This window comes from Phragmites australis, chromosome 4 (genome assembly GCF_958298935.1).
Source record: "Phragmites australis chromosome 4, lpPhrAust1.1, whole genome shotgun sequence".
Lineage (NCBI taxonomy): Eukaryota > Viridiplantae > Streptophyta > Magnoliopsida > Poales > Poaceae > Phragmites > Phragmites australis.
The window spans coordinates 35,166,928-35,239,016 of NC_084924.1; the positions used below are offsets into that span (position 1 = coordinate 35,166,928).

The window sequence follows — 72,089 nt, forward strand, 5'->3', positions numbered from 1 at the left end:
GTGCTAGAATTTCACAAGTGTGCATTAAACTAAGTCTATACTCAACTAGGTCAAGTTACTAATCTTAGCCCATCTTTATAGAATGGTCAAAAAGACTAAAAAAAGATACTTATACTACACTAAATGTACTTCATCCCTTTTTGACACTTAGAACTAGGAGATCCTTAATCTTGATGCACATGTTCTTTGATCGTCCAAAGAATCACCTTAGGGACCAAGAATACCCAATCATCATTGTGACCTAAATTTTTTATACCCTTCAAAACTCACTTATTAGTCACAATGATACAGTTGTCATTGATCACCAAAACACTTACCACTTAACAAGGGGCCTAGATGCTACAATCTCTCCATTTTTGGTGATTGATGAAAACACAAATATGAAAATAAAGATATGAATTGAAGTAAACTCTATCATACTCAGCAATAGACCGCATATATTAAAAGCAAGGGAAAGCCTAGCACTAGAACAACCTATCATACTAGATGAATTCGAATTAAATTGAGCACGAAAGGAAACACAATGTTATAACTAGTGGAAACGAATCAATAGAGAGAGCCAAATAGCTTATCATTACATCAAAATCCATGAAGATCCAAACACGCCAAACCTAACTACCCAAAACCCTAAACTCCTCCTAAAACTAACAAGCTCTCTAGACACTCAAGCTTACTCTCCCTCCCAACTCTCCCTAACACTAGACTCTCTCCCCCTTTGGCATATAACCACCAAAAAGAGAACACATCTAAACATCTAGAGCTGGAGGAGATAGAGAAGCAAACACTGCCAAAGAAGGTTGCACCACGAACTAAGATGCGTCAGACTTGGAGTCGGACGCAGAAGAGTTGAGCTCGGCAGCAACGACATCGACGAGACATGAGAGGGATCCTGCGGAAGGCTGACTAGAGGTTAAAAGAGTAGGAACCTCTGACGACACTGCATCGGGATGGGGGTCGGAGCGGGAGGTATCGACATTATTAAGAACCATCCAAAAAGTATTCTAATTAATCATTAAGTCGATCATTTATATAATCATAATTACAATGATTAACCAGAATACCATTCTGGTAGTCCTGACATGTGTTTTGTGCCAAAGATTAGAATACGCACCTTTCTAACGTACATCATCACAACAAAACTTAATAAAGAGTAAGTAATTAAAAATATATTATAAGTATTTGAGTATTAATATATTCTAACAATTTATAACAAAAGAGAGCCAGGAGGACAATAAAACAGATTATCGCCTATCCAAAAGAGAAATTTAGGCTCCACCCCAAAATAATGCATTCCAAGTAGTTTGCACTACTCATTCCCGCCACCTACATCGGCGGCGTGAAGTAGCTGAACACTACCTCCTCCGCATCAGTAGCACCTAAAAGAGCAAAGTGAGTATGAAGGTACTCACAAGATCATAGTGGGTACATATAAATAGCCCGACTCTAAGGATCATGCATTTGGATGTTAGCAAGGAGAAGACCACATGGTTAAGTAAATTCAAAAGGGAAAGCAAATTTGGACACAGTAATATGAGCGTCTATACTTAACTATACACATACACCCCTCCTATACTATATTCATCAACATCATAAATATCTGTAATGGAACCATCATAAACATATTTGTGAATAGAACCATCTCAACTACATCCCAACATACCATACCACATCATTCCACATTCGTGACTCTACGACCAATGTAGATGGTACTTAATCGATGCAAGCAGTCTATGACATCCGGGCTCCTCTCCCGACCTACCCCTAGCACTGCCCACATTCTCGCATCATCCTCACAACTCAACATCCCATCGTCATTATCAATTCCTTTATGAACAAGTAAAAAAAAGCCTTAAGCTCACGAAGGACGGTTGAATCCACCGCTCGACTTCTACCGATGACCTATGCATTGCTAAGCATTCGGTTAACCTTTGAAGTTAGACAACCACATAGTTAAACCCAGGTTACAAGGGTATGAAACATCAGATAACCAAAGTAAATCAATGCAACAACATAGATTCCACCCATAATTCCCAACATTGACTCGCTATTCATGCACAACATATATATAGAATAACTTATCAAATTAGACACAACTGATCCAAAGTAGTCGGTAGAATATGCTTAGATGCTTGCCTTGCTGCTCTGGCGCCTGCTTGATGCTACCTGCGCAGCACTCTTAGAATTCTGGACCACTCTCGATCACACCCGCATCACACTCCGGTTCTTTGTTCACTAAAGAAGAACGCATGTAATGTGATGAGCATGAATGAGATGCAAAGATGTATGCTACAAGATGCATAACAAAAAGTTAAAAGTACAAGACACGCGAAAGATTAATGAAGTCTACCATTTAAACAAGTTCAAAAACTCTAATAGAATCTGGAAGTTTCACGTTGAACTTGGAACTTTCGAGTGAAGCTCCAGATAGGGGTCCTCGGTTAGCAACTTTTGAATTAACTCGGAAGTTCTGGGTTGAGGTTGGAACTTCCGAGTTGGGCCAGAATATCCGAGTTTGCTTTTGAATGGAGGTTCTCAACTAATCCTAAATCAGATCAATCCGGAACTTCCGGGTTATACCCGAAACTTCCGAGTTGATAAGATTCTCCATGCGAGGTTCCGAGCAAGGGTGGTCGGTAAATCTAACTCGAGATAACTTAGAACTTCCAGGCTAAGGCTGGACCTTCCAAAATTTGGCAGACTTGAGCTCGCGATGATTTTCCTTGGCCGATTCAACTTGCATGTCAAATCTATCCTACATAGACATGTATATGCACTAGGCCAATGGTTCTAGACTCAATTTACACACTAAACCCACATGATTCCCAAGTATAATTCAACAAGGATTTACTAGTTCTACCCGGAACTTCCAGGTTACACACAGAACCTCTGGATTGTTGCAGAGAGAGTTCTTTGCGGGGAAACTTTGGTCGATTTGATTTGTGCGCCTCACCAGTCTAAGGAGTGAAGGGTTTGCACTAACACATGGGTTCTAGACTTCATCCACCAATAAGGCAACATGATTTCCTAGCTCAAACTCATCCAAATACTCTCTTTTTTTGCTCCAAAGCCTCAAGAACTTGAGGTGCTTCGCAACTTCGCAACCAAAGCTCCAAAACTCAGATTCAACCAACCAAAATGCACATTCTCACCATGGAATCCTAGGGGACTTACCCAAGGGCTTTTGTCGAGGCTGGTGACTGTCGGGTGAAGAAGGAAAAGCTCAGGGAAGAGGAAGAATGGCTCGAATCCTTCGTTTTTCAACCATGCGTTCTCCTCGTTGCTTCAACCAAGAACACCAAAAGAGGTCAAGAATGGCTCGAATCCTTCGAGCACGCACAAAAGAATTGGATGGATGGGAAGCTTAGAAGGTAAGGATTGCGTGGGTACCATGTACATACCTTATTTTGCTTCTTGGAGGAGGAATCTGAGGAAGAGAGAGAGAGCTTGAGAGAGAGGAAGGGGGAGCAGCAGCTTGGCTGCTCGGGTGGGAGAGGGAGGGAGCATGGGAGTGAGGGAGAGTGAGGGAGAGGTAACTATTAAGGAGAGGGGGTAGTTAGCTAACTCATGTGGGTCCTATTTACTATAGAAACAAGCCTATTTCAACTGTAAAAACATTTCCTTCTCTCCCGATTTTATTCCCCTCTACCTATTGACTCAAAATGGGGTGCTCTAGTACTCATGATGTATGACTATGGTTAATACATGATTATGGGTTCAGGACGTGACAGACATTTTGAGCTACCATCTCCTGAACGATCTGGCTCTACACTACCTGAAAGGGAGAATCTGCCTCATCAAGCACGGGTTGAGTGACTGGAGGAGGCTCAACTAAAGTTTGCTGAACAGTGACGGTCGGCTACGGTGAGTCCTCGAAACTGAGGGGTCCAGTAGTCAAAGGTGTCATCAATGGAGTAAACACTAGCCTCTGTGAAGTCCTAACAGGCTATGAGAAACTCTGGTGGTGAAGAGTGCTGACAATGGAAAGCCTAACATCGGAGTATCCAAAAGACTGCTGACACTGCCTAGCAAAGGACTCAGAGCTAGAGCAAGTGCTCGAGGTGTAGCTGGTAACAATAGACATGTATGCTGAAACAGAAACGAGAACATCCGAGTGTTGTTATCTCTGTTCGACTGAAGTGCTGCTCACATAGCATGTTGCTGCTACTGGATCGACTACATAAGCACCATCTTCTGCTCCTGATAGCATAAGGAGTCGGCCTGAAGCTTTGCCTGCATCTCTGCCTGAACTGACTGTTGCTGTTGTATCTACTACTGCTACTGTTGAATTGCCTGCTGCTATTGCATGTGTTGAAGAATGAGTGCAAGCTCAGAAGACTGTGTAGCAAGAAGCACGAGAGGAGCTATCTCAGGTGCTGAAGTAGTAGGAACTGAAATATGAGGGATGGCCTGAGAAGAACCTCTTGCCTCAGCGTCGTGTGACCTAGCGACCGGAGGGATGTACTCAATATCATCCGAGTTTGAATCGTTGTCACTATCCACGTCAAAGATATATTATGGTAGCTCTACCTCGACTTCTACTAGGGCATGGTCCTCAGCTGCTACTCTCTCTCTCTCATCAACTGGGATCTGATCCTGAGCATGAAACATGGCACATTGACCACGACATTTGTTTGTAGGAGTAGTAGGAGAATACTCCTTGAAAAAAGTAGGAGACTGCTCGTAGGTCTGGAGGAACTCGAGATACATGACCGAATGAGCTAGCATATGTGAAATGAAGTGAGCATACAACTGCTATTTGTTTAGGGATATTCCCTCTGCTATGACATCCTCAATCTCACAAACAATAAGATCCACAATGTTGAACTGCTGGTGAGTGAGGATAAAAAGGATCAACCACTATTGTATACTGGTGATGGTCTCTCCATAGCCGATTCTCGGCAACAGGTTGTGTCTCATGGCCATGTGGATGGCCATCGCCTCAGGTATCAATATGTCTAGTACTCTAGATGAACCTAGGACGAAAGGCTGTCTGAACAAAGGTCTGATCTCCTCATCTGTTGGGAAGACACCACCAACCAGAGGATGGCGAGGGGGATCGGTGTTTGGATGAACGATCTTGTGCAGAAACAGGGAACTCGCCTAAACCCCCAGCCCCGAGTATCCTATTCCTATATAATCTGTGCTGGTCACTCTCGAGTATCCTGTTCTAGTTCCTCTCTGATGCAATCCATAATGTAACCTTTACTGAGTTCTGTGAAAAAATAGGTATCAAAACTTTCTTTTCTTCATTAGCCCATCCCCAAAGTAACGGTCAGGTCGAGCATGACAATGGAGTAGTCTTGCAGAGTATTAAAACTTGGGTCTTTAATAGGTTGAAAGCCTACACGAAATGCTGGGTGAAGGAACTTTCCTCTGTACTATGGGTCATTCACATCTCGATAACAGAGCCACCAGTGAAACTCTGTTCTTCTTAGTCTACAGAGCAGAGGAAGTGCTCTCGATTGAGTTGCAATTTGGATCACCATGAGTGGAGAGTCACTCAAAAAAAGGGCAAGAGCAGTTGCAGGCAGACGATATCAACCTCCACGTGGAGTATCGTGATCGAACATCCATACGAGCGGCTAAGTATCAACAAGCGTTGCGTAGATATCACAATCAGAAGATCCAGCCTAGGAAACTCATTACTGGGGACCTTGTTCTACGTAAGGTGCAGAAACATACTAGGCACCACAAGTTATCACCTAAGTGGGAAGGGCCCTACATAGTAGTCCAAATCACTTGACCTGGATCCGTGCGATTATCTACTATAAACGATGAAGCACTCAAAAACTCATGGAATATCGATCAACTTCGACAATTTCATTTATAAATAAGGTACTTTGAAGGTAAGTCGATTACATTTAATCAAACGAACTATTCTATTACACGCATTTTTGCCTAGCTCTTGCAAACAGTGAAGATCCACCACTTCCAAGAGTTTTGAAATATGTGCATGAAGAGTGTAGGAAATGGAACCCTACTTGCCCTTAAACAACTCAAGGAATCTCTTTTGCTCATCCTTGGGGTGGTAGTTGATCACCTGGGGACCCACCACCAGGCAGCAAAACGGCCAAGGAAAGTGGTCGAGGAAAAGACCCTACCCGTTTTGAAGCTGCTGACAGCACCGACGATGCTGAAGGACCCTCGGCAGGACATGAAGACGATCTAACAGTTGTCGATGAAGCCGGCAACCACACTTTCTTCACCACCAGAGGTTCAGGGGCTCCATCGTCGAAGACCTCATCAGTGACCTGGTCGATGATCTCTTCAAGATCATCACCATCTTCATCCCCCTCTTGCATAGCCTGCACTGCTCGCTCCACGGCATCGGTGTCAAGGAAGTGCCGGAGGTGCCATATGAAGGCTTGACCACCTTCGATGGACATTCCGCATCTTCTTCTCCTAGGTCCCTCACTCAACTCCTCCTTGTTAGAGGAGATGATGATGGTTCCCAGCGGAACCATGGCGAGAAGCTTTGGGGAGAGAGGTACTACTTCTTCGATTTCCTAGTATTGCTTGGGAGACGACGATGGAGTGGATGCCATGGTTTCAAGATCTACAAGAATGTGCAAGGAAGAATGGAAGGAGATTGAGGTGAACATAGAAGGCCTCAGGTCCCCTATATTTATAATCACGGGAACGGGTTGAACTGTAAATGTGACACCGTGAAGATCCAATAACGTTGGTTGTGATTCTGAGGTCACCTCGGTTGTGCAGTATTCACAAGCTGGTGCATTAGGCGGAAGCCAAAACGTCGCCAAGACATTATGGTGCATTTAATCCCTGTGTGGTGGGATGATGCGTTATTATGGAACATCAAATCAGGAGTTATAGTGAAAACGAGCACAAACGGGAGTGGATTTTTAATGTTCACCTGGGTGTGTGGCGGGATGATGCGTTATTATGGAACATCAAATCAGGAGTTACAGTGAAAATGAGCACGAACGGGAGTGGATTTTTAATGTTCACCTACCCAGCTATTCGACTTCACTCGATGACCATGACATAATTGTAATCATATGCTCGGGGGCTGGTGCCTTCGAGCATATGGTTGAAAAGTAATGGGCTGATGCGTATGCTCTATCCTCCACTCGATCCAGTCATCAAGTAGAGAGTTATGGGCTACATCATATTTTTTATATTTATGTTTTACTCTCTATTTTGATTATCACATCAAATAGAGAGACGGAGCCTACATCTCATAATGTCAGAGCTTATGCTCCACTTTCAACTCTTGAGTGAAGAGTCAGGGGCCACGTCGGGTATTTCTTCATGCTACAGCTCTATTCTCTGTCTTAATTATCACATCAAACAGAGAACCACGGGTTGCATCGAATACTTTTGATGCTACGGCTTTACTCTCCACCCGATTCAATCATCGAGTAGAGAGTCGGGGGCTACATCATATATTTTTGATGGTACAATTATGTTCTTTATTACTCTCTGATCGGGAAATCTTCTCCTCGAATAGAGAGTCAGGGGCTACATAGTAATACCATATTTCGTAAATACATGGTTTTTGCAAAAATTACCGGATAGAACCAATAGAGACATGTGTTGGGTCGATGACGGATAACTACACCTCATAAGGCATAACAACATCAGAGATTGTCCGACATCCCACGCCTAATTGCTCACAAGGTTCTGAAGTTCTAGTCAGTCTCATATGTGTTTTCTATCAAGTTCATGTGTTCGCATGCTGGATAAGTACATAAGTCGGATAAAGTTTGCAAAAACCATCATGTTATCTCTTTTTCTAGTTTTGCAGTAGTTTTCTTTCGTTATTATTTTGGTTACCTCAAGTGATAACTCAAGGGCCAATACGTTTAATGATGTGTCTAGTTAACCTTTCAGGTGCCAACGGATATGCAGTCAGCCAGTTCCAAGGATGGTAATAACACGTACTAATCAGTATAAAATAGAAGTCTATTGTGATTAGAAACCTATGACTACTTATGCTAACTCTATTTCATTGACAAGAAAATAGTAGGCAATAGCATGCTAGACAAGGAAAATAGAAATAATGTTACACATATTCCCAAATCATTGGACAAGTTTTCAAATGTTTCAAGTTGAGAACCATAGGAAATCATTTAAAATCACTACCCTCGCTCTCATCATCAGGCAATCTAAGTGCTAAAGACTCAACGAAGACAGGGATTAGGGCCTGATGCTTTGGATAATATTTGTTGCCTCCTCTATAGGGCATTCAAACCCCTCGATCACCACTAATGTGTCGAGGTTGGGGTTGTAGCTCTTGAGGAGTCCAAGCATAGTCTCGGCACTGATGGAAGCCGACGGGTTCATGCGGTCGAGGGTATGCTCCCTTAGCTTTTGGAGCGCTGCAACCGTAGAATCCCATTCGACAGCCATGGTGTGCTGATCAGTTTCCGCTTTCTTTAAAGCGCACCTGAGTTCTTCCAACTTTTCATCCTTCTTCTTGATGACTTTTATTGCCTCATTGAAAGCCTCGAGTTTGAACTTCAAGTCGGCTTCAAGGGATGAGAAAGCAAATGAAAAAAATTTAGCATTATTGCATAACGTTCGAATCATACACTAGTGATCTACAGGTAAACCAACCATTTATTTTGTCTTGGTGAGTGGCTAGCAGGACATCCTGTTCCTCGAGGGCCTTCTGGTGGCCAGAGTGGTCGATCACTAGATGTTGATCTTTAGCGATCGCTACCTGGACGCTTATAGTTGTAAGCATACCAGCCCACACCTTAGTTTTCACCTTCATGACCTAAAGGTGAAGCATGGTTTTGTATAATGAATGTACAAAGGCGGATCCTTGACTCGAGCTTCTATTGCTACCCAAGGATCAACAATTGGCAGAGTCACAAGGACCTTAGTTGATTTGAGTTTCAAGTCAAGCTCGGGTGCATCCACAGAAGGTTTCTCTGGTCGAGAAAGTGGAGGCAGCGCAACGGGGGAAGCTGGAACCATTTGGCTAGCTGAACCGCTTGCTGTTTGTTCCTCTGAATTTTTCAGACATGGCAACCTGCAATCGATAGGGTAAGGAATGGGAAAGAAGGTTGTGAGTTAAAACAAATACTCAAGTCAAACCTTTTGGTGACCGGGATGCTCGAAAGGAAGCCTGACTTCTTCCTCTTGGTTGATATCTTTTTCCTCATCATACCGGTAGCTAGGATCGGCCATATTGAAGAGATGATCTAGGGGTTAGATGAAGCCAGGGCAGCCATTACCTACAAAAAACCCACCCCACAAAGATTCATCATCATTCTGGACTTATCTAGTGAATGCTCAAAAGAATAACCAACATAAGGGGGGCAACTTGATACGATCTACCTCTCTTACCGAATCGTTGGGTGTGGTGGTCACTCGATGAGGCAATGGAGGAGAAGTTTTGGTTGTCTTCTGTAGAAAGGCCACCTACATAGACCAGGCATCAATTGGTCTCTGCTTGATAACTAGAGTAGCAACTAGGTGAGTGATCACCTGAGGATTCTATTTAAATAACAGTTGTCTTCTTCCCTGCATGCGCTTGAGGGGCGGCAGGACAGATGGCGAAGACAATCTCTTAGATCGATGAGACCCCTCAACCTCTCGATCAGTCGGCGCTTTCCCCCTTAGCCTTTGCTTCCTCTACAATAGTACTGGTTGCGGGGTGAGGACCTTGTTTGTCGCTGGCACCGAAGGAAGAAGTGTCCTCGAGAACAAGAACCCCAACCATGGGCAAGTTGTCCTCTTGGTGAAAGACTGGGACCTGGAATTAAAAAGACAAATCAAGTCAAACAAGTAACAATTAGTGCTACTTTCTTAATCAAGAAAATTCTCACCAATGATCGAGGATTCATAAGGGAGTAGGGATGAATGGAGCATGGTTGCGCCTCTTCAGCAAATAGTTTGCTTAATCGAGCAGCAGTATCTTGTAGGGACAAGGCTGAAAAAAGAGAGGAAAGTGTAACTCAAAATAGCTCGACTACTGCAGCAGAAACAATAAAATGGTAGTTAAATAATTCTTACATCCAACGGTGTCCCAGGAGCTATTATCGTCTCTAGCATAGTCCCAGGCAAAGTGATCTTGCGCTTTCAGGGAACTCAACCTCCGATTGATGAAGTCTTTGGTCACATGCCACTAGATTAAACCACTCTATCTAAGTTCACCAATCCCCTTGACGTAATGGGTAGTGTGGTTGGACTCGCGGTGCTTCTTCATCCAAGATAAATTTAGGCAGGGATGGAGTCCCTTATAGGCTAAAGGAGAATTGACTAGGTCGGAGTTGGAAACATAAAAGCAATGTTTCTACCAATCTTTTTGCCAGGAGGTGGTCAATGTAACTAGGATATAGGAATTATTCATCCTATTTTGCAGCTAGAACTATAGCCTCTAACATATTTGTTCTCAGTATTCCTTTTCAAAAGTTAAAAGTACTAGAACAAATTCAAGCTTGGCACAATACCGAGGAAGGCTTCGCACAGATGGACAAATACGCTAACATGAAAATCGAGTTTGGGTTCAAGTGGTGAAGCTCGATTTGGTAGCACTTTAGTATGGTGAGAAGGAACTTGGAAGGGGGACATTGAAACTGCATCGGAAAAAACGATTCAAACACCACTATCTTATTATCAAATTGGTAGGAGGGGAATTCCTCACCCAATGCCAGCCTCCAGTTGGCCAGTTCGCAAGGAGGAACGATCCCTTCAGCTTCAAGTTCTTGAAGCTTCAACTCTTGCATTGTCAAAATTGACTATGCATCTATCAAAAGCTTCATCTCATCCAATTACTTGGAAGAGGCATCGGCGGCCATCACGTTGAGGTTCTTCTCAGGCGAAGAAGGAGCTAGTGGTGATGTTCGCAAAGGGGCTGGAAGCCATGGAGCAAGGTTTCTGTGCAGTGATGCACGCTTGGGCGAAGAAAGATGAAAGCTTGAGGAAGAAAATTGACGTCGAGAGGATGAAAGAATGGCTACATTCCAGATTCGTACTGATAAATAACCAAGAATTTACCATCTCTTTGGTAACCACTCCCTTCACTGTGGTGGCTCATTCAGCGTGAAAGGCGGGGTGATAGTGTTGTGCGAATCTTTGGATGCCCATCCACATGCATTAAATGCACCTATACCCAATGGTTCAAATCTCAGAGTTTTCTCTTTTAATGCTACTCAGAGTCGAGTGTCGATAAGTCAAGTTTCAAGCCTTTTCTAAGTCTTGAGTGCGGACAACTGCAGGGCGCTCGACCCAATTGTGTTTCACTCAATATTTGGAATAGGGCAGTTCCTGCTTGATTCATTCAACCACAAGCTCGATCCACCTTACTCAATTGATCTTAGACTTGGTAGTACTCAAGTGAAATTCTTAACCCATCACCTATGACCATATATATATATGTATATGTATATATATGTATATATATGTATACATATGTATATATATATATATGTATACATATATGTATACATATATATGTATACATATATGTATACATATATATATATATACATATGTATACACATATGTATGTATATGTATATACATATGTATGTATATGTATATACATATGTATACATATGTATATATATGTATACATATGTATATGTATATATATGTATATACATATGTATATATATGTATATATATGTATATATGTATATATATGTATATATATGTATATATGTATATGTATATATATGTATACATATGTATATATGTATATGTATATATATGTATATACATATGTATATGTATGTATGTATATGTATATATATGTATACATATGTATACATATGTATATATATGTATATGTATATATATGTATATATATGTATATGTATATGTATATATATGTATATATATGTATACATATATGTATACATGTATGTATACATATATGTACATATATGTATATATATGCATATACATATATGCATATATATACATATATGTACATATATGCATATACATATATGTACATATATGTATATATATGCATATATGTATATACATATATATACATATATGTATATATATATAGGAAGTCCCACATTTCACCACGTGCTAGGGTTCATCGCCGTCCGTCTCAACCATGCCGCCTGGCCTCCCCACATGCCACCCGACCTCCTCGTCCCTGATGCGACCCGGCCTCCTCATCCCTGACACCGCCTGGCCTCCCCATGCGCTGCCCGGCCTCCTCGTCCCCAACGCGTCGCCTTGGCCTCCTTGTCCCCGACGCAACCGGCCAAGAAGGGAGAGGGAAGGAAGAAAAAGGAAGAAGGAAAGAAGGGAAGGAGGAGGAGAAGAAAGAGGAGGAGAACTCCGAGAAACGTCATCGTGCTCTCTGCGGTTGCCTAGGTGAGGTTCCTCACTCCTAATCCCCTCCTTTTGGTTGATCTTTATGTATGCATACATGTAATGTGTATGTAGAATTGTAGGTAGCACAAATTCCATGGAATGCATAGGACAGTAAACCAAAAGGCTGCCTTCCAGGCACCCACACAGCCATGTCATGAGGTGGAAATTACCCTGGTTCCACAAGGGACACGGTTCAATGGTAGCCCACAAGAAAACAGCGTGTACATACAGGAACAGCTCCCACCGTGCCAACGATCACACACGGAGGCAAAACTGCACGATGGAGAATTGCTAGAGGGAGAAGATCTTCTAGAACTGCCTACGGAGAAGATCTTCTATACATGGAACAGGAAGTTTGAAAAACTGAAGAAAGTTTACTGTTATTCAATTTCTAGAATGACCATTATGCAGTAACATTTTAGGCTTTGTGGTGTCCAGGGTATTACAGTTGTTCTCAATAGACAAATTTGTCGAAATTAGCTTCCTTCTACACCTCTTGTAGTTAGATTGATGCTGCCATGTTCTTAACATTGATTCCGTTTCTTTCCTCTATTGAGAACATAATGTACTACACTTGTTCTATGGGGCAAAAGAGGATTGTCACCCCTTAGAAACCACAAACATAGAGGACACTGACACCAGAGGCCGCCCCAGCACAAGATGGGGCGGATAGGAGCCCAAGCCCGCACTCGTCGTCCTCCTCCAACAGTAGCGAAAGCCAATATCACAGCCTGAGCCCTATTTCGTACGAGAGGGAGAGCCGACATCAGGCAAGTAGTGAAGAATACAATCCCATCGAAGAGGTATTGATATGAGTCAATACATTTTATACTTCTTAAATGTAGAAATATTTTTTGTTTATATTAACTCCCCTTGTTTTCTCTCTATATGGAGGAAGCGCACTCTCCAAGCCAGACAACTGGTAGTCATGCACGAGCCCGAAAGCTAAGGTCACAAATACAGTGGCCGACGAACAAGGTTATCGTCATGGGAATCGATGCTGGCGGGCTGTCTACGGATGAAAAGGCATTGAATAGATTTTGGAGGGACGCAAAGCTCATTGCTTGGGAGAGGGTGCCAATAACGACTAAATTCGATGACCTTAGTGATGAAGCTAATAGGGACTTGTTCAATAATGACATCAAGGAGTATCTGGAGTACCCTGGAAACATGAGTGAGCGTCAAATAATCACCGCGGTCAATACAACAATGAAATCGATGGCGAAACTTCACCAAAGCTTTAAGAACAAGCTTGTTAATCAGTTCTTGGCTAAAGGGGTGGCACCCTTCGAGAGCTACAAGCACTTGAAAGAGGAAGATTGGGATGCTTTTGTGCAGATGAAGAACTCAAAGCAGTTCAAAAAAGAGAGTGGGGAGAAGAAGCAGCTTTGAGCTAGGAACAAGCACAACCATAGGATTGGCGCAACTGGTTACGTGGGGAATAGAGCAAAATGGCAGGCACATGATGAAAAAGTTAGCCAAAGAATGCCACAAAAATCCTTGATTGCAATTTCTTGGAAGATCGTGGTCATATTTCAGTGCAATGGGTGAGCTATCTGAAAGCGGAGAGATCACATATAGAAACAGTGAAACCCAATCAGTCACAGAAAAAGTAAAAGAAAAGGCAGCCGAAGCTAGCCTAGGTTCTTTCACCGGGGTCAGGGAACATGATGTTCTCTCAGTGGCGCTAGAAAACCCGAAGCACCTAGGTCAAGTGCGAGGTATATCAAGTTCCCAGAGGTGGAAATACGACTTTTCCAAAGACCACAAAATGTACAAGAAGAGAAAGATGTCAAGTGCAGTGGACGTGGATGCATTGACATAGGACATCACCCTAAAAGTATACGCAAACATCATGTAAACGCTCACAGCACAGGGAATAGAGATTACATCCCAGCGGAAGATAGCCCTAAAACTGCAGAAAAGAGTAGCTGCACCTCCAAGGAGGTCGATCAACAAGTAGTTGCTGCCATAACTAAATCAGATACTATTGACCTGCTAGAGGGGCACATGCCCTGCAGCCTTGTAATCAGGCTTGGTGGGTATCTCATCGAGGTTGCAAGGGGCCAGGTGCTTCTAGACATCCATATCTTACATACGATATCGATACATGCTGGTTATATCACGGTTACGGTGGACATGGTACCACCGATCACATGTTGGAGCTCCCCCCGAATGATGAAGTCACAACTCTATGTGAAGCCCTTTGGCAAAGGATCCAGTGGAAGAGGGGCGACATCATGGTCTCTAATGCATCCCAGTCTGGACAAGCTTCAAGTGCACTGTGGCCGCGACCCTCACTTCCAGAGAAGGCAGCTTCACTGCCTTCTCCTCCTCCAGAGAAGTTGGCTTCACTGCCTTCTCCTCCACATCCAGTAACCTCGCTTCCATCTCTAATGACATCTCCCCCAAAGAGCCCAAAGAAAAAGGAAAAGGAGGCTTGGAACAAAGGCTCTAAGAAGCACATGCCAAAGAGGCTGAATGCGATTGTGCTGACCCGAAGAAGTCCACAGACATTGGAGCAATGTGGATTAGTGCCCACACAGAATTCAAATATGGGAAGCCCTTGTTGATTGTAGATGACCTAACAAGAGCGGTACAAGCATGACCCATATAATTACTACATGCAGACTTCTAGAGACACCAGTGCTTAAGCCATATGCGTACAGTACAAACAACGAAACTTCTTAAAAGATGATGACTACTTCCTTGTGAGTTTTAATGATTTATACGACCTCTTCAACCTTGATGCTATGGACGTATCATTATAACGGATCTTCACATTGTAAGTCCCTTGAAACTAGACATTCATTAATTAATACCACCAATTCTTAAATCTAACTATATTCTTATCTGTAGGCACTTGATCAAAGAAACAAGGAAGAACAAGGAGCCCCTCGGATTTCTTGACCCTTAGGCCATTACAGTCTCGGTTATCCAACTTCACCTAGACTACATTGTGGACTATGTGGCCAAGGCAATACAACATTATTCAAAAATGGACTACCTGTTGGGTGCCCACAACACTGGCGGTCATTGGATCTTACTAGTCATTTGCCTCAAGTGGAACTTGGTGTGGTACCTCGACTCATCAAGACCAGTAGGACCAAAAGGCAAACCTAGAGAACGTGATTACAGTGCTGTAAAATAACTCCTTAACGCGTAAGTTCTTCCTGGCTTAGTTTACATATTTAACTTTACTAAAATTCAAATGTTCCCTAATCGGACTTTATTTATAAGGCTTTTGACAAGTACCTTCGAGCTGATCTTGTGTACAACGCAACAGACGGCCGCAGACTGACACACAAGACCGGGTTCACGGTAAGTGCTACCAAACAGATGTACCTTCGAGCTTTTTTCTTTTGATCTAAATGTAAATTTTCTTTTCCGCAGTGCCACCAACAACCACTGGATAACAGTAATTAGTTCGAAGGATATTAAATCCCCCGATGTAAGTTCAATACTAATTTCAGTAATTAGTTTAATTCCCCTGATAACGTGACATTGGTTACACATCAAATTATGCATGATTTTTCAGCTTATTTTCTCAATATAGTGCACTCCTGAAGATTTGACAATGGATTGCCAAGTTCATGATGTTTGAAGTCATCAACCCACACAGCGAGTTGCACTATAGAAACCCTAGAGGTCTTATGTAATATGAGTTGATTGGAACTTTGTAACATTTGTGATTCAGTAATGAATTGATGGAAACTTTGTAACCTTTGTGATTCTGTGATTAAGTGAGTTCTTATATAATTGTGTTTGTCAATATGGATTTGGATGCGTTGTTGTTGTTTGCAAGGAGAAGACGACTGTCAAATCCTAGCTATGCTCAGGATGCAACTAAGAAACAATACAATCATCAGGGTAAAATACACATAAGTGATGGGTGACTTATTAACCCATGATTTATGTTACCCGTGACTTATAACTTCTCCCCAGCACATGGGTGAAAGACATAAGTGACAGGTAACTTAGTTACCCGTCACTTATATTAACACATAAGTGACGAGTGAATAGGTTATCTATCACTGAATGAAAGACATAAGTGACGAATGAATAGGTTACCTATCACTTATGTCTTGATCCCAAACACATAGGAGACGTTCATAGGTGACGGGTCACGGTTACCAGCTGTCACCTATAACCTCATTGGTGACGGGTCCTTACCTATCACCAATGACTAGTCATCAGTGATACGTTCAGGGTGATGGGTGCGGGACCCATTACCCATGTCTGTTATGACCCGTCACCCTTAGCCTTTTTTTCACGTAGTGAGCGGCAACATTCATAGAGGGGTTGGAATCCATGGAGCTAGGTTTCTGTGCATCGGTGTATGCTTGGGCGAAGAAAGATGAAAGCTTGAGGGAGAAGATTGACGACAAGAGGATGAAAGAATGGCTACAATCTAGGTTCATACTGATAAATAACTAGGAATTTACCGTCTCTTTAGTAACCACTCCCTTTACTGTGGTGGCTCATTCGGCGTGAAAGGTGGGGTGATGGTGTTGTGCGAATCTTTGCATGCCTATCCGTGCGCATTAAATGTACCCAATGGTTCAAATCTCAAAGTTTTCTCTTTTAACTCTACTCAGAGTCGGGTGTCGATAAGTTGAGTTTAAGCCTTTTCTGAGTCTCGAGTGCGGACAACGGTAGGGCGCTCAACCCAAATATGTTTCCACTCAATATTTCAAATAAGGCATTTCCTGCTCGATTCTTTCAACCACAAGCTCCATCCACCTTACTCGACCGAGCTTAGACTTGGCAGTACTTGAGTGGCACTTGTGGAAGCCCTCCCTATTGAGCAGAGTTAGGAGGCTACTGTTGAATATCTAACTATAGGGCATATGTACACAAGAAGTACACCATAATAACTCCGGATATTGCGAACCCAGATCTGCGAGACCCGGTATACTCGGAGATCTTGAAGACATACACTAGGAAGGTCTCGATCAAGTTAAACGACCCGAGTACGACTAGTATCCAGGTCGGATTCATCTGATTTGCTTTGACCGATAAGACAAATGACTCTCTATCGACTAGATCTGAGATGGTACATCAACCCCTATATAAAGAGGGGACCCAGACCCCTGGGAGTAAGGGAGAAAACAATCCACACATATGCAATTCAAGGTAAGCAACACCAAGACCCTAGCAGTTGAAGATAATCGGTGACTTCAACCCTAGATTAGCCTAGATCCAATTCTCTCCATTGTAATAGGTCTAACTACATTGCTCATACTCGAGATAACCAATATACAACAGCATCCACATAGGACATAGGGTATTACTTCAATCGGAGGGCTCGAACCTGTATACATTGTGTGTCTTATTTCATACTCGATCCCTGATCTTAAAAGTACCCATGTTTAGTTATGGATATATTATCGGGCACTAATCTTCGACAATGCCAATGTTGGAACAAGTAAGTCAAGTTGTTACAACATCTTTTTTCGAATGTAATGGTTTTTCCTCGATTAGGATTGATGTTATAACTGGTGTTTTTCTCGTTATAGTAGTCATTTTCATTTGTTACCACAAGAGGATAGTACATGTTCTTTGATTTCATCTTTGCTACAAATGTTATTATGAAATGTTGCACACTTTGCAATTAGCTGTTGCAATTGATGATTTGGTTTGCTGCAACTATTGAATTATTGCTGATGTTTCGCAAATTTGTTGCGCAAGATCATCTCATTTGTTGCAGCTAATTATCTTATTTGTATTTTCTTGTTGCAGCATTTTCTCTTGATGTCGATGTTGCAACAAATTGTTTATGTTGTTGTTCTGGTGTTATGTGCCTAAATATTTTCTCGTAATTTTTTTGTTACCAAAGGTTGCTAAATTCGGTGCTAGTGGTCAATAGTAGTGGAGGAATGTAATATCACTCCAACAAAAGGCGTTGCTAACAGTGTAGCGATGAGGATAGCGCTAGTTGTAGCTAGGGCTGCTAAAAAAGCTTAAGACTTGCGAGCTAGCTCGGCTTTTCACAGGTTTAGCTTAGCTTAGCTTAGTTCGGATTTTTAAATAAATTAAGCCGAGTCTCCTTAGCTAATTTTCTAAGGAGCCAACTCGTGAGCCGCTCGATTAGCTCATTAGGCTCTATAAATATGACAATCTTATACTTTGAGTTTAAAGTACATCGATATTTATGTTTGGCTATATCCAACTTGTCATCAACCCATAAGCCAAACATAGTATTTGCAAAAACTATGTTTAGTGTCTGACTGTTGAAACATCTATGCTTAATCTCATGTGCACTCTTAAAATTAAAGTTAAATTATGTTGAGCTCGTAAGCCAAACGAGACAGTTCAAGCATTTTAACAACCGAGCCGAGCTCTGTTTTCAACTCTTTAGTCTCTAGAACCGAGTTGATCCAGTTTGTTATCGAACTGAGCCTTAACGAGCCGAACCGCTCGTTAATCCACCCTTAGTTGTAGATAACGAAAGAAGCTAGTGATAGACTGATAGGCAGCCCCTGCATCACCGATTGCATTGGACAGGAGAGCCGTGCATACCCCAGGAAGGAATGACAATGTTTGCTTATACAGTAGAGCAAGCAAGGAATCCACATGTTTCGCCGAAAACAAAAAGCTCTCACGAGGAACCGTCTCGGTCACTCCCAGCCGTTCGATTCGACAGATGGACGCAGATACAACCATGCACTCTTTGCTCGGGAATGCCAAAGCGAATTCCATTTCTTCCCGAAACGGAGAAGGAAGAAAAAAAAAACCTCCACCACGTGACCCCCGAATTACCCGCCACATGTCGGCCTCCGCTGCTCGTGTTATCCACGCAGACGGGTAACCGCCACGAACGTGGCGCATCCTGCGCCGTACGATGTCGCGGCGCCTAAATTTTGCACTTTCCAAACCAAAAACTACCCTGTCGTTAACGAGTTAATCGTTCCCCTTTGCTGTTATTACCGCGGCGGTCGAATCGAGCCAGCCTCAATTCGCTACCCGTCCCTTCTCTTCGTCCGCAATCCAAACCGATCGCCCGCTGCAATGGCGGCTGCCTCCGTCTCCCACCTCCGGCGAGGAGCGCAGCGCTACGCGCTCCTATGCCTCTCGCGCCGCCGCTTCTCCTCCTCCGCCACCGCGGCGGCGCATCTTGCCGCGACCGCGCGCCGCCTCCTCTCCACGACGGTGGGCTCCACCGCGCCCTCTTCGGGTGAGCAATACAAGCCCCCGCCCTTCGACTCCTTCCGCGCCGCCAGCCTCGCGTCCTCGGCCCCGCCGCTGGAGTCGCCCCCGATCGATGTGCCCCCGAGTAGCCTGCCGCCCCCGGAGAAAGCGGCCGCGTACGAGGCGGCGCACGAGCAGGCGACGCTGGCGTGCCAGGACGTGGAACTCGAGGGCCTGAAGGCGGGGGTGGAAGCCGTGAGGAGCAGGGATGAGTCGCCGGAGGAGAAGGAGGCGTGGTGGCTGCTCGGACGCTCGGTCGTGAGCTACTGCGGCAGCCCCGTGGGGACAGTGGCGGCGAACGACCCGTCTACCAGCCAGATGCTCAATTACGACCAGGTGTTCATTAGGGACTTCGTGCCGTCGGCCATCGCGTTCCTCCTCAAGGGGGAGAGCGATATTGTGAAGAACTTCCTGCTCCACACCTTGCAGCTCCAGGTGAGTCGTGTGAACCTCTTGATGACTTGAATAATAGATGGCACTTCGTCCGTGTTGTAGTGGTATGCCGTGCATGTTTAGTTGAAATGTAGTTTTCGTGAAGTTATAATATCGCTTCTTAAAGTTGCTGCTGTCCAATTGTCCCAGATTATTTGCTAGAATAACCAAATTAGTCTAAATAATTCAGTCTCTGGAGAACAATCATTCATATTATAGTCCTACTGTGTCTTGGCTGTTCAGCACTAGATTTTAGACCCTCTACCTTCAAATTGAATGGTAGAAAGTACTGGACAGGTGTGATCAAATCAGGAGAAAAAAATTATGAGCGCTAACTCTCACCTACATCTAGTCCCACAATATCACAAAATGCTCAAATGTCATTTCAGTGGATATAGGGAATGAAATCATCATTGTGGCCTTTCTGGTGGCTGCCAACAAGTTTCAAAATCTCGGGCCATTAGATTAAACAGTGTGCTTCCAATTTGGTGTTTGTGTTTTTATTGCTCTAGAATTCTATTAGCAGGATTGCTGCGCAATTGTTTACTTAAGATCCTTAGAATTTTGAGATATTTGAATGTCTTATACTTTGCGACATTTACTATGTGTAATATTTGTGTTTTACTAAACTGAACTAAAGAGTACTTTCAAAAACAAAATCCTTTTCCATCCATAACGCATGCTTCCACTATATGATCTCATTGCGACAATACCTTTAATCTCATTTTCTTTCCTGAACTGAGTTTGACAGTTGTCCGTTATTCTTTTGGACTAAGCTAATTTGAGCTAATAATCTTGGTGTTCTCTATATCTTTTTTCTCTCTTTTTTTGTTGAAATTAACAAGATCATCATATATCAGTGTTCTTACCCTTTTGTTCGGGCCTGGGGTTTGTGTCTTGAAATATTATTTGGCACAATTTCTAGTGATACAACCATATGTCTGATCTCCTTTGGGTCTTCAAATTATAAATTGGAGCTTGCATAGTTGTATTCGTATGTAATGCTTAGTGTTGCAATGGTAAATGTAAAATAAGAAGAAAAATTCTGCATTTCAAAGTAGGCTTGCTGTCATCCAGAGAAGCATTCTAAGTTAGTTTGTATGGCGTACCATAAGTGGTACATCATGGTTATCTACGGATCTAAGGTCAAGATAGAGTAGTGATATCATGTTACTCCCTCCGTTTCAAAATATAAGATGTATTTGGTATGGACACAAAGATAAAGAAGGGTATGAAACCAAGAGAAAGAGAAGAGAAAATGACCATGCTAACCCTACTTAATTACCTTGGAAACATGAGACATAATAGTTGGTGAAGCAATTCCCTTAACCATGAATGCAAAGGGGAGAAGATACAATAAACGAGGGCAAACATGGGGAAACATCAATAAATTCACATGCATGCCTTATATTTTTTGTAAACGTTTGAGAAACTAGACGTGTTATAAAAAGAAACCCCATAATATATATGCATGAGTACTACTCTCTCCAATCACAAATAAGTGTTGTTTTGGGTTGTGTGCAGTCAACTGTTCCAAACTTTGGTTACAAATTACTTTTTATGTATTGAGTTTGGATATTTGAAAATGATATAGGTAGGGTTGTCTCAAAAAATACTTTCATAATATTATACTTTTGCTATGTGTTATAAATATATTACAACAAAAGGTAGTAGTCAGTTGTGCTTTGGGTACCGTGTCGATGTCCAAAACATGTACTCCCTCCGATCGCAAATGTATGCCGTTTTAGACTTGTGCACAAGGATTAAGAAAGTAGATCAAATGACCTTGTTACCCTTCATTTATTCTGTATTGGAAAAGATAACTCATTCATTTGTGAGAGTGGTAGCATTTATTAAATAAGGGCAAGACGGGAACAAAAGAGAAAAAAATGCATAGAAGTTCGAGAATGATTTATATTTAGAGAATAATTGAGGAGGCTAATACGACCTACATTTGCAACCAGAGGGAGTACTTATTTGTGACTGGAGGGAGTACTTTAGCATTTAGTGCTGGTCATCATCAATATTTTTGTTCATACAATTGAATACCTTTGACAATGACCAAAGTTTATCCCTTTACGATCAGATCATCAGAATACTTTGCAAACCCAACACCATTGTATGTCAGAATTTTAGATTAGTAATATGGGTGCTTGATGATTATTCTGAACTATGTACAGATGCTAGGTAAGAATAATTAAATTGATATACTAAGGAAAAATATTGGCAAAAGAATGGAATCTACTCAATCTATTGTTCATCACATAGTATGTCTGACGTTTTGGAGACTTCGGTTGTGTTAAAAACCAGTTTAGTACTTGATTTTGAATGGTTGACAGTGTATATGTGACAACTGACATGTTCTCTAGGAGAACATAAATGAGTTCTCATCAAAACAAGAAATCATTCATCATTTTGGTCCCTTGCCCTCTCGAGTGGTGTTGTTATGTGCGGGGTTACAGTAACCACAGCAGCAGCATGACTTCAGATTAGGATTTATCTATTCGGTTTGTTAGTTTGAATCAGTTTTAGTTGATCAGATTAGATATTGGTTAGTTTAAATCAGATAAGAGTTAGAGATAAGTTAGAGTTGGAGTTGAATGAGGTCTTTGTAGGCCTATATAAGGCACATGATTGCCACCCTTTGTAATCAAGCAAGAAAAATTAATCTAGTCTCCCCAATCTATGATATAATCCCTCCCTTAACAATTGACGCCGCCTGGCTATCATCTCAGTGGATGTTTATGTTTATCCTAACATTTGGTATCAGAGATGCTAGATTCCAAATCCAGCGATGGTTCTATTGCTCAAGTCGTGGAGGCCCTGACCAAGGTGGTGACTGTCGTCATCGCCAGTCCTTCAGCTACGTATAGTTCTTTTGGGCCAACTTTGCTACGCGCAAACATAAGATCTACACTACCATGACCACCATCACAGCACGAGGACGAGCTGACTTGCAAGGAGGGGTGAAGTAGTTCTGTGCGGGGTTAATGTTCAAACCACGCCAGCAGTAGGACTTCAAATTACGATTTATCTATTCAGTTTGTTACTTTGAATCAGATTCAGTTAGAGATAAGATTAGAGATTGATTAGTATAAATCAGATAAGAATTAGAGATAAGTTAGAGTTGGATTTGAATGAGGTCTTTGTAGGCCTATATAAGGCACACGGTTGCCACCCTTTGTAATCAAGCAAGAAGTGTTGGGGTGTTATTTGTTGAGATGCTGCATTAACATGTTTCATCACATCATGCTGCTAGCTCATGAATGTCTTAGCACACTGAATATCTGGGTTATGTGAAAATTGTATTTGGAAGGAAAAATAATGCTTTGCTTTTTTCCTTTTTGATCTATCAGAGTTGGGAGAAGACTGTGGATTGCTATAGTCCTGGTCAGGGGTTGATGCCTGCTAGTTTCAAAGTTAGATCTGTGCCTCTAGATGGAAACAGTGAAGCTTTTGAGGAGGTTCTTGACCCTGACTTTGGAGAGTCAGCCATTGGACGTGTAGCACCAGTTGACTCTGGTGAGTGTCTGGTAGATTCATATTGTATCCTTGAAGATAAGTTTTATTTTCATGTTTTTTTAATATCAAGCTCCTTGTTTCTAAGGTCTTTGGTGGATAATCCTGTTGAGGGCGTATGGAAAAATTACTGGAGACTACGCTCTACAAGAAAGGGTTGATGTGCAAACAGGCATCAGGCTAATCCTGAATTTATGCTTGTCTGATGGATTCGACATGTTTCCTACATTGCTAGTAACTGATGGATCATGTATGATTGATCGGCGCATGGGAATCCATGGGCATCCTCTTGAGATCCAGGCAAGTTGATCGATACTTTCTCTTTACATTCTCAAGTATGTTAGGTAGCTTTTGGATAATGGTGTGGTGTGGCCCCAAGGACAAATCCATGCTCTGTACTCAATCTGTCTTTCGTCATCTGGTGTTTGAATTACCGTATGTTTAGGTCATTTTTGTATAAATGATATTGTTCAAGCCCTTGAAATTCCTTGCTATCTAGTCCCTATCCAATTTGACTTTTGTTGATTGGTATTTGCATTACCCTTTACTTTGCAAGTTTGCATATACGGGGCTCCATAGTAGACAAAACCTGTATGAATGAGAGAATTTTCATCATGCTTCTTGTCGGATCTGTTTTACAGGCTTTGTTCTATTCTGCTTTGCGCTGTGCCCGTGACATGATCGGTGTAAATGATGGATCAAAGAACTTGATCCGTGCTATCAACAATAGGCTCAGTGCTTTGTCATTTCACATCAGGGAGTATTATTGGATTGATATGAAGAAGATAAATGAGATTTATCGCTACAAGACTGAAGAGTACTCCCATGATGCTATCAACAAGTTCAACATCTACCCAGAGCAGATTCCTTCTTGGCTTGCAGACTGGATTCCGAAGAAAGGCGGTTACCTTATAGGTAATCTACAGCCAGCTCACATGGATTTCAGGTTTTTCTCTCTTGGGAATCTCTGGGCGATTGTCTCATCTCTTGCTACTCAAAGGCAAGCAGAGGGTATTCTGAATCTCATTGAAGCCAAATGGGATGACATAGTAGCAAATATGCCTCTCAAGATATGCTACCCTGCACTAGAGTACGAGGAGTGGCGTATCATCACCGGCAGTGACCCCAAAAACACGTGAGCAACTGAACTTTTCTAGTCATTTAAGTTTGTTCTGTATATTCAGCTGTTTCACGGGGATATTAAAAATTCAGTACATCCTATAATGTTTTTTGTCAAAACATCGATGTCTAATGCCCTAAAATGTGGTCAAGTTGCACCTGCATTATTGTTTTTAATACTACTAGCAGACATCATTACTTTTGGCCCTATGATGCAAAAAACTTGGCCAAAAGCGAGTCCAAGGGCATTAACCAAGATGCATTGCCTTTATTTTACAAAACTTGTGATGGCATGCAGGCCCTGGTCGTATCATAATGGCGGTTCTTGGCCTACATTGTTATGGCAGGTACACTTAAGATATACTGCTTTCATAAGTTTTCTTAGATATTGATGTTTAATTATTGGTCTTCGTTGTTCAGTTCACCCTAGCCTGTATCAAGATGGGTAGGCGTGACTTAGCACGAAGGGCTGTTGAAGTTGCAGAGAAGAGGCTCTCAGATGACAAGTGGCCGGAATACTATGACACCAGGGCAGGAAGGTTTATTGGGAAACAATCGCGGCTATATCAAACTTGGACCATTGCTGGATACTTTAGCTCTAAAATTTTACTGGACTGTCCAGAGATGGCATCAATACTGATATGTGATGAAGACTTCGAGCTGCTGGAAGGGTGTGCTTGCAGCCTGAACAAGAGTGCTCGCACCAAATGCTCACGTCGCGCGGCCAGGTCGCAGGTCCTTGTGTAGTTGCATCCCTGTTCTTGACCGCCAAGAACTGCACTGCTTCTTCAACTTTGTGGGATTGTTCGTCACAGAAGTAGGCACTAGTTAGTAGTTACTTCACCAGGATAACCACGGACCACCTATGCCTATTATGTTGGCGAGTTTGTGGTTGATCCATTCATACACAAGAGTATACGTTGTATGTACATTTTACCTAATCAATATCATTTTGTATTCTGCCAGTCAACTCAAGTTGATTGGCAGTTTTGTAAACAGACGGCATGTAAATATCACCACTTGCTAAAAGACTCTTGGCCTTGTCGCCCGATATAACTGCTGATCCTTATTTCAGCTCAGCGGACTCAACCTCGGTACGAGACGAGTGCAGGACATGCTCTGTTTGGAATGTCTGTAGCAAATTGTCATGACTCGTGAGCCGAACTGTCAATATTCAGGTCATTCTTCATGGCCAGCTCATATTTTCTTCCTGTGCAACACTGAGCAGTCGAGATCTGAAATTGATTTTGCACTGATGCGCCCTCTTCAACACTCTGCTTATTGGTCCATGCATGCATCCTTCAGTGCCTACAAGAACAGGAGCACTTTCATATCTGAAGTACTCGATTGTAATTGCTGCTGTACCTTACAATGTATTTGAACGTAATGGGTTTATTTTTTTTGCTCTACTGCACATATATAGAGCATTTAACTTCTGGACGAACTGACTTGACAATGGTGACCACTGAGTCTGCCTGACCACATTTTAATGCGCTTCAGTTGCACAGTTTTACTTATTGTGTAGGTGTTTTGTTACTGTTGATCAGGGTAGTTCAGAACGCAATCGTGGGCTTTGCATACTAGGGATAGGGTTTCACTGCCTCGTCTTTCGACATGCACTGGGCGGCACAGATGCTGCCCTGCTTATCTAGCCTGCCGCTTTGTGTCTTGTAAACGTCACTGGTGGCCGTCCCTGGAACTTCGAGATCTCCCACGCAGGACGAGTAAGATCCAGGGGAGATCTTTGGCTTGGCAATTGGTTATTTTGATTGAATGACAGCAGCTCTAGGAACCATAATATTTATAGTGCTTTTTATGATTGTAAGCTATCAATTTATGGTCATTTCATAATGTATCACTGCCCTGCCCTGCCCTGCTGAGTTCAGGAAAATACAGTGGTCCAGAACAGACGAGCCTTCAAGAAAATCTGATGGATTATCACATTTCAGAATTTGAAAAAAGTTAAATATTTGAGAACAAATAAAATACACAGTTGACATTCCTTAGGACGCTGCACTTTGGGCTGGAAAAAAGAAATTCTTGTTGGGTGCCAAGCTGCCAGTTGCTGCAGAAATGCCGATCCACACAAGGTTAATGACTTGCAAGTACCAAAAGTTATTTGAGTCATTTAGAAGCTGATTTGTGCAAGCTAAACTCGTTTTCTAAAATATATATGTTCTGGTGTTATACTGAAATTTTTGCCCTCCAGGGTGCATCATAGTTACCTGCTTGAAAATGACAGACTTATCAGTCAGGTCCATGATCAGTCTTGAATCGACATACGTTTCAATTTCTTGGAATTCTTAAGTACTCCAGTAGAAGCAATTCATGCTGTACCTACCTTATTGATTTCTACTGACAAGAGAAAGACTACTACTCCTACCTATCCTCTGAAAGAACCGGTGTGGTAAGAAAATTTTCTCTTTTCAAGGAAGATGCAAAAGATATGGCCATTAAATCTGGAGCCGTTTGCATGCATACACGCATTATATTTTGACTAGTCGGGTTGCTGCAGCAGCAATACGCATCACAGTCTTGCATGCTTTCAATGCCTGTTCTGTTCTGAGGCACCCAGTTGGGCAAAGGTAATGTTATTATATCGTGTCATATTTATTGTTTTTTATATTTGCTGCTAGTTGCTTGTTGCTGCTTCTGTTCTTGATACTGTTTCTGGACATGGCGTGGATTCCTGCCCATCTATTGCTTGTGCACAGTGGCTCTTCGCTTCACTATTGGAATTGAATCCATTTTGTCCACTTACCACTAACTTCTGAGCTGAAAAAACTCATTCTTATCAAGCATGCATGCATGACAGCCAGCATTTAAGGACAAAACTATACCCCCTGTGTGAGGCTGTTGTCCAATTATGACAGAGTATATAGGGGGGTATTGTTTCTTTTTATATCTGGAGGGGACATATGGTGGTGGTGGGCGCTTCATAAATGTCCATCTCAAAGGCATTGTGAATGGTGGAACTGTAGAAGGGGAAAAATACAAAGATTAGAGAGCCTTTGGTGTCAGATAGGCATCTTACGGTTGTTGCTCCATCGACCATCGACCCATCTTAGCAATACAGCGGATACACAACCTGATACTTGCATGACTGGGGCTCTCTCAATAAAAAAAATCCATGTACATGTCTATTAACGAAGATCAATGAATCACTTTAGGCATGTGCTCAGATCTCTCTCTTGCTCTCTTACTAAACTAAACCAATGACTATTCATGATTCCATCCATATTGGATCAATTCCCTATTCTTTTTCCTGAGAAATCTATGCTCACAGCGCAGTTCTACTATGCCCTTTAAAAAATTTCATTTTGATTTTCTGTTGTTTGAGACTCACTCTTTTTATCGACCTATGTAAATTCTCTTTCAAAGGAACATTCGAGTATCTATTAGAAAAGAAGTCTCCAACATTTGATTCCTTACTAACAAGGTATTTATTGGTACACTTGTATTCCTTTCATCCACGAGTTGCACACTAGTTCAAGGGTTGGGTCAACCTATGGTGTACCTGTTGTTATGCTTATTTCGATTCTTTTTCAGCTCTACTCCCGAAAAGAGAAAGGAGACTGAGATAGACCTCGAATGTTTGGAAAATGACGACAAATAAAATAACACCGAACTGTCATGATAAGTGATTGGGATTCAGAAGGTAAAGAAAGACGGTAAAGCCTATTAAAAAGAGTCTTCATGCATGAAGGGACGGGAGGAAAGAAAGGGCGGTAGATGATAATGAAGAGATGAATATTGCTTGCCGAATGCTATTCACATGTTGAAGCACAAAAGGTGCCTCGCTATTAGATGCTTCTGTAGATTCTTATGCTGCTCTAATTGCTAAGGGAGCTAGTATAGTTGGCCATAAGATCACACCCCTTCTGGATACATTACCCCCAAAATGTTCCATCTTCCTAGACAAAGAAAAGAGTTTTTCTTATTGAAAGGTGGATGTCGAATAATCTAAGGAGACTCTAAAGAATGATGAGCGGCCCCACACGCAGCTTTGTTTAACAAGCATCACCCGAAGTGGAATGGCTAATTTGCACAATCTTGGAGGGAATCCAAAAGAAGAACTTTATGGATCAATTCCACATGTTAGGTGTAGCTAGTATATTCGGCGGTTCCCCATTCGCGTGCATCCACCAGGAATTGAACCCGTAATCCTGAACTCTAAAGTTTGACCTGTCTCACCAAAAAATGAGGATTGAATTTCTTTCCATATCCTTTCATTTAAGACTTGGATTTTTTTATTGTTTAATCCATTTCATTTCTTCAATGATCGCCGCCAAAATAAAGAGCCTTGAATACTAGAACAACCACTGCCACTTTACCTGAGCACTGTGGATGCTAATGAATTGAATAAAGTTGTTTGCCTACCCGGCCAGGAAGTTTCTTCTGAAGAGAGCTACTCCCTGAAAATACCATTTTTAGTTAGAACATGTTCATATTGTTCAGCTGAATGTTGATGATCAAACGTTTCTTCAGATGTTGCAATCAATAAGGTAGGGGTCATCAAAACACCAAACCATCCGATGTAAAGATGGATAAATACGTTCCTTAGTAATAGCATCATGACTTTCGAAATCATGTGCGGTAGCACTCTAGCTATACCTTCCGGGCAGTAGAACAGAGAGAATAGAGCCCTCGCCCCGGAGACTCAACCTATGGTGGATCCCAGGGGACAAAGCAAAGCCATTGACAAATCTATCAGACGAAGATGAACTTGCATTTGTTGAATAAAAAAGGGACAGAGCTTTAGGGTTGCAGTAAACCTCATATGTGTGTGGCTCATCATAAGGCAGAACGTTGGGGGCTTCAACCATCGACTTGGTAATACAATACAATGAGAATGAGACGACGCGAATAAAGCCATTACGACCCCCCATAAAAGGAGTATGATGGATGAGATTCCACGGATAGAGAGCCAGTTCCACCCAAAGTGGCTCTATTTCATTCTATTTTACTTTCTAACACTTCTTATTATTTAATTTCAATGAGGGAAATGTCTCATCTTGCCTATTTTTGAATTTTTTTTTGTTTCTGCTAGAGCCGTATGAGATTCCAGGTTTTAGCTCTCTGTTTACTGGTCGCCAAAGACGAGAGCTTCACCTTTGGAAGCGCCAGTAGCCATGGTAGCAAGAGAGGTCAGACGGTGACAATTAAGAGGTTGTCACTGAGCAAAGCCAAAGACAACCTTGTAGGAGGCCAAGCTGCAAAGAGCGTTCGAGGAGAACCAGTATACCAGCTCGATTCCAGCATCAAGGAAAATGAGTTAAGCATAGAAAGAGGCTAGGAATTGCTACTTAAATGAAAGGATTTCGAAGTACTTCAGTTGGAACTGCTATGTACGTGGTTTGGTAATACACCAATTTAGTCACTATTAGTAGATAAAATGTGTGTTATAGCCGCTCTTTTCTCTCTTTCCTATATCAATGGGAAATGCCCTACCTTTGAGTGCGGTTTGAATTTCATGATTGTCCCAATCATGAAATTAACTCAGTTCGAGAGGTTTCCCTGTTCGGCTTTGAGAAACAATTCGGCAACCCCGCCACAAGTTCCCCTACAGCTACCTTGTTACGACTTCACCCCAGTCGAAGACCCAGCAAGTCAACCTCTGTCAGATCTTCGACCCAACTGGCTTTTTAGAGACCTAAAAAGACGAAGCCCCTCTCCAGATTCAGGAAAGTTTTCCATTAGATCAGGGAGTATATGGACATTTGCATAGGTCTGATTTATTTATTTATTTATTTATTTTAAAATTTCCCGAAGCAATCCATTTATCGAAAGACTCCTTAAGTCTACAATGTCAGTGTGCACCTGTTATGGTAGTAGTATGACTTTGATGATGAAGATGAAGAATGTGGGGAGCATTTTATCCTAGTTTTTTCACATGGTGACTGTGAAAACCACTTTTGCACCTTGACAATAGCATGTGTAGCTACACTCTGGTGCGCCGCTAGTTATGCACCAAAGGAGCCCTTTTGTCTTGTCGCGGTTTGTTGTGTGCACGGGGAATGCCTTTCCTTCCTTTTTGTTTCCCTCTTCCTTCTTTTACCATTTTTTCAATTCTGGATAGCACTTGGTGGCTTCCACAAAGGATAAGGAGGTCTAACTTCCAAGGCAATGATAATCCCATATAGCCTTTGAGCTCCACTGTCCTTTTACTCTCTTGCAGTGCAAACTCACCCATGGGCAGTGCAAACTCACTAGATCAGTGCAGGCCATAAATACTGGTTAGTGTTAGAGCATTCTGCCTCCTAAATTCTGCCCCTCTACTCATTCATTCATGCATGGTTGCATGGAAGAAAGAATGGTGGGCATCTTTGTGTTGCGCAAGAATGGTAGGTTGCTTCATTTGATGCCTTTCACTTTCAATGGCTCATTTACTGTACACACAGGACGGTGTAAGTGCCTGCCAAATAGACGTACCTAAACGAGCTGCAGCTATGAAATGAGGCTTGAATGGAATAGTGCTGCTGTTACAAGCAGAAGATGAAGTACTATTTACTTAATTGATTTGGTAATAAGATCATCACAAGTTCAAGCATGCATGTTTACAAAGAGACGCTTTTTGGCTTTGCTCTATGTCCCCATTTCCTATAGAGATCAGTGGTGTTAATGATTTATGAATTGACTCAATTGCTTGTGGAGCAACATAGTCACAACTTTTTTGCCCCTTCTTTTCCTAAAGATCTGTCCTGTGGGTGTGGGTGTTTGCACCCCCTCCCCCCTAATCGCTGGTTCTTTCTCAACTTATCCACGTTTCAGTTCATCTCCCTTCTCTTTGTTTCAGAGCGAGTATTTAACCTATACTCTTCATCTTTCATACATCGCTAGGATAATTCCCTGACCTCCCTACTGTGCTGGAACAATTAAACCGTAGAAATTCTTTAGAGAATAAAAATCGATATAATTAAGAAAAACTTCGAGCAGACGATCAGTATGTGTGTCCTCTTTGTTTTCTGTAAGTGCAACAGTGTCTGTATGACTGTATGTGTGTGACCAAACCTCAAGTTAATAATGGTTAGGGTATACATGCATGGTCATGCTTTAGTTAACTTCAATCTTCTTATAGGCTGGACAGATGGAGATAGTACTCTATTTACTTACTCTGACAGCTCGAGAGCTATCGATGGACCCTTGTAATGATTTCTATCCTGGAATCTAACTGAAACTATTCTCTTTTGATCTTTGAGACTAACGAAACTATTCTGCCAGGTCAGGATTGTACTACTCTCTTGGAGCTAACTATTCAGTTCTTTCTCATCATGGATATATACACCCCGTCACGAGCTCGAGCTATTTCTATTTTGTCCCAACAGGCCTAGTTAAACAATAAATGGCAAACTTTATTAGCCTCACTAGCTCGTACTTGTCGACGATTGAATTATTTACATCAAATACCACGATGAAATGCATGCATGAGAGAAGAAAACAATCTCGAATTGAGTTTTTGGGTGTTTGTGGTAATGACGATGAGACACAACTGAACATACTTCTGTAGCAGCATAACAAAACGAAATGACAACACATTAATCTTGTATTGCATCTGCAGTGTCAATGAGCATTTATCAATAGTAAAAGCACATGGATCCAGAATGTTTTGAGCAGCACACAGTGAACTTATTCCATTTATGGGGTACATATGAAGCTAGCTTACAAATAGGCTCCTACTTCACATGCCTGAGCATCATGGCGCAACAGGAACATGCCTTTGTGTCTCGTCTTCTGCACTCTCATCAAAACGAAAACGATGTGGAAAGGATGGTTTTACACAATAAATCGACAACAGTACATGGGCGAAGCAGCACACCCTTCACTTCTAACTGAACATCACTGTATTTTTTAATACTTAAATCTAATAACTATACTTGTGAACATTCATCGCAGCTCAGAAGGGATAGATGGAAGAAAGAAATTAGAATGAGGATGAAAGTATGAGGTGATAAGATGGAGAAAGCAAATTTGGAAGTTGGAGGTAAAGAAAAGAAGCATTGTAAAGTTGGGTCTTACAAGGTCAAGAAAAGGTCTTGCAAGGTCAAGAAGACCTAATCTTAGGTAGCCCCAATTAATACAATGCAAAAATATGAAAAGAGATAAGAATAATGGTTTGAATGAAAAGCTCAATCAGGATAACACCATGCAATTGCTATACATGAACCATCTGTGCCAGCACTCCCAGTGGCCAAAGCCTACACATTATCTGGTCTTTATGCCAGCTGAACACCTCTTGCTCACAAGGCTTGGCTGTCGCAGAACACCTCCTCTCCATCTGATGAAACAGAAGAAGAACAAGAGAGCGCTACTTTAAGTGCACGATCAAACACACAGAGAACAGAAGACTACCACATACGATGGAAACCTCTTGTGCTTACCGCAACGGTGGAGAGGCTCATCGTGCCTTCCATTGCTTCACTTGAGAGAACTGCAGGAAAGTGACATCAATATTAGCAAGTGTACACATAAACAGCAAGAAAGTAGCCTCTGATGCTTAGGAGAAAGAGAGGTTGCAAGAGTGCACACTCACCTAGCTAAGTACCAGAAGCACCAGGGATGAAACGCCCAGCTTCTCTCAACTCAAGTCTTGGTCACCTTTGTGTGTGGTGGTGCAGTGGTGAATAAAAAGGCCAAGGAAGAGAGATTGAGCTGCCTCAGGGGCCAGACATGGAGACTTGGCAGTGTGTGTATGCAGAAGATTTGGGGTCAGGAAATCTTTTGGGGAGTAAAGGGGACTTGATCTTCAGGCTTTCCAAGAAATCGATGTGCTATAGCTGGTTGTGGTTTAGTGCTATAGCCTATAGGGTGTGAGCTTGCCAGGTGCTTATAAGGGGAGAGAAGAGAGAAAGAGAGGGGTGGAAGAGAACTAGAGAAGGCAATGCAGTTTTGTGGATACTATACTGCATACCAACTGCGAAAGGTTGAAGGATTATTGCTCATGCATGGTTGGGAACTTGGGATAGGTTGTGTTAGCTTTTGGGCGTCCTACGTGTCTGGATTGCTAGGGTTTCCATTTGGTTCAAATCCGTGGTTATAAAACTGCAGATGAATCATGGGATGGCAAATCAGATGCATTTTGCGAGAGTCGGACTATGTAGAGGTCGTGGCACTTGTTAACCCTTATTATTGCTTAATTGTAACACCTACACACATCGGAGCCTCAACTAATATATAAATAGCGTCAACAAATCTAATGAGATATGCTTAGAGTTACTTCATGGAGGGGACCAATATAGTACTGTTGCACTACAAACGAAGTCGTACAAAACTGAGTACTAGATTTTTTTAAAAAACATTATGCGAGTAGAGGCAAAAAGACCCCTCCTTGGTCCCTAAATTAAGGATCAGGTCCAGCCTCAGCGTGTACAGTGAAAAACGAAAATATTGTACATAAAGGTAATATCCAGGACACAATTACACGTTTGAAACACAACCTATTTTTTTTTATAAATAGGGCTAGATTATATTAAACCTTAAAAAACGTATCACTATATTACATAGAGGTCCCTAAAAATTAAAAAAATTACAAAGACAACACAATCAGATTCTCTTCTTTACCTCTATAACTTACCTCTATAACCTTCATAGTTCTTCACTTCTTCGGCAACATCTAAGTGAAATAGATCATTGAAATCAGAGTCAATTCTTTGTATGAGAAAACCAACTCTTAGATATCCGCAATAACCAACGTCTCAAATTCATTGTCAAAACAACTTGATACCAAACAGCAACACTAACAAGGTCGATCATAGATATCCACTCAGTAACTAAACTAACACGGATCGATGCACCAATTTGTGAAGTTGTTTTGTTCGTGGCAGATATAGTTGTTTCAATAATTCAGCGTACAAGCCTCACATCCGTACTGTACGTGTGCACAAGCTCTACTTGGCCGGTAACCACATACTACATCGTGAGGTCAACGCCTTCTCTCACCACATAACCATCGGCTGGCTCGATTGCAATCTGTCCTTGAATTACTGGCTCCAACGCTACACGGGCGATCCCATCCACTCAACTCCCTGACTGCTCAGCAGCTTAACAATTAAACTCGTTATAGCGAAAATGACTTTATTAGATCATAATTATAATTTTAATAATTAATAATAAAATAGTCATTGAGACAAACATATTTATCTAAAATATATATTAGTAGGTCTCATAAATCCAATACATCAAGAAGTCACTGCAGTCGAGATAAAATTTAATTGAACTAGAAAAGTCTCTGGAGAATTGACCTCGCCGAAAGATTCAGTGTAGAGGAATATGCACTCACCAGAGTATTATGTACAGAGGCTGATAGCCTCACCAAATAGTCTGGTAATCTGTATGTTAGACTTAGCGGAGTATTTCTAATAAAGAGGAGAAGGCTAAAGAACTAACCGGATAGTCCGATGATCTGTGTGTTGAACTCACCGGAGTATTTCTGACAAAGTAGGAGAATGTTGAGGACCTCACTGAATAGTCCAGTGATCTGCACATGATAATACTGTAGTATTTGTTGTAGAGAAGAATATGAGTGCAGAAAATTGAAGATCAACCCATCGGAAGGTTCGATGTTTGATTTGTGCACACTGAAATATAGCATAAGAGCATTTCTTGCACAGGCAACTGCAAGTGCTAAAGAATGAACATCAACTCATCGGATAGTCCGGTGATCATAGAGATAGTTGTACTAGAGTATTTTCAGGAAAAAGAAAAAGAGTGTTTAACTCACCGGATGGTCCGGTGTGAATGGAATGAACACCGGATGAATGCACCGGAGTATTTTACACAAAGAGTCTGCAAAGGCTCGGATGGCTCAAGATAACTCACCGAAAGGTCCGATGATGGATATGAAGGCACATCGGAGTGTCTATTATTCACAGAGGCTTTGAGTGGAATTCTAATGGCTAGTTTCTGAGTTTGTACTCACCGGATGATCCGGTGTTAATACTACTGTTCTCACCGGATTATCAAGGGTTAATAACTTTTCTGAGCCGTTGGAAAAATGGCTAGTTAGCTGGTTTGAGGCTATAAATACCCCTCCACTCAGTCATTTGATGTTTAGCATTTTGCTGGAGTCTAGAGAAAGCTCATATACACTTAAGAAAATATCCAAGCCACCAAAGTGTTTAAAGTGATCATTAAAGGCAATTAAGCACAATATTAGAGAGTGTTTTAGGCCTAGAGTGAGTTGTAGCTAGGTGCTGCAGCTTAAAGAAGGGATCAAGAAGTGATCCTGGCTTGTACCGAGTGGTACATCGGCGTCTTAGAGTTTTGGTCACTCGTCGGCATCTTGGGTCTTGGTGGCTGTGACGTCCAGGGTTGAAATGGATACCCACAGTGCTCTATTTTTCGATGGCACAATTGTTTCTATTGGAAAATTCTAATGTCTTGTTATTTGCAAGCTAAAGGCTTAGATGTTTGGAGAGTCACCGAGGAATATATGAGACCTCGCATCACCAACAAGAAGAGGCAATTAGATGCATTGACGAAGAATATCCTTTTATCATCTTTAAATGTTGATGCATTTAATCGTGTTTTCTTCTCTCACCAATGCACATGATATTTGGAATAGCCTCATTGAAATACATGAAGGCACAAAGGATGTACATAATATGAAATATCATGTGCTTATTACTAAGCTAAATAGCATCAAACAATTTATCCATAAAAGTGCTAATGACATGTACTCACAGTTGAATATTCTTGTCAATGAGATAAATGGGCTAGGTTTGACGCTAACTGACGATGATCAAGTGGTGAGAAGAATACTTCAAACTCTTATTTCAAAGTACAAGTTGATAGTCTCCATCATCTACGACAACAACGACATCAAGAAGATGACTTCAAATCAAGTGCTCAGCAAGATCGTCACTCATGAGATAACCATAAACATAGGGTGAAAGCCTCTTTCTCATCCAACGTAAAGAACCATGCTCTCACAAGCAAGCAAGCACCATACCAACATATAAAGGTGAAGATAATGAGGCAAGAGCAAGAGTCAAACTCAAGCGAAGATGGTGAAGATGAAAAGAGCAATGAAGATGATGAGCAAAACACATCAAGTGATGAAGAAATAGATCCTAAAGTCGCCAAGCTCATCCCTCAAGTGGAGAAGAACATCAAGAAGATCAATACCAAAATTGATCAATGAAACTCCATAAAATACTTGGTCAAAACAATTGGTCACATCAAGAAAGAGAAGAAGACCAAGATCAAGATAGTGACGAGAGAAAGAGCCAAATCATTTGCAAGTATGGGAAGATGGGTAAATGAAGATGAAGATTCAAGATCAAGTGATGAGAGTTTCGCCACCCACTCCTCCAAGAGAAGCTCTTCATCAAGGTTGTCATCACGCAAGCCATCATCACACAAGTGCCTTATGGCCAAACGTATAGAAAGCAATGTAAGTAGTGAAGAATCTGATAAGTATTTTACACAGAGAGGCTGTAGAGGCTCAGATGGCTCAAGATAACTCACCGGAAGGTCCTGTGATGGATTTGAAGGCACGTCGAAGTGTCCGGTGTTCACAGAGGCTTTGAGTAGAATTTCAACGGCTAGTTTCTGAGTTTGTACTCACCGGATGATCCAATGTTAGTATTACTCTTCTCACCGGATCATCCGATGTTAACAGTTTTTCTGAGCCGTTAGGAAAACGGCTAATTGGCGGGTTTGAGGCTACACATATTTTTTCACTCAGTCATTTGATGTGTGGCATGTTGCTGGAGTCTAGAGGAAGCTCATATAAACTTGAGAAGATATTTAAGTCACCAAAGTGTTTAAAGTGATCATCCAATGCAATTAAGCACAAGATTAAAGAGTATTTTAGGCCTAGAGTGAGTTGTAGCTAGTGCTGCAGTTTGAATAAAGGATCAAGAAGTGATCCTAATTTGTACCAAGTGGTACATCGGTGTCTTGGAGTCTTGTTGACTCATCGGCATCTTGGGTCTTGGTGGCTCAAGCTTATTGATCCTCCGACTTTGTATGGAGCGGCGATAGACACGTGTACAGGGACACATAAACATTTGCCTTAGTGGCTCAAGTTCCAAAGTGATCATGACGATAAGTAATCGGAAGAGAAGCTAGTCATGAGATCTTGTCTTGTTTGCTTAGTGACTTATTGTGCTTGAGAACTTATCTTATTAATTTGATAGATCAAGAGCCGTGGTTGGAAAAGACTTGACGGTCGAAAGCATATTCTTTGTGTAGCTCCAACGTGAATTAAGTGTGACATTTATGTCATCGATACCACGGGATAAAAATTATTTGTGTTAAATTTATCTCTATACCGTATTTACGTTTTTAAATTTACATATTTATAATTTAACTTATTAAAGTATGATATAATCTTTTTGAGCGATAGAGTAGATATAATAAGATAAGCATAGAACATATTTAGATATAAATTTATATAGATATTTTATAAAGGTTTTTAAAACTAATTTATTTTAAATTTTTAAATATTCTATTTTACTCTCTCTTGAAACGTCACCTTCCTCGGACCCGCACGGTCAGATCCGCTAATGCGCTCCAGGCCGGAAGATCCGCTCATGCGCTCCAGGCCAGAAGATCCGACGCGAAATGTTCTCTCGGATCGATTTGATGGGCACGTCAAGTTACACACGCACACGCACGCGCACCAAGCACCACCATTCATTCCACGACGGAAACGAGTAAAGGGTTCGCCTCGCGCGCAGGCCGGCGCAGTAAATGAGCGGATCCGAGCGCCGTTCCCACGAAATATTTTTGCGGGAATCCCCACGCGCGTACGTACTATAGTAGGGGGCCTTCACGCGCGCTGCCTGCCTTGCCCCGGCCCGCGCACAGGGGCGCTCAAGCGGAGCGCACCGGGAGTAATGCACGGGCACGGGCGCGTTAAACTGTGGAGCGTGGTGGAGGCCACCACCACAGCACCGCCCCGGCCTTCGAGGAGCGAACGCTGGTCAGAACGGGCTCGGGCGGCCCGAGACGGGGAAACAACCGCCTTGGTTGGCCTGACCTGCCTCTGCCGGCTCCGCGCCCCCAGCGGCGGCCGGAGTCCGACGAGATTTAATTATCTTGCCGTTTATTATTCGGCCGATCGGAGCACGAGAATTACACGATGATCGATCAAATTGCTGCTCGTGTTTCACCGTCTACAGATGGATTAAGAAATGTAGGAGGGGCATATGCACGCGTGTCGGTGTTGTGGGATGCTCTGTGATCCGTAAGTAAATTTTATAGAATATTTCAATAAAAAAAAGATAAGGAGATATATGTCATTAAAGGAAAGAATTTTTTTTTAAAATCCGATCTTGTAGAAGTTACTTCCTTATTATTTAACGATAGATGCGACCTACAGTACTTAGTACTATGTAGTATATGCTGCCGAGCATGCTCTTCACAGTAGTCATACTGTATCTGGTGCACGACTGCACTGCTCACAGCCTCCAAACCCGCTAGCGTGTTACACGGCTGTAGTACTGTTCCACCACCTGGTGAAATTGGTACTAAAACGAGGTAGCCGGGATGGTTGGGTCAGCACAATTCGTCGATCAGATGCGGCCCAAATTAGTTGGGCTTTCTGAAGACCAGCTGCACAATCTCTCTGCCTGGATCTTCCAGAAACGGCCCAACCTGCTTAGTAGACTAATAAAACAAGTCTCCCTTCATCGCTTCCATCCTTACCCAGCATGCACCAGCACGAAAATGCTTTGTGCGGTGCCTGTTTGCTAGTACTAGCCTTCTCCTAGGCGTATACTACTGCCATGTCTGTTTGGTACTAGGTAAAATTTCAGAGCTGTTCGACTTCAAACAAAAATGCTATACTCCAGGCTTGTACAGTTGTACTGCACACTGCACTTAAAAGATATACTTCAGGCTCTTCATACTGCAAACAAACTACACTTGGATTAGAAGTTACTAGAAAAATAGCGCGTCGTTGGCGCGCCATATGACCCATCAGGAACATAAAAGATAGTGACAGGCGGAGATCACAAAGAAACAGATAACAAACCTTTGATATGAATTGTTTAACATCTTTGCCCCACTTGAGAACAGCATGTCATGCATTAAAATATCTTCCCTTGGCCTCCAAAACAATACCACGTTCTCTTTATGACGTGGTATTCATCTGAATCACATGCATCGTAAATGTTAGGTGGCATCAGGAAGTGGGAAAGGGCAAAGAATCAACAACAGAAAAAAGGAACTTGCATGGTTTAGAAATCCCAGCAACAACTATTTCAAGAAGTGAATTTGCACTTACCTCATTAGATCATGAACAGCAGCATTTGGATTATCACCCTAGTGTGCATAACGTAATTTTTCATATTCAGTACAAACCTAACATAGTTATTTAGTTTCAGGATATACTGACAAAAAAGTACACAACATTGTACAATGTTGATATAATTTCCTGGTAAATAGAAGAATGTTTTTTTTACCCTATTTCGAATGACAGCAATTAAATAGAGTGGAAACCTATGGATGAATTAAGTTTCAGTAGACGGATTCTGATTGATTGTTGTTGCAATTTCCCAAGTTCCTACAATCATACTTATAATCAACATCCAAAAGAAAATGGGAGTTATAATCAAGGTTTTACCTGTAGGTCAGACAGATTGGGCAAAAAATTGTTTGGGCCCAGCTTGATTTCTTCTATTTTTCTTCGTCTCTCATTCTTCCTCTTCCCTTATCCTCTATGGAAGCGGCAATTTTTCATTCTCTTCCATCCCTTCTTCAAGCTGCCAACTCACACACAGGGATATAAGAAGAAATTATGGTGTATAAAACAGGGAGAGGAACGGTGAGGGAGTTTATATGGAGAGAAAAGAGTGTGGTGCTCCAGTTGAGGCTGGGGCAGCTGCTGCTGCGGCTGCATTGTGTATCTCTGCACGGCGGTTGCTGGCCATCTCTCTCTCAATCCTCAGTCTTCCCGAACTACCTCACCACCTTGCCGCTATCTCTTTATTTGTTATCATTCATCGAGAATTAGCATTAACAACAATTATTTTCCTGTTAGTAGAAGATATTGAACCAACTAAATCAACATCACTTACCGTAATTGAATAGGGATCAGACATGATGCCAAGAGATGCCACAACTTGAGGGGAGTTAAAAGTCAAAAGTGAATCTCATCTTCATAGTTCATAGCTAGCAGATACCATGGCTCTGCAAAGTTATGTTGCATAACACTGTCAAGCTGATTTGTTTAGTCTTTTATACCAAAAGAAGTCAGCGCTATAAGTTTGAATTCCTGTCAAATATGAAACAGAGTATGTAAGATAATTGTATACAACTACTATTCAGAACAAAGAAAGGTAGCATATTTTCGTAATTATCAAGTTATTTTGTTTACAAAAATATGTAGTATAAGATAGCAAACTGCAATAGGTTCCGCAAACATGGGTTTCTAATTAATGAAAAGTTATGGTCTAAGACATCAACTTGAAACAGGCCATAAAAGTGGAAATATCTGAAAGTGTTTAGTTAGAAAAAAAAATCATTCAAAGATCAGTTGACCTCTTGGGCTAAGCTGATTACATGTGCACATGAAATTGAATTTCGATATTGTTCTGTCAGATCACAGCTAGGGTTGCTACCTTGTGCAGATAAGTGCAGCTGATGCAACATGGTTTCAGTCTTTTCAGAAGGACAATATTAGCATATGATATTTTTAGTTTGGACTGTTTGGATTATTTCAGTCAAGCTTCTGTAGAAGATATTTAGGTTGTACTAAGGGCATCGAGTTTGAAGTGATTACTGCCAGTGATCACCCTTACATGCATACTCTTGCTTTCTTTATTCATAATTACACTTGAGAGATATAAGGCTAATTAATATGCTAAAGCTACAAACATATTTAGATACAGCACAACCTATAATGCATCTGCCTTAAACATCGAACAATGAAAATTAAAATCTGACAAATTTTATGAATTTGCGTTGTTGATCTTACTTTCAGATATCTTATTAGACAATACTAATTTTTCAATACCCCAGTAATTTCAGCATCCTAATTTCATCGAACAGATGAAAGTTAGGAGCAAGAAGAGGAGTAACTTGCTATTTCATTGTTGATCAATTCGGCCTGTTTCTTCTGTGTAACCCGCTCCCAACTAAATATTTATGACCAAAATCTGCACAAACAAAGGTGCCAGCACGCCGGCTAGCGATGGTGGCTCCACGGAATCATGGACTACGGCAGCACACACCTCTTTGGAACAGCACAAGGGAAAATAAACTCTACAGCTTTGTGAAGCAATTTGAGAAACATATGGTGGGCATTAAAAAACACTGGCCATTAATGGCACTTCAACAAACACATGCTGGGCAGTAGGCATAACGCTGTACAAACTAAACAGATGAATGAGATGGGAAGAAGAGTTTGACCTGTAAGAAGAGCGGCATTAATATGGTGTGACCAGAGCATGTCGAGAGACACAATGGAGGACTCTATCCATTTTCTCGTTGCTCCACTGCATGGTGAGGGTGGTAACCCATGAAATCAACAAGTAACTCATTGAAGGCATTCATAGAAGAATACCGCTGGGCTCGCTTCGCTTGCAGCAGAGCCTTGCCAGCGTAGAGGGAAGACGTTTCTGCTCCTGCAGGCCCGCTGGTGCGGCAGGACCCCCTCTGCTTCTGGACGAGGCCGACGGAAGCGCCAACAGCCCCTACTCTCTAGCAGGTTCACGCGCCGTCGGGCCTCCTCTGCCTGTCGATTACGCCACCTCAAGCGTCGCCGCTCCTGGTCTTCTGCAGGCCTGCGCGCGGCGGTGTGGCTTCTCTGCTAGTCATCGCCGTGGAGCGTCAGGCAACCGGCAGAAGGCATCGGCGACGGCAATGGTACACCCAAGGGGAATCAGCAATGTTGGTCCCCCCCCCCCCTCCCATTCCTAGAAGCCCAAGGTGAAGCCCAGGGCTAAGGCCAAGGCCATCGTGCGCTCGTCGCTTATCGGCAGCCCGTGCTCCACCGCCTCCCTCTCCCTCCCCGCCGTGTCCCCGCGCGCTCCCACGGCGGGGGCGGTCTCCAGCGTCGGTGACCTCAAGGAAGCCATCGTCTCGCAGATGGACGACCTCAAGGATGCCCTAAAACAAAAATGGTAGAACGCCGCCAACGATCTGCTCCTTCTACCCAAAGCACTGACGGGGGAGACGGTCGGGGGGCGCGCAGAGCCGAGGGGGTCGAGAGGGTTCGAGGAGAGTGGCGATGATGGGCGATTGCAAAGATCCCAACCATCGGCTGCAGATCTGACGATACAAGTAAAACATGCTGACGTGGACGCGCTACCTGGTCGTGAATGCGACGAGATTTAGATTGTAAGAGATTAGTACAGAATATGCATGCGAGACTACCCTGGTGGATATATGTTCAGATGATCTTATCTTTTTGCGGGTATAGTGACGAAAGGCAAGCATCCGCACAAGTATAGTGTACTTGTGCTCGCGAGAGCTGTGCAAAGACCGCACCAAAGAGAAGTTAAGCAAATGCAGGAATGAAACACAAACCATCCATTGACAACGTTTGCAGATTACACGTATGACGCTTCGATGTATTTGATGAATTCATCTTCACACTTGCTGTCGACTGCGCAATGCATATCTAGATAGTGTTCTACTGAGTGAACACCACGTTGGTGATGTCCGGGAATTTCTCCCTGATGGCCGCCTTGATCCCGCTACCGATGGACTCCGGCCCGTCGTACTTCACCAGGCAGTCCTCGCAGTCGACGGCCAGCACCTCCACGCTCCCGCCGTAGTTTGCGATCGCCGGCCGAAGTATGTCCAGGTGCCGGTTCACCGCCTGCAGCAACAAAGGTTCGCGGACAAGATTAGGACAGTACTTGTACGACGAGCGCTACGACTCTGGTGGTAGTCCCCGACCTCAGGCGTCGTAGCCGCCGGCGGCTGGTCCCCGTCGAACATCTGGCGGATGTCCTTGACGGCGTCGCCGAACTTCTCCTTGAGCACGCGTTCGATGCCCATCTTCATCGTCGTCGTCGAGCTGGGGCAGCTGCCGCACGCTCCTACAGACGCGGTTCGTAACGAAAACCACAAGAATAACTACAAGATTTGGATCTGGCTACTACATGATACATCAAGAGGACAAGAAATTCAGTTTACCTTCAAGCTTGAGGGAGATGACGCCGTCCTCGACGGACACGACGCCGACGTCGCCACCGTCGGCGATGAGGTAGGGGCGCACGTCGTCCAGGACGCGGTCGACATTACACCGTCAGCTCGTAGGTCTCCGCCGAGTACAGGCCGCCTCCCGGCGCCGGCGGCGTGGATGCGGAGGCCGCGGCCAGGCGGGCCCGGGAGCCGGAGGTCCGGATCTTGGAGTGTAGCAAGAAATATCGCTTCTGCTCCGAGTCTAGGGTTCAGCATTATAGAAATCGAATTTGGTAAAAATTAGGCATGTTATTAGGGAAAATATGTAGCGAAAACCATTTACTTGGTAGAAACATGAATATCACTTGCGAAATAATTTTAAAAAAACTCTAAAAAATGCCATACATAGGGATGTAAAGTGGTTCAACCATTCAACATTTCGAGATCAAACTTGATTTTTTTTGTGAGATACAGAATTGAAGAACATAATAACGAAATTACAGGACAACACTGATTTTTTTTATTTTTCGTTGCTGTTTGTCAATTTCATAGCACAAATGAAATTGAGTTTGATGTTGAAATTTTAGATGCTCTTACAGTATCACATCCCTTACCTATACGAGTTTCACTTGAGTGTTTAATAATTTTTTTGCATGAGTTGTTTGGTAAAAGAATAATAATATCGTCTAGAGGGAGGATGAATAGACGGTTTTCTAAAAATTCGTTCTCTTTTATCGTTGGTTTAAACTTACAGCGGAATATAAACTAACGGATTTTTCATAAGTGAAAAACTTAAATATGCTGAGCTCAACTAGTACACAATCACCTTAAATAAGTGTAAAAGTTACAATTCTAGAGTGACAAAAATTATTCAATTCTAGCAAAAGATATACAAGAAAATATTAATTAAAAAACACAGAAAGCACTGTTCACCAGAGTATCCGGGTTAATCCGGATACTTCGGGTTGTACAGTCCCGGAATATCCGGGGTCTGTACAGAAACGAGCTCAAAACTGAAATTAAACAGCGACTAAAGAATTCTAGCTCAAACCAAATGAAATCGTGTGTTCTAATTTATGATTCAAGGTAGATCTACGGAGAATCTACAATAAAAAACACACAAACGAGTAGATCGAGCAATATGCACAAATATTGAGCAAGAACTCAAATGTAAATAAACCGAAGTGGAGACACAAAGATTTGTTTCCCGAAGTTCGAATTCACCACCATGAATCCTACATCTCCGTTGAGAAAGCTCCAACGAGCCGGGTCTCTTCCAACCGCTTTCTTCGATCCACTAGCTTTATTTCTTCCCTTACGGAGGCGAAATCGACCTTCACAAACTTTCCCATGGCTCACCACACGCACGGGAGCTCACCGGGAAATACCTACCCGGCTAGGAGGCTTTGCCTCCACGAGTAACAAATACTTCACGAACTTCTTGCCGATGAACTCAAGTGCTTAAGATTGGATTTAGCTCACTTACACTTAATCTTCCAATCTCACAACCCAACTCACTTTTCTTCTCAAACTTCTCACTAAAATGGAGTGGGAAGGAGTTCTTTTGGCTCTAAAGAATTTTTCTTTTGTGCCCTTGCACAACCCCAAAGGATAAGAGTGAGGAGGTATAAATACCCAACCCCTAAAAACTAGCCGTTACAACCTGAAGACTCCGGGTTAGAATAGGAATGCTTAACCGAGAACCCTGGCTAGAACTTAACCCGGAGACTCCGGGTGAACTAAACAGCCACAAACCAAGACTTCCCCTCAGAACCTCACCCGGAGAATCCGGGTCAACCCGGAGTATCCGGGTTCAGCACAGCTGGCACTCTAAAAACGGCGATAACTTTTGATCCTAAAGTTCGATTTCGATGATTTTGGACTCTATAGAAAGCTTATTCAGAGGTCTATATATCCCAACTGAATTCATAACCTCAAACACATTAGATAAAATTAGGAACACTCCAAAACTAAATTTAAATACTTCCATACTTTCCGTATCGGGATTTCTAAAAAGAACTCTTACTTAGGTTTGGTTAGAAACTCTTGAGCACTGAGATACGACAATTAGCTCTATATTACATCCCTCTTAATAGTGCGGTATACCTATACTCAATTTCAAAGATAAAACTTGTTTGAACCACTTTGAGCCTTTGAATAACTTTCAAGTACCGCTTCTCTTATTCAAACCTTGAGGGTTTCCAACTTCCATATTATCTTCACTCCATCTCTTCTTGATTCTTCGTATGATTCATGTGAATTATTCATAAGTTTTCATGGCCTCACACGGTCCATTGGCGCAAAGCTTTCACTCGCTCTTCACCACCGCCTTGGTCCTTCGGTACCAAGTCATTTGCTTGCCCTTCACCACGGATGGTCCATCGCAGCCGAGTTTTGCTTGCCCTTCACCGTCTTGCCATAGAAAACCACTTTGTATTCGACATCTTCAAAGAATTAATTTTATTAAATATGAAGTCCACTCTTGTTCTTCACTCTTGGCATATGTGATCATTCAACATATACCTTCTTATGGATCCTAACCCCATCTCACTCTCAAATACAAAATATATGGGTTAGTCTATAAAACCTAATTGACAACTTTTGTACCTTATGTTATTTGATCTCCACACGTAACTTATTAGCCTTTATGCATATTGTTAATCTTCATATAGAACCTGACATCACTCATTCTCAAGCACATAGCACACGGGTTAGTCCATAAAACTCTATTGACAATGTCATACCTTTAATTACTTGATCTCCACAAGTAACTTAATCTTCAAGTTTGTCAATCTTATTGAGCTTTTCCTTCTCCTTATGAGCATCACTAGGAGCTCAATGACAATGATGCATTTCTTTTGTTCTCATGGTATTTCTCAAGAAATCCATGATTCATCACTTATGCATCTCCTATGAAATAACCTAATAATAATTCTTAACACAATTGTTAGTCCATAAGTATTGTCATCACTTATGCGAGCATCACCTAGAGTTCGTTCATCTTGATGTATTTTTAATCTCCCCATTCACCTAAAGTTCATGCATATCTCTCAATGCATTATCTATGGAACAACCTACTAACAAACTCAACGCCATTGTTAGTTCATAGGTATTATCATTAATTACTAAAACCACATATAAAGGCTAGATGCACTTTCATTTGGAGTGTTAGGTGTTTCAACTACACCTATTTTTTTTCGGGCACTAGAGGGTGAATAATAATTATATCTTTAGCTAGTTAACACCCTATACAGGAAAGGGAACCATCACACTAACAAAAGAGCTCACATCGCAACCGCACTACTATTTTTAGAATGATAGTATAACTCGTAGATGCACGCACACACTCACATAATTAGACGTACACATTCACACAAACGTCTATTAAAAATCGGATATGTGAAGCTTAAAGATCGATGAAATCATCATAAGTAACTCATTATCGATCACACTACCTACCGCACTACTTTAGGCCCTTTTTCTTTCTTTGTGCTAAGGATTTTGTCCTCATATAAAGTTGCATGCCATCTTTCTTCCCTACGGTTGGCTGTATTTTTTTTCAATTAGCTGCCTTTAGTTTGTTTGTATTGTGAAGCCATATTGTACAGACTCAAGCCTTTGTTTGCAACGCTGTCTTATATAAAAAAAAAAACTTCCTTTCAATTTGTCCACATGATCTTTAAGGTTTGTTTGTTAATTCAAAGTGGTTTAAGTTATAACATTTTAACTCTCATATGCCAAAAGACTTGACTCAATATTTTGCAAAAGATAAGTTCACGTTTTACATGAAATTTGTTGGAACACCTCTCATGTACACTAAATAATTTTTTTTTAAAAACGACTTCATTCAATAATTCGTGATGTAATTCAAGATTTTGCAAACATTTTATATGTGGATTGTTGGAACACCTTTCATATACACTCTGACATTTTTTTAAGAAATAAAGTTGACCCAACAATTTTCTTAATCAAATTCAACAAATTATGAAAAACAATTTCAACATTTTATTTATGATTTGCCATAATGCCTTCTGGTTGCGTCGATCAAGGCATATAAAATTATTGGATCTAAATTTTATTTGAAAAGGTTGTCCAATCAATTTCTTGTCTTGTACCAACATATAGAGTAAGAAAATGCTGAATCAACAAGTCCCAAAAAATATTCAATCAACAAATCATTTGTCGCGTTGATCAAAATATCAAAATGTTGGATCAATATATGTTAGAATAAGACTTTATAAATTTTTGAAGTGTTAATAAAAATGTTGACTCAACAAGTATATGAAAATAATATTGAATCAACAAGTCCTGAAAAATGTTCAATCAACAAATCATTCGTTGTGTTGATCAAAATCTCAAAATGCCGGATCAATGCGTAAGAATAAGACCTTGTAAATTATCAAAATGTTAACGATAATATTGACTCAACAAGTATATGAAAGAATATTGAATCAAGAAGTAGAAAATATTTAATCAATAGGCAATATGAAGAAATGTTGAATAAACAAGTCATTTGTAACTTGATCAAAGTATTATGAAATACCAAAAGAAATATTATTAAGCAAGAAAAAAAGTGCAGAGAATAGGATCATTCTAACAAAAGAACAGGCACTTGCCTAAAGACAAACTTTTGTTCGGCTAACTCATTAGGAAGAAACAATAGAAGACAAGAAAAACAAAAGTCACTACTCCCTCCGTTCAAGAATATAAAACGTAATTTGTTTTCAAAAATTATCAAAAGTAAACTTTAACGGTTAATTTCTCTTATAATATGTTATCAATTGCTATAAAATTAACATCATATTAAAAGTATTTTGTAATACAAATCTATTGAAATAAATTTTGTGTACTAAACATACATATAATTTGACTAATTACCGATCAAAACTTTTAAAATTTGATTATTCTTTAAAAATAAAATACATATTACATTGTTGAACAAAGTGACTACTGATTGCTTGCTTGTAGCTGGGCTACTGTAGTAAAAATGGCATTGCTTGCTTGCTGGGATATGTTACGAGCAAGGCCAAAATAGCTCCCCATCTTTGTAGGCCACCAAAAATTGGGCCAAGAAAAAGACCAGTCCCGCATGAACAAACTAAGTTGTCACCAGAAAGTTAACATCATTCGTATGGTGGGATCAAAATAGGGCACGTGGAAAGAAGCCATATGCCCATAATAGGAATTGTTAACCACGTAAATAACTAGCTAATATTAAATAGTTAGATAATCCCCTTTTTTAACATGCACCCATCACTTAATATTGCGTCATGCACCAATTTGTGTCTTGTAACACGATTAAAAAAACTCTTCAACAGAATCCATAATTTTCAACTCTACTTAAAAGCTTTAAAACTTGAAGGTTTCACTTTCACCTCAAATGAGTTCTACTTTTAAGTTGATGGTACTTATAATCTTAACTTAAAAAAGAACCAATTTTCAAGTGTCAATTCAGGTTTGCACCGGTTAAAAAAAGTTAAGGTTGCACGTGCCAATGTCGTCGTCACATACTAAGCACATCAACACCCTCGTTAACAAAACTAGCTTAAATTTTTCTTCACACAAAAATGCTGATACACACATGGACAAATAACTATTTTCAAATACATTTTCCAAAGCTCGTATCCTTAGAGAAGCATATTATTCAATCTTATAAAGAGTTAACATCCTAAACTACCTAAGTTCGAGATAATCATCAAATTACAACAAAAAATGTATCTCTATACAAAGGTATAATATGTACAAGTTTTGTTTGATCGTACACATGAATTTCATCAGCAGTCACAAAAATCTCATTCTGTACATCAAAAATTCACAAAAAGAAATACTCCAATCTGCAAACATGAACATCACATGAACGAGAAAAAATAATATATGATCTGCACAAAAAAGATTCAGATATCATAGAAACTAAAATGCTTATGGACATCACAATATTTTGCATCAAATATTTTGTTCACCCTGAAATTTAACCAAACAAGAGCAATAGCGGTAGGTCTACAAGAGCTGCAGGACACCAACATTTTGTGTTCCTACCTGCACATTTCACCGTCAAACACACATTGGCTGATTGTACAAGAACATGAAATGAAACTATCGTTGCATTCATCAAATGAAACTACATCTTTGTATTTGTTGTAAAGATAAAATGTTGTGGAGAAGTAGTCATATTCATCCTGTATTTCAGGGTAAGCATAAGTTCCATGAGTTTCTGCCAAAAGAAAGAAAAGAGTAGAACGTTAGATGCAGATCTAAGATGAAACTACATCATCTGCTACAAAGTGAAACATAAAGAGTAATAAAACAGAACAATATTTGTGCCAACAAGTTTAGAAATTGCATACCCCACTAATGAAGATCCGGTAAACCACTAGCACATGCACACAACAAAATAAACCTTGTGGCCAGCACTCATCACATACATTGTTCACCATAATCAAATCTCAGAAATACCCAATCACATCATGAACCCAAAATGCCCCCTTCCACCAAAGCAGGTTGAAGAAGAGCCGCAGTACAAGGATGGCAAATACTTCTCAAGTATCAGCATCAACATTAAGACCTGTGATAAGTAAAATCAAGTTGCAGAAAGAAGTCATGGAAATGGGTCGGTAAAACAATGAAGAAGCAAGAATCAAACTGATATATAGGTTTTTTAAAAGTTGACGAATATTTTTGTTTTGTTTGACCAAAGAGAGGAATACCGCATAAATAGAGCAAATGTTTTGATTGATCAAAGCAATTTAATTCAATCTTGATTAGCCTTTGGAGAGGCACACAAACAACATGCACTCTAGAACTAAATTGGGTATTCCATTTTGTCTGTGTGCTGCTACTTGAGAGTTACAATAGCTATAAATTTGCAAAAGGAAACAAACTCTGACTCGGTGCAAACACACCTTGACTAAATTCCAGAAAGAGGAGACACATATGAGAGAATAAGCATGATACTACAATGATGCTACACACATGGCATGTTGTTGCAACTAAAATACCCTCTATCAGTGTATATTCATTCAGGTCGACCAAAAAAAAACTCTACTATATAAAAAAACCAGTTACTAAGAAAAGATCTAATAGGCTATAGATAGTTGAAGCACCCAAAAAAATTCCACATAACTTCGTGAGGGCAATGCATGAAACATTTAGCATGCACAAGCCATGAATGATGAATTAGCGTATACCAAAAATCCTCCTACTATAAATTTACGAAACACTGGATCTGCACAGATTAAAACTCGGATGCATAGACAAATAAATTTAAATGTGCTAACTTTACATTTACATACTCTAATAGGTATCTACTGTCAAGGTCCTGTGAAAATCATAGCAAAATTGCACAACTGCACACAAGATTGTCAACAAACTAAAGCCAAAGAATTTTTTTTGGAAACAGTCACAAGAATGTATGGCACTTTCAATGTTAGAAAGTGGTAGGAGCAGTTCGCAATAAATACAATAAAAATAATTTTATGGGGCTGAGGAGAGACAAGGAGGCACTGTTAGTGAAATCACAGCACAACACATTATTCCTCTAAGTAAGACAATGGGAAGGATAGGAAAATGAATTGAAACATGACAACATAATTGCACGCACATGTACCATGCACTTCTGGGTGACCTTGGCTTCTCGAGGCGGAGGCGATCCTCCTTCTGTCTCCGATTGCTCTCCCATTGTCAAATCCGCCCCGCCACACTAACCACTCGATTTTCCTCGCCCTACCGCCTACCTTACCCACCGCCCGTATGCCGCCCACGGAGCCCGCCCCTCGTCACACCACCTCCCAACGCTGGTCAAGCCTATGCCCTTGGAGCTCCATCTGAGCAAGCCCCCACCTTGGCCTCAAACCCTAACCAACCCCGAAGCCCTAACCTTGCCGGCGGAGCTTTCAGCCACCTGAAATCTAGAAGGCGAGGCACAACAAACAAAGTTGCATGAGATTTGTACTCTAGCGTGGTTCATCGCCGATTATGCTTTGGGGTTCACTGCATTAGGCTGTAGGTGATGGCGACCAGGATGTGGGTTGCTGTGGCCTGTGGTGCGACATCGCCAGGAGAATTGAGTTAGGCTGCGGAATTGATTGAAGTGGTAGATGGTATTGGTGGCACCAATTGGTGCCATACTGCTTAAGCTAGGGAAGAACAGCAGAACACGTTTGGCAGCAGGAAAAGTGAAGGTGCCACAGAACATGAATATGGTAGGCAGCACGAGCACTCAGTAGCATTAGCATTAGCCTTCGGTTAGCCGTGTCACCTCGCCACCCCTGACCTCCCCTGAATTCTGCGTTCTCCATATTATGTACAGATTCTTGTACTTCTTGTCTTCTTGACCCCTCCATATCTTGTTGATCGGAAAACAAATTTCGCCCCTATACATATCCTGCTTTTGGTTCCAGTTTCCACACTGGTGAGAAGATGTTGTTTGGGCCATTTGTCTGTACAAATGGATCAAATGATTCATAGATGAGAAAGATTGACTACTCAAACCATTGCAAGCTTGCAAAACTTCATCTATTATTCGATTAGAGAAGCTACTGGGACCAGTTGGTGACCTTGCAGACAACACGCAATCCCTGGCTATCTGCCGGCCTCACGCCTTGAAACTCGTTATCAACGAATGCAAAAGCTTAGAGCCATGCTTGGAAAATGTTATGAACACACAAGACACCCTAAACACTCCAACGTCTAACGTCTTCATGTGGAAATGTCTCGGGATAGATTCTTCATGCTGCACAACAAACAATATTATACATAGATCCAAAACTACCCACATAATGATGTATTATAAGTGAACAGAGTGTCATAAGAAAGTAAACGAAGGAACAAAAGGAATCGGTTGTACATGGCCACATACGTACCCGGAAATAAGTAATGATCGAATAACCACATATGTACAATAGCTCGAACACAAGCTAAGAATATCAGTAATGATCGGATTATGACCATGTGATATTTCAACTTAAACCACCCTCTATCCATTCTGCTTCAAGTTTCAAATGACATCGCCTGCTAGGATTTCATGAAGAATGTGACAATTCAACCACACTATACCCTGAGACTTTTGAGACGTGTTGTTGCTTCATGGAACCCCTTAGGTCCTTTACACATTGCCACATCCCCTCTGAAGCGTATATGTTAGATAGCATAGTTTGGAACCCGTCATGATGAGGATCCAGCTCGACAAGCTTCCTCCCAACTCTTTCCCCAACCTCGCTATCACCATGCTTCCAACAGGCGCCAAGCAATGCACCCCATGCTGGAACATCAGGTGACATCGGCATGCTCTCAATCAGATCCTCAGCCTCTCTGACATATCCAGCACGTCCAAGGAGATCAACCATACATCCATAGTGTCTGATGTTTGGTACAATCTGGTACTTGTTCTGCATCAACTTGAAGAAGTGGCGGCCCTCCTCAACTAGGCCGGCGTGTCTGCAAGCACTCAGAACTCCAGTGAAAGTTATCTCATTCGGGACAGCAGTGCCAGATGCTTCCATCTCTGAAAACATGTCAAGGGATTTTGTCACAAGGCCATTCATGGCTAGTCCCACAATGACAGCATTCCAGCAAGGTGTTCCTTTCTCTTCCACCGTGTTGAAGACTTTCAGTGCAGTCTCCAAGCATCCGCATTTCATGTACATGTCAATGAGGCTAGTCCCAAGTACAATATTGATGTTATATTGGTGTTGGCGTATGTACTCATGCACTGACTTTCCTTTCTCCAGAGCAGAAATATTAGTACACGCAGAGATGACACTCACAAGTGTAACCTCATCCGGTTTGATTCCGTGGGTTCTCATGTTGTCAAAAACAGTGAGCGCCTCAGATGACTGGTTATTTTGCACACAACCAGATATCATTGTACTCCAAGAAACGTTGTCCTTGTCGGGCATCGCATCGAACAACGCCTTTGCATCTTCGACATGGCCATTCTTCAGATAGCCAGCGATCATCGAGTTCCAGGAGAAGTGGTCCAAACACTTACCACTATTGAACAATCTCCGAGCCGCAATAACATTCAGACAACTTGAGTACATGTGGATCAGTGCATTCTGGACATTCACCCGCGAACCTAGGCCACCTCTGACAACCAGCCCATGGCAAACCTCCCCATTCTGAATCACCTCTGACCCTGTGCAAGCAGCGACCACACTGACCATAACCGCCTCATCCACAGGCCACCCCTCCACACGCATATCTGAGAACACTCCCAACGCTTCCAGGAACAGGCCATTCCGCTCAAAGCAAGAAATCATCGCTGTCCACGTGAAAGCATCCCTACGCTCTGCCCCATTAAACACCCTCCTCGCCTCGTCCACCATCCCCCTCCTCCCGAACAGCGCCACCATCGAGCTCACTGCTGCGGAGCTCCTCTCGGGCATGCTCTCAAACACTATGACTGCATGCTCAATGTCCCCGTCCCTCACGTACGCGGCCAGGATCGTGTTCCAGGACACGGCATCCCACACGGGCCCCGCGTCGAACACCCTGCGCGCGTCCGCGACGCGTCCGCACGCTGAGTACATGTGCATCAGTGCGTTCCTGAGGTACACGTTGTCGCCGAACCCGTGCCTGACGGCGCGGCAGTGGACCTGCTGACCTTCCCCCGCGTCCCCCCTGGCGGCGCAGGCGGCGGCGAGGAGCGGGTGCGTGTACGCGTCGGGCGCCGCGGGCATGGACGCGTAGAGCGAGAGGCAGAGGTGGGGCTGGCCGTGGCGCACGGCCGCCCTGAGGAGGGTGTTGCAGGCGAACGCGTTGGGGCTGCGCACGAGGCGGAGGAGGCGGAGCGAGTGGTGGAGCGGGCACGGGAGGAGGCGCGCGGCGGCGGCGGAGGTGGTGAAGAGAAGGAGGCGGCTGGCGGCGAAGGCGTCCACGAGGAGGCCCGACGCGAGGAACTGCGCATGGATTTGGAGGAGGTGCCGCGCGGAGCGGCAGCGGGAGAGGTGCTCGTCCAGGAGGGACACCGTGAGCATGATGAGCGGGAGGTCGGCGCCGCGGCGGCCGGGCGGGCCGCGCGCGACGAGTCTGACGGTTTCGAACTGGCGATTTCGTGCGGATTTTTGCCGACCTGCTGGGGGCACAGCGCGCGCTAGACAGGACGGGCGGTTGGGTACGACGAGCCGAACTGGGGACCCTGTAGATCGACCGGAACAAATCTTAGCGTTAGATCGGTCCACCACAGCCCAGGACTACAACTTCTCAACACCATCAACGAGCCGAGCTCGAGAAATCTTGTTGCCAGGCTCGAGTTCGACAAAAGATCGGATCCAGCTTGAGCGAGGCTATGATAGCAACTGAGCTTGGGTATATGTTTGAGTATGTTTGAGTAGGTTTGAGTTCGGCTCACCTAAGCTCGGTAACGGAAGAAATTTCGAGGAAGCTTAAGTAGGTTTTGCTGTTTTGGTTGGTTGTTGTGGCGTGGTCATCTAGATAGGTTTGAGGATGATCTCTCCCTTCCTATCATTGCAATGTTCATTTGGGTCTTGGAGATATGTAAGGAAAGTTAAGGTTGTATAAATTTAGTAGGGTGGTAAACTCAAATAAAAATCGCAATACTTATTAACTCGAGCCTTATCAAACTCGAGCTCATGAGGCTCGCGGGTTTTAGTCCAGGCTCGAGTTTGGCTCATTTTGAGATCGAGTCGAGCTCAAATCTAGTCTAGAACGAGTCGAACTTGAATAGCTCGCGAGTTTCGAACTTTTTTTGACAACCCTACTCCTAGCTCTACACCTCACCCTACGCACTACTACTTGCCACCTCACCCTCACAGTCCCGAGCATCGCAGCTGCCCACCGGCGACCACCTCTCAACCTCTGCCTAGACCTAAATTTGGCCCGCCTAGACAAGCCCATTCGCTATTACGAGCGGGCTTGGGCAACAAGTTAGCTAAGAAAATTAGGCATGGTCTGGAACATTAATTTGAACTATTTTTCAATGTAAATATCCTGGGCGACCCTAGCTCGGCTCGCCTACAGCCTAATTTCGCTGCTCTATGGGATTTTAGGGCTGGCCCTAGGTAACCATTTTAGGTCTGAAATAAATCAGACTTTTCTTTGGCCCAACCTATGCTCATTTCTAATTCCACCGCTAGCCTTATCACTACCTCCATCGTCATCGTGTCGATCTTCTTCCCCACGTCAGCTTTCTCCTCTCATTTCTTCTTCTTCATCTCCGGCAAGACGCTGCCACCCCACCCTCCTCCATCTCTCGCCATTGCCCTCCCTCTTGCTAACATGTCATACATAGTCACCCTCGATGTAGCCCCACCCAAGTGGCGATCCTCCACTACTAGTGCAGGTTGTGCCACCATTACCAGGGTTAACCGATGTTCGGGGCCATCCTTTTAAAGCCCGGTGTCCACTAAATAACCTAACATCAAACTATTACCTTGTCAGAGAACAGCTTGCCTCAACCCTAAACCCTAACGGCCAGCGTCGGCTGTCGTGACGACATGCTCGGGATGAAGAGAGGAGGAAGAAGAGATGTTATGCACAGTTTGCTAAGTAGCATGCCTGAATATCAAAGCGGCCCAAATCGAGCGTGCAGATATAGGGTTTCCGACCGAACTGGCTGCCAATTGGCCGCTTGGCCCAACCTGATGGCCCTAATAGCCCGAACAACCAAGAACTTGCGGGCTCTCAACTGGCCACAAACTTGCAAAATTGTGATGCATTTCTGGTAGGGATGGCAATTGGACCCGTGGGTATTTTGAATCCGACAGGTTTGAGTTTGAGTTTTATTTTCAACCAACGGGTCTGTCGGGTTGGGTACCCGAACCGGGTCGGGTCAGGCTCAGGTTTGAATTTTTATCCGCGGGTCACCTGAAACATAGTCCAGTTAGCCCAGTCTCCCATCCTGGCCATGTAGCGAAAGCTGGCAACGCACTCCTCGGTGGCTGATGTCGCGTCGCTATGCTCCTTGTCAAGCTCCTGCCGTAGCTCAACTCATTGCGCCTCCCGCTGGCGCTCCTCCTCCACCTCTAGCCTCATATCTCCATCGATGACCTCCTCCTCCTCCTCCTCATCGGAGGTGGGGGTGGCCTCGGCAACGAAGGGGAAGCTGGAGCGAAGGGAGCCACGGAGGGAGTCGAGCACGCAGGAGCAGTAGCACGTGTGGAAGGCGAGGAGGCAGGAGAGGTGCGAGCGCGAGCAGGTGCAGGGGAGCGAGAGGCCGAGGAGGGCCAGGAGGCGGGTGACGGCGGCAGCGAGGGTGGCGAAGTAGAGGTAGGCCCAGACGAGGGCAAGGTCGATGAACGTGCCAACCAGGGACCACGTCGTCCAGCACATGCGCACGGCCTGCCATGCCTGGGCAGTGCACCATCATCATCGCATAGCTAGCAATCACGATGAGGAGGCAGATTCTGTCCTGATTCAGGTCGTTGAGAGAACGTGCAGGGTGGGGAAAGGCGAGGGGGATGGAGACGTGCGAAGGATCCGAGTGACGTGGCCGCCATGCCTCGCGTTGCCACCACACTCCACCAGTCAATCCATGTGAGCGCTGGATCAAAACCCACCGAGCACCCGAAACCTGATGGGCACCTGACGGGTGCGGGTTCGGATGCCAGTTTTTACCCATTTATCCTTTCAAGCTCGAGTCGGGTTTAGAATTACAGGTTTCAGATCAGACATGATTTTACTTCACTCAGTTCTAACTTGACCCATTGCCATATCTAATTTTGGGGGCTTGCAGTGCTGTGAGCCTGAAGGCCCTCGTCTAGCTATCCGGTTCTTCTAAAAACCTAGAGAGGCTCACGGCCCAGCTTATTCTTTATTGTTTTTAAAGCCAAGAAGCCAAGAAGCGGTAAGGTCAGACATTTCATTTATGAGCATTATCTTACAAAGAAAAGCCAAGTTTGGCAAATTGCATGAAGCTTTCTAGCATGCGCCTCACTGTGACATGTACTAAAAAATACTACATTGCTGTTGAAAGAGAAGACTCCCCCAGCTATTTTCGTTCTAATTTCGGAGACGTGCAAAAATCAAACCTGCATACACTGAGTTGTTTTTTGGTCCGGAGCAGAGGAGGTCATATATTTTGTTTGGTTCAGTTTTTACTGATTTTGGTTACTTAGAAAATTGAACTAAACAGTCTCTTTCTATAAATGGTTTCTAAGAAGTAAAAACTCTTATTATACTAAAAGTCAGAAGCTGATTTTGAGGAATTTTTTATCTTCTGAGATGATGTTTAAAAAAATATTACATATGTTATACATTTCATCCGTATAAAAACTAATTAAAAACAGTTTTTCTATAAATAATTTTTGAACAACCGTTTTTAAAAATAGCTTTAAAAATAACTCAGTCAAATCAAATAGACTCTTAGCTTCTGGAGTTTTAGTCAGCTGGCTTTTTGATAACGTCACTGCACTGAGTTATGCCAGAGTATTGGAAAGGCTGAGGTGGAACGAATAGCAATGCCGAGAACAAACTGGTGTAGTAGGCAGTGAAGTCGTTGTTCCAATCAACATACAGTAAGTACCATCTATGTTTCATTGTCTGCAATTGATTCCGGGCAGGTGCGTATTTCATAAACGAACATCTGGACTCCTGGACTAGATGGTGAGCGAGTAGTACAAAACCTAACCGAGTTGTTGAGTTAGGCAGTTTCTAACTATTCTCTTTTTATTTCATTCTTTTTTTTATTCTCCTTCTTATTTTTATATTTTTAATTTCTTCTCATCTTCAATAATTTCTTTTCTAATAGATTTATGAAGGGAAAGAAGAGATAATTTTAAGTAAAAAGAGTGACATTGAGAATATTTTTTTAATAGAACCGTAAAAGAAAATCGTTAGAGCATTGAAAAGAATAAAAATCTCTTCATTAAAGGAATATAACTCGTGAAGAGAATCTGTTGAAGATAATCTTAAGACACTACCATCATACAATGTCACTTTACAGTCCCACAACCACTTTCCACGCAGAAACTAAAAGAAGGTGGCTGTTGCAACCGACCTATCGCTATGATCCAATTCCGAACGCATCGGGCACATTCTTCTACCTAGTCCAACACCACTCAAACTAGAACTTCTTCACCGCGTTCATGAATCACAAGGGAGAGAGTACTTTTACGGTAGTCTATACTACCTATAGGCAGGAGGAGTATAAATTTAATCTGACAATTCATGTGATTAGATATTTTGGTAATTAACATAATTTCACCAGAATTACCTACCATGCCAATCAAGGTTACCACCGTAATTTGCCACTTCGGTATCAATCGAAAAAGAGCAGGCCAACACAAACTCTTTTTGCGGTGCCGCCACTGCACCTTTTCCCATCTTCCTTGTGTCCTCCTCGTCCCTGGTGACAGACTCCTCCGTAGCCTCCTCACCATTGTTGTCCCCTCGCTGCTACCGCTGCCACCTCCCTGCCCACACTGGTCTCACTGCTGTTTCCCATACACGCATGACGCTCTAGGCCATGCCGGTCCCGCTGCAACGACCCCACCCACTCTGGTTCTGCTGCCACCTCCTAACTGACGCTGCAACGGCTGCTGCCACCACTCCGCGCACCTCCCCCTCACCACTGGAGTGGTCACCGCTAACACACCAACCCACTGGCCTCCTCATGGACGCCAACCCCATCCGGATCATCGTTGCTGCGATCATCAACATGTGCGTTCTCGTATCTCTCTTTCTTTGGGACTCACAAGCAACTGGTATTTCTATACACTTCTTCTTATCTTCTGTGTTAATCAATATATAAAGTTTGACGGAGAGTCAGATATAGCAGCCAGATCACTTTAATATGATGTGGTATTAGCAAAGTTACTTGTGAGGCAATAACAAAATGCATATGGATAGAAATCCTGAAAATTGGATGGCCTTATAACCTGGATTTGTAAAGCAGATTAAGCTGTCAGCAAGATAGTTACACATAAAACAAAAAAATATTAGCAATTAACAATTGCTCATTATTCCAATCATAAGGTGACTTGATTACAAAGTAATTTCTTCACCCCACAAACTACATCTTTTAGAAATACATGTATTGGTCCACTACATATTTGGGGAGACAAACTCACCTCTTGGACCAGTTCTGGGAATGCTTTCTTCAGCTTATTGATACTGTCAGCTCGCAGAGCTTTCAATCTTGTTCGTCATTCATCATGTCAATATGGGAGTATGCATTATCAGTCAATATTCAAAAGCATTAAACAAGTATATACTGATGAAAACTAAACCAAGTATGGTTTAGTCTTGTAATGTGCTATATTAAAATCTAAACTAGCATGTGATTATGCCATGTCATGTATGGTTTAGTCTTGTAATGTGCTATATTAAAATCTTGTGTCGCGAGTTATAACATGGTTTCATTTGTTCTAAAATAACAGATTAATGTAATGGGTGGCAAAGAGCACATTATCATGTAGGAAGTGGAAGAATATAACATGGTGGTAAACGAGATTTTTAGTAGTGAGGAGGATGGCTATGAGTTTATAATTCATATGCAAAAGTGAAAGGGTTTGGTGTTAGAAGGGGCAAGCCAAGGAAGAAAGAAGAGAAGGTGATATGGAGGAGATTAACGTGCTTGTGTCAAGGATACAGGTCCATTGAACACTTTGAAAAAGTCTGTTCAAGTAAGAGAACCACATGCGCTCACCCGTTGTGGATGTGAAGCTAGACTTGACATTCAGCTAAATGAAGAGAGTGGCATGTGGTTCGTTACAGATTTTAAGGATTGGCATTGTCATGCACTTACTAAGCCTGATGAGGCTTTTGTCTTGTGGTCTCACCGGAGCCTAAGTGAAGCACATAAAGCAGAGGCCATTGAGCTGGGTATCGGTGGCCTTCATACTTGTCAGATAATAGATGTCATGGAGAAGAACCATGGCGGTTTTGAGAAGACTAGGTTTTTGGTGTGGGACCTATATAATTTCTTTGCAAGGAAGAAAATGAAAAAAGTTGAAGGCAGCGACACTAACTTTGTTCTGAATTATATGAGAGAGAAGCAAGCAGAAGACTCAGAGTATTTCTTCAAATACAGTTAGGATGCTCAAGGGTGGTTGAAAAATATATTTTGGGCAGATTCGCAATCAGATTGATTATGTTGCCTTTGGCGATGTTGTGGTCTTTGACAGCATGTACCGCGTGAACTAGTACAACCTTCCTTTTGTTCCCTTCATTGGAGTTATCCATCATCGAAGTACGTTTGTATTTGGGTGCGGTATCATTTTGAATGAGAGTGTATCATCGTATGTGTGGTTGCTTGATACTTTTTTTGGAGGCGATGAACCAGAAGCATCCAAAGTCACTAATCACTATGGGGAGACTCAATGGCAAGGGCGATTGAGATGGTTATGCCTGGGGCATATCACCATCTGTCTAGTTGGCACATAGAACAGAATATGGTGAAGTTCCTCAAGGGTGAAAAGCTTAAGGAGTTCAGAAAATTCATTTACCATTCAATGGAGGTTGCTGAGTTCAAGAGGCATGGGTAGATTTCAAAGAGACCCATAAAATAACTAAAAATGATGTATGGATATTGAAGATGTATGAACTCAGGAACAAGCGGTCCACTGCACACACGAATGGGAGACACTTCCTAGGCATGCATAGTAACCAACAAAGCGAGAGCTTGAACTCCAAGCTTCACAAGCATCTAGACCAGACTATGTCGCTTGTTGATCTAGTCGTGCATTATGAGTTCTGCTTGTTGCGCATCCACGGGAATGAGGCTGAGCTTGATGCAAAAGCTTCATTGTCCATCCCATTCACTAGGATAACTACGGACATATATGAGAAAAGGGATGCTTGTATCTACATGTCGATGATGTTCAGGAAGGTTAAGGTGTAGATTAGGAAGCTACTTGAATGGAAGGTTAAAGAGGTGACGATGGTAGATGGAGTTGTGAGTTATCAAGTCGCATCCATAGGTAACAATGAGAACCACTTTGATGCCAGTTGTACTTTTGATGGCTCAATGATGATGATAGCTAGTTGCCCTTGCCGGATGATAGAGTATGATGCCATTCCATGCCCACACATATTTGTTGTTATGTGGTATTTGGGTCTAGACATCATTCCTTCTTGTTGTGTTCAAAATAGGTGGGCAATTGTAGAGAAGCTTGCATTCGCCTTGGAGAGATATAGAAATACCCATGTGTGGTCAGAATAGATGGATCGTTTCCATGACCTCTACATGAAGGCTAATATTTTTTTGTTCAAAGCTTCGAGGACAGAGGAGCAATTGGATAAGGTGATGAGAATCCTAGATGCTATTAGGGATGAAGATGTAGAGAACAATGGGGCCATGGAGGTGACGTACTTTGGGCCTTTGCCATCACACTTTTCTGGGGCGGTCAGATCTTCTACAAGAGAGTACTCGATCCCAAGAGGATTATTTTGAAAGGTGCTCCATCAAAGAGATTGAAGCGATTTCATGAAGCCGTGGGCAAAAAATAATTTTTACAAAAACCTAAGTCTCCAGGTAACTAGTAAACCTTTATTTAGTTTCTCCTATGAAATATTAGGTGCTCCATCATAGGATTTTAGGATGGACAATTTGAGTTAAGTCTAGATTGGAACCTTTGATATTTTGGAAACTATTCCAAATTATTAGTTAGTTACCTTTCATATTTTGAAGCCTTTAAAAGGTTAGATGTTTGCTTAGCACTTCTATTTACTTGAACTTACTCACTCGACTAAGATAATAGATTTGTGTCAACTCTAGAAATGTCTGTTTTAATCTATTTCATTTAATAGATAACATGTGTCGAGGGTTAATTCTTGAAAATAATTTTGCGGTGTACTGGTCGGTGGATGTGTGAATAATGCTTGAGGCGTTCGTGTGCTTATGATGGACTAAAGAACACGAAGGGGGTATCCAGGTTCAGGTCTCCCGAATGATAACAACACTACATCCTATTTATTTTGCTATCAGAGTTTATGAACTGGTTACAGATGTGTTTTTCCGGCTCTTCCCCCTCTCTCCCTACAAACCGAATCCTCCTCTCTTTATATACTAGAGAAAAGAAGAACTTACAAGTGGGCTTTGTTTAGCAGACCCATGCCTAGCTAGATATTCTACTCTTAGATCATCATCATGGAGAACCTGGTGAACCCAACTTACCTTGAGAGCTATGCATGCCCGTCCCATTCGTGGCACGCTGCCGTACCTACCTCCCTCGATCGCCCGGCTTGTCCCATCACCGTGCATTATAGGATCATCTGTCAAGCTGCCATGCCCTTACGCCTTGTGAGTCTACATGTAAAATCATCCACTTACCTGGTCATTCTACAGATCTTGTCCCATCCGTCATGTGGCGCAAGCGGGTCGCAGCACCCCACTCTGTAGCAATTAATGCTACAGGACGGGGCACTACATATCTGCGTCGGCCATGACTTTTTCACTGGAGGAGGTGCTTCGAGAAAGAAAATACTTAAGTAGGTATCAATAAATGTGATTAGATAGGTTTGGTATGGGTGTCCCGTGATTAGCATAGGTTAGTTCGTGGGAGCATATGATATGATAAGAAGGCTAGTCACGCAAGCCTCGTACTAGTCGTGTGAGCCAGGGGCTAGTCGCTCGATGGGACAGAGTTCAGGAAATATCCCCCACCGGTCGCCACATTCCTTGTGTGGCCAGTTAGCCAGAATGGCCCCTTACTTACTATTCCGACAGTTGCCCCATGCTTCCTCGTGGCCGTGGTCTGGTCTAGTCGCACCACTTTGATCCCATGGAAACATAGTCCATCCAAAGAGTGGTCGTCGATGCCATTTAGCTTTCAGATTTTGACTCTAAACTTCACGTCACGTGGGGAGGTTAAGCATCCTAAACAAGAAAGAGAGAGAAATATTGATTGCCACTGGACTCGAGGGATTTTTCAATTCCCCATGCACGTCCCCTTGGATTTCCAGCGATTCGGATGCCGCGCCGGTTGAGGTTCCTCAGTACTTCCAAGAGTGTTTAAGACGAGATAGGTATGAGAGGCTAAGGTGTTGGTGTCCAGACATAGCCACGCATGCCCAGTTTTGACCGGGAAACAGTCGTAAGCCCCCAGGGTAGTAAATAATAGGACCAGGGACATCCTCTGTGGTAGTTTCACCCTTCACCCTAGGTGTGAATCAATGGCTAGCCGGGCTATAAAAGCAGGAGTTCACCCAGCCGGCCACCCACTGAAGTTTTTGCAAGGTAATAAGGCAATAATTGTTCTTATGGATCATGGCATCCTCCTCCCATTCCTCGTTGGGAAGGTCGATGAGCTTGAAGGATTTTGCAAGGGCCGAGTTGCCTCTGACACCGACTCTGCTTGCTGTGGTGCCCTTGGGGGCAGACAATCTCTAAGTCCTTCCTGCGGGGTTAGAGCTAGCGTCGTCGTGCTTCCCTCATTATAGAGAGGTTCTCCCCTTGTCGCTCTCACCTGATCTCCAATGACGAGGGGGAGATCGGTTGGGACCTTCTGGAGGAGGAGATTGATGGAGAGGAGAAGGCAAAGGAGGTGCAGAAGGAGGATCAGTCGGGTCCACCAGTGTCGGTTAGCAGTAGCTCCAGCAGGGTCTTCACGCTGGCCACCCTCTTTGGCCCATACGCAGACTGTCGTCTGATTCCCGGGGTGACCAGTTGTTGCCCTAAGGAAGAGTATAAGAGGTTCCTTGACTCGTTGAAGGGCAAGTAGGGTCCACATACTTTGGATTCTTGGAGGTGGTGGATCTTCACGATATACAAGAGTTAGGTGGAACCTTTCCGTCAACCAGGTACCTTGTTATCATTTTTTGGTTTCACTCTCCTTGTATTGAATAACATTGGGCATCCTTTCAAGTTTCTTAACTTTCACCTATATTTGTAGGAATACATAGACCTTTTCAAACGAAAATTGTGACCCTAATTGATGACAAGTGCACTCAAGAAGGCAGGCAACCGCCCTACCAAGAAAGGGGCAATTAACTATTTGCCATCGCTACTAGTGGTATATTCTCAAATACCATCCTACTGAAAAACTTCGATAAATTGCCATTGGGCCTACTAGATTATAGATACTTTGCCACTTTCGCTGACGTGGCAACATCTTAGAGGAATATTCCTTTGGACACGAGGGCGAATTGACTGAAATGCCCTTCTTCTTCTTCCTTCCCTTCTCTGTCCACTACGCTAGCTCACTGGCTCCCCTTCTCCATCAGTCGCCAGGGTGCATGCCATCTCACCTGCACTCCCAATCTCCCAGATCCAAGATGTCCTCCTCCGACCATGACGGTGACCCTGACGGCGGTGAGGATTCCCCCCCTCTTTCACCGCCGTGCCTCGCCAAGGTCCCCGTTACACAGTCACTCATCAAGGCGGCCAGCAATGTATGCTTCTCCCTCTTCATCATCTCTGTCCTTGTCGTCGCTGTTACCTACCAGCCGCCTGACCCATTGCTCCAGTCCTCCGCCGCCATCACCAGCTTGCTCTCGCGGGTCCTCCCCAACTCCACCTTCCTCGTCCCCGATGACTCGCTCCTTCCCACCAACGAAGACTTTAACTCCTCCTCCGTCCCTGCCCCGGCGTGGGTTGACACCTACCATGTCGATGTTGATGCAATCGCAGTCAACGCCACAGCAGTTGCAGGGACCTACGACTCGGATGCGTCGCTTGGCCTGCTCGACCAGCTGCACGTAGATGCGCGATACTGGGGCACTGGCGCTAGCATCCAGAGCATGGCATTACACTAGCACCAGCACTAGCGGCTTGGTCGGGACGGCGCAGCGCGACACGACGGTGGCGGCTCGGCTTGAGGCCAGGCGGCGGGAAGATGGAGGCGCGGCGCAGGAGAAGGCCGAAGAGAGAGGGGATGGGCATCAGATTGAAGGTCCAGCACGGCGGCGCAGCGTGACGGCCTTGCGCAGACCGTGGCCATAGCGGGTGGTGCAGGCTGGCTGCGCTCAAGGCGAACATGGTGTGGAAGAGTAGAGAGGCGATGTGCAAAATGGTTATTTCGTAGACCTTGCCACGTCGGCTGTGGGACCCATGAGACACGTGTCCACTCCTGGTTGCGTGAGTAGTAAATTATGAAGTGTACAGTGGGCCACAGTGGCAATTTATCGAAGTTTTTCGGTAGAATGGTATTTGAGGACACGCCACTGGTAACGATGGTGAATAGTTAATTGCCCCACCAAGAAAGGAGTTGACCAGGGGGAGGCTACGAATGAGAAGGCTAGTAAAGAAGAGGCTGCACATGGAGAGGCTACCAAGAAGAAGGGTGGCCAAGCAGAGGGTTGCAAGAAAGGCATAACATAAATTACAACATACCTGCCTTGTAGAAAGTAAATGTTTTAATGTAGGCACTTAAATTTATTATTTCATTACGCCTACAGAGTTACACATTTTATTGGCATACTTTTGCATGAACACATTTTATTGGCATAATTTTTTTTACAAGTAGAAAGTAAATGTTTTTGTCATTTTCATGCTCCCTTAGTTAAGGAGAGAAAAAAATTGTATGCTCCAATGAAACACTGTTTGCTAATGCATTTCATTAAATGGATTGTGCTGCTGTTACGTGAGCAACAGAAATTTGAGAGTGCAAGCCTCTACACTCAGGAACTTTGAATAGACATCATAACCTGAGGCCACGTGCAGGAAGACGGGCCCTAGGATCCGATCGAACTCCATGGTTGGGCGGATCTGGATGCAAAGTGGAAATGAGGGCGGCCGGAGCGGGTGGAAGGAAAAGCAAGTTGAAAGGGACTGCAATTTTGCCACTCGGAATTTTGCTTACAGCGTAATGTAACATTTGCCCTTGGCCCACACGAACAATAATCATATGGTCCACATGTCGTACGCTCATATGTAAATGCCAACGGGTATAAAACAAATATGTAGGCTTTTATTTCATTCCTGTCCTGATGACATAGCTTATAAAGGCGTAATGAGATCATGCGATATCACATGCAACATCACTACAAGAGAGATGGCTTGTAGAGACAACTATTTTGTATTGTGGGGGTACTTTTTCCTTATCTCTAGATAATAATAGAGCCATTTTCTAAAACGTGTCGAAAACGTCAAAAAATAATTAGCCAAAAATACGAGCACCTATGCTGAGTCAGCGACTCAAACCCGGGTGGATAGGTTCCACCACTATAGGGCTATCAAAAAAGCTCAAGGCTTGCGAGCTACTTGAATTGGACTCGGATTGAGCTCGGCTCGAGTTTCAAACTCAAGGTTGAGCCGATAAGCTCACTCGAGCTCGGCTCGTTGACAGGCCTACAGCACAAGGAAGTTAACCAACTGAGCTACACTCAGTTTGTAACTCTGAGCCATTTGATGGTGCGTTGGACCATCAAATCGATGTGGACCATTCGATATAATCAATCCGATGGTGCAAAAAATGGTTTCTGTACACTAAATATGTACATGTCAACTCGTGCTTATTTGATTAATGGCAAGGAAGTAATAATGTGCAAAGTGAGACCCGAATAGTTATATAGCTAGTGTTAGGCCATCCATTCAGCCCATCCAGTCCTGGCATTCGTGACTATCAACTAGGGCTGCGACGGCAGCTCGATTCACGTCGACTGTAGCTGTCACCATCACTTAGGGGATGATTCGCATTACATGACCTAACTCCCTCTCATTGGAAGTGTGACACATGCAAAGACATAATTCATCGATGTTCTGTAGACAATCCTGCTTTTTGTCCATTTTGCGATCAATCGGATTTTTCTTATCAATCACATCTTGATTTCCTACGTGTTCGCACAGGTATGGCACAGCATCCTCCTGAAGGTTGGCCTGCAGTTCATGACTCCTCAGCTGGATACAATGATCTTCTTGGGCTGGTGGTGCCAGTCAATTAGAAAGGTCGGCAAGCATCACAGAAAAGGCCTTAATTCCCTGATTATTCTTTTTGCTTGGGAGCTTTGGAAGCACCTCAAAGACCGTGTATTCAACGGTGCTGCCTCAAGGGTGGATAGGGTGGTTTGGATAGTGGTAGAGGACTGCTTGCTATAGGTTACTGCTGGAGCTAAGGACCTTGGGAGCCTGGTCCTTGGTCCATAGATGCTAACCGTTGGCCCAATCATGTGCTAGTCGCGTGAATGTACTGATTGCAGGTACGTTCGCCTTAAAAAACATGTAGGTTTGTGTTGGAGAGTGAGGTTGGATGGAATATGATTATCTCTATTTTTTTATGATGGGATGATTCAATTTTCTGTTCGATTGGAGGGATGAGTCAGTTTTCTATTTGGTTAGTGAAATTATAGTGGTAGGATGAGTCACTTTTCTATTTAGTTGGTGTGATTAGATGAGCTGAGTTGGAAATATTTTTATAAATGAGTACATCACATGAGAAAAATATTAGTGAATTTTTCTAGAATTTTGGGAATTTGTTTGACGCATTAAAAATTGCTAGAATTTATAAAAAATAGGTTGTTTTGAAAATTTTTAATTAAATATTGGATCAAGTTTTTTTATTAAATTAATTAAAACGGATTGATAGTAAACTTTAGTTTGTTCATCAAAAGGTTAGAAATTTTGACAATTTTTTAACTCTAAATAAAATCAGGAGTTAAATAAAAAATGTACACGTACACGCACAACAGCTTTCTAGCTTTCTCCGCTAGCGCGGCAGCAACCGGCGGGCGTCACGGCCGTGGATGGCTTTGGCCCGAGATGGCAGCAAGTTTGTACAAGTTTAATTTATGAAACCATTACATACACTTTTTAGTTGGCACAAACACAATATAAAAATTACATAATTAACAGCAAAACAGAGAACACACTTATTATATGTTTCTAGTATGTTATTATTGCTATTATTATTCAATACTTCTAATGATCAGTCACCAACCTCGTTTGCAGAGGAAAGACAGCCGCACATTATGAACCCCAACTACGAGCCAGCCATGAGGACCACGAAGACAAAGTCCACAGGGCAGGCCAAGGTACGTTCGCCTTTTGTGCCAGATTTTATGCCTACAAAGTGCAATATTTTAGCTCTTCGTTCATCGATGTTGAAACAAAACTGAATTCACATAAAAAGATTGAGAAAACAGTTAAAAAGATTTTATGTCATAATAGTCAGGAACATCACGTGAATCCACCGGCTCTTTGAATGGCCAAGCATCAGCATGTTCATTCATAGCCTGCAACATGAAAAATCCTTATTAGAAGTAGAAAACTATATGATATCGATTTATTAATTTTACACCAGCAGAAATTGAGGTTCTTTTTTTGCTGATTTAGTGATTTGCTGCATTTTTGGATAGGAAGTTGCATAAATGTATGGTGGGTAAATTAAGGTACATATTTATTCAATACAATCAAGTACTAAGTAACTTTCATGCCATCTGCTAAGATTTGTGCAGATAAAATGCTTGCCTTCAACAATATCCACATAAGGCTAGTAAGCTGTTGTCTGTAAGTATTATAATAAAAAAAAAGGCTGAACTTGATTTGGAATGACCCCACTGCTCAGGCGTGCAGTTAAATTTGCAAGGTATGCGGAACTTAGTGCTTAAAACTTGTTATGCCGAACTAGTAATAAACAATGTGGGCAGGCCAAGGTACGTTCTCCTTAACAAACATGTTCACGAACTTACATATACTAGCTTATTGCACAACCCTTAAAAAACATGTTTAAAGTATGAAAAACCAAGAATTTAGAACAAAAGCAGTACTTATTACAAGCAAAACCACTATTAAAACCGGGTGAGGGGGTAAAGTAATATGGTATTGAAACTTTGGAGAAGTAAATTGAACGATTTTATACTTTTGGGGGTTATCCGAATTATGCTAATTCTTTAGTGAGTAAATGAACTTCTTCCAAATAAACAGAAAACACTGAAATGCGCACCCCCACCGACTTGTCGCTCTATTCGAATAGTTCAGTGAGAACCAACTTGATGCAATAAAGGGATCAGGCTTTGATCAATTACTAAGGTTAAACCCATTGACATTCAGCGTAAGATGTGCAAGGACATTGCAGACACATTTGACCTCAAGACCGAAGAATTTGTGATTAGAGGAAACATGATAAAAATTTGACTTGATGATGTAGAGCATATTCTTGGCTTGCCATCTAATGGGGACGAATTTACAAATGATCCTAAGAGAAATGTACCTCAACTCTATGAAATATACAAAGAGAAAGGTGCAAACAATATCAGCTTTTCGACATTAAAAGAATATTTGAATGTGAACAAGGACTCCGATGAACACTTCATACAGAGAACAGTAATCTACATAATTGGTATTCTTTATGCCCTACAACTCAACCTTATGTTCAGTCAAAGTAACTCGGATTAGTCAAGAATGTTAAAAATATAGAGAATATGAGCTGGTATAGCTTGACTCTACACAATTTGATATCGAGTATAAAAAAGTACATGGAGCAAAAAACCAATCTCGAGGGGAGCCTATATCTGCTTTAGGTACTTCCACAAATATGTAAACATATACAAACTAACTGGCTTACACTATATTTTCTTGTCTCCTGCAGGTATGGTATTAGGAATAGGTAAGTGTTCTTCACATTGACAGAACCATACACCTATCTAGAGGTGAAAAACCACTCTCTTAGTACTGAGATGAGTCACGAGCACTCAGACGAAACATAATTTAGCGAATGCATGGATTTGGAGTAGGAAGGGTAACATACTACACAAATCTTATATTTGAATTCATTTTATCATCTATGTTGTTTCTAACAGATTTATCTTGGTACTTCCAGAGCAGATAGTTGATGAGATAACGCGACCACTCCCATACTAAGATCCATTTGACAACCACCAATCGCACAGAAGCAACGACGAGGTATGTGTTATTAATATCCTACAACCACAAATAAAATATTGCCTCTTATCACCATATCCAATGATGTAGGGATCACACCATGCCATGACAATGCTTCTCAGACTAGAACACAAGTTTGATGATAGCATGGAAATAATTCAACAAGTTCAACAAACATGTGAATCGACAGTAAGACGATCTGAATTGACACACAGATTATTGACTAAATTCATAAAAGATTTTATGGTGAGTCCCTTCACGTTTTACTTCGAATTACCTACATACGTATGTGCAACCATTCCTAATTCATACATTAAAGAATTCATCATTGCAGGTTGGAAAACAATAGGAGATAGGCAACACAAACAAGCAGCCTGCGTCGAACACGTTCACAAGCGATGAATTTGGTCTTAATCAAAACAAAGCACATGGGAAGAAAACTGACAATAAATCATCGCAAACAATGGTATTGTCCTATCCTATATTGTTTAAAACTATTTTTTGCAGCAATGTATACCAACAATACATCTTATAGGTTACTCGCAAACGGAAGAAACAGCCGGTAGAACCACACGGTGCAAAGTAATTCAGGTCTCCACAAAAAAAGGCAACATAAGCCAATACATGACAAGGACAATGACTTTGTATACTATAGCCAGAAAAAGCCACGCAATATACGTGCCAAAAAGTATGTCTAGGTCCAATTATATTAATTTCCTACACAAGTTCAAATTCTAACTGTTTTGGAACCTTGCAGTTGCTGATTTTAAGTGCACCGAACAAGATGCCCCCACTATTGAATACATCAAGTGCACGTCAAAAAAGAAAACACTCATGCATATCAATGATATCGTCATAACAAAAGAAACTATAGAAATTCTTCTTGAACCCAGAAGATGGCTCACCAACACAGTAAGTAAACCTATATGCATTGTTCCTATGCAAACATTAACATATCATCTAAAGTGCATTGTTATTTGCTTGCAAATCATGAGTGCGTACATACACTGCCTAAACAATTAAAAACGTCTAAAAAAAGGGCATACCATGCTGATACATTTGCTAGCCTTTTCCTAACTTATAAAGGCTCCAACTCCGAATGGATTGTCACAAGGGCAAAATAGTATCACAAGCATGATATGGTAACTGCAACCACCCTTCACTGATTCCATACTGTTTCTACCAACAACAACTTACATCCTGCTTACTATAGCTCTTTTTCTCAATCAATATCCCCATACCCACTGATACTTGTGCGTTGTCAACGCTGGGCTACTTACCATTTAGATACTAGACTCATGGGGGCCTAGCAGCAATGATTGACCGGAACTGAAACAAACGGTGAGTTACTACTACTTCTTCACCCATCCTTTGTCCTCTATATTTAATGCCACTCCTCTCATACTTTGTATTTGCAACTGACCATATCCATAGTCTGGAGCATTATTTAGACATGACAACATAGAAGATGGGCCCGCAAGAAACTAAGTGGAAGAACTATAGGGTCACAACTTGGCCCTAGTTAGAAGAAGTCAAGTCGGCAATCCAAGAAGACAAGTACATTAGATAACCTCACTTTACAAATTATAACATCCCATTACTTACTAAATGTCTCACTACTGTTTCGCAATAATATAGAGGCTCCTGCGAGCTATTCATGCTCAAATTTATGGAATGCTGGGAAGGATTTGCGCTATGCCCCAATTTTACATAGGTATTCGTC

General features: G+C 42.4%; 3 protein-coding genes and 2 long non-coding RNA genes across 7 annotated transcripts; 1 reads left to right on the forward strand and 4 right to left on the reverse strand.

The window, feature by feature from the left end:
• The first annotated feature begins 19,164 nt into the window (after positions 1–19,164).
• LOC133916225 (neutral/alkaline invertase 1, mitochondrial-like) lies at positions 19,165–25,662 on the forward strand. The gene is made up of 6 exons (XM_062359808.1): positions 19,165–19,938; positions 23,292–23,457; positions 23,543–23,754; positions 24,096–24,589; positions 24,872–24,920; positions 24,994–25,662. Exons 1-6 carry the CDS (start codon positions 19,324–19,326, stop codon positions 25,318–25,320), a joined length of 1,863 nt encoding a protein of 620 aa, XP_062215792.1. The 5' UTR covers positions 19,165–19,323; the 3' UTR covers positions 25,321–25,662.
• A 6,512-nt stretch (positions 25,663–32,174) lies between these two features.
• LOC133914347 (uncharacterized) lies at positions 32,175–33,505 on the reverse strand. The gene is made up of 3 exons (XR_009909233.1): positions 33,104–33,505; positions 32,952–33,001; positions 32,175–32,848 (listed from the first exon to the last, which is right to left on the reverse strand). It is a non-coding gene; the product is annotated as an uncharacterized LOC133914347 (long non-coding RNA).
• A 5,575-nt stretch (positions 33,506–39,080) lies between these two features.
• Positions 39,081–42,755, reverse strand: LOC133916226 (uncharacterized). 2 transcript variants are annotated; one of them, XR_009909464.1, is made up of 5 exons: positions 41,932–42,755; positions 40,599–40,795; positions 40,145–40,504; positions 39,554–39,670; positions 39,081–39,427 (listed from the first exon to the last, which is right to left on the reverse strand). It is a non-coding gene; the product is annotated as an uncharacterized LOC133916226 (long non-coding RNA). The 2 variants fall into 2 exon arrangements; XR_009909463.1 differs by lacking the exon at positions 39,081–39,427 and having other exon boundaries at positions 39,531–39,670.
• A 300-nt stretch (positions 42,756–43,055) lies between these two features.
• Positions 43,056–44,091, reverse strand: LOC133914747 (nifU-like protein 1, chloroplastic). Its single transcript, XM_062357776.1, is given in 5 exon segments — positions 43,056–43,345; positions 43,426–43,568; positions 43,666–43,772; positions 43,774–43,915; positions 44,082–44,091. Coding segments are annotated over 5 exon segments (591 nt in total). The 3' UTR covers positions 43,056–43,156.
• A 5,440-nt stretch (positions 44,092–49,531) lies between these two features.
• On the reverse strand, positions 49,532–54,767 carry LOC133916227 (pentatricopeptide repeat-containing protein At1g05750, chloroplastic-like). Of its 2 annotated transcripts, XM_062359809.1 has the most exons (4): positions 52,512–54,767; positions 52,206–52,381; positions 51,251–52,088; positions 49,532–50,215 (listed from the first exon to the last, which is right to left on the reverse strand). In XM_062359809.1, exon 1 carries the CDS (start codon positions 54,624–54,626, stop codon positions 52,671–52,673), a length of 1,956 nt encoding a protein of 651 aa, XP_062215793.1. In that variant the 5' UTR covers positions 54,627–54,767; the 3' UTR covers positions 49,532–50,215; positions 51,251–52,088; positions 52,206–52,381; positions 52,512–52,670. The 2 variants fall into 2 exon arrangements, with proteins under 2 accessions (XP_062215793.1, XP_062215794.1); XM_062359810.1 differs by lacking the exon at positions 51,251–52,088.
• Between the last annotated feature and the right edge of the window lie 17,322 nt (positions 54,768–72,089).

Excerpts from the sequence above, each read along its gene's own strand:
- LOC133916225 (XM_062359808.1), top strand. The coding sequence starts at position 19,324 with ATGGCGGCTGCCTCCGTCTCCCACCTCCGGCGAGGAGCGCAGCGCTAC. Across the intron at positions 23,458-23,542 it reads TGTAGCACCAGTTGACTCTG|GTCTTTGGTGGATAATCCTG; the intron begins GTGAGTGTCTGG and ends CTTGTTTCTAAG. Across the intron at positions 24,921-24,993 it reads GGCCTACATTGTTATGGCAG|TTCACCCTAGCCTGTATCAA; the intron begins GTACACTTAAGA and ends TTCGTTGTTCAG.
- LOC133916227 (XM_062359810.1), bottom strand. The coding sequence starts at position 54,626 with ATGCTCACGGTGTCCCTCCTGGACGAGCACCTCTCCCGCTGCCGCTCC.